This window comes from Triticum aestivum, chromosome 4B (assembly GCF_018294505.1).
Source record: "Triticum aestivum cultivar Chinese Spring chromosome 4B, IWGSC CS RefSeq v2.1, whole genome shotgun sequence".
NCBI lineage: Eukaryota > Viridiplantae > Streptophyta > Magnoliopsida > Poales > Poaceae > Triticum > Triticum aestivum.
Window position 1 is genome coordinate 122,276,365 of NC_057804.1, and position 72,089 is coordinate 122,348,453.

At 46.9% G+C, this 72,089-nt stretch overlaps 1 protein-coding gene across 1 annotated transcript; it reads left to right on the forward strand.

Moving 5' to 3' along the window:
* Positions 1–35,255: 35,255 nt before the first annotated feature.
* LOC123090017 (calmodulin-interacting protein 111) lies at positions 35,256–52,008 on the forward strand. The gene is made up of 14 exons (XM_044511511.1): positions 35,256–35,586; positions 35,991–36,152; positions 36,245–37,080; positions 37,155–37,344; positions 38,137–38,344; positions 38,798–39,255; positions 39,705–40,131; positions 46,063–46,143; positions 46,261–46,451; positions 46,544–46,713; positions 49,005–49,081; positions 50,462–50,963; positions 51,077–51,158; positions 51,610–52,008. The coding sequence occupies exons 1-14, from the start codon at positions 35,308–35,310 to the stop codon at positions 51,667–51,669; spliced, it is 3,723 nt and encodes a 1,240-aa protein (XP_044367446.1). The 5' UTR covers positions 35,256–35,307; the 3' UTR covers positions 51,670–52,008.
* Positions 52,009–72,089: the final 20,081 nt, after the last annotated feature.

Here is a 72,089-nt window from a genome sequence, read left to right on the forward strand (position 1 = left end):
TTTGCTTGAAACTGCACCAGCTTACTGCCCCACCATTCAAAATATATATGTATCCGGTTTGTGACTTGGAGTCATCCAGATCTGTGTCGAAGCTAGCATCGACGTAACCCTTTACGACAAGCTCTTCGTCACCTCCATAAACGAGAAACATATCCTTAGTCCTTTTCAGGTACTTCAGGATATTCTTGACCGTTGTGCAGTGTTCCATGCCAGGATTACTTCGGTACCTCCCTACCAAACTTACGGCAAGGTTTACAACAGGTCTGGTACACAGCATGGCATACATAATAGACCCTATGGCTGAGGCATAGGGGATGACACTCATCTTTTCTCTATCTTCTGCCGTGGTCGGGCTTTGAGCCGAGCTCAATTTCACACCTTACAATACAGGCAAGAACCCCTTCTTGGACTGATCCATATTAAACTTCTTTAATATCTTATCAAGATATGTGCTTTGCGAAAGACCTATGAGGCGTCTCGATCTATCTCTATAGATCTTGATGCCTAATATGTAAGCAGCTTCTCCAAGGTCCTTCATTGAAAAACACATATTAAAGTAGACCTTTATGCTTTCCAAAAGTTCTATATCATTTCCCATCAATAGTATGTCATCCACATATAATATGAGAAATGCTACAGAGCTCCCACTCACTTTCTTGTAAGCGCGGGCTTCTCCATAAGTCTGCATAAACCCAAACGCTTTGATCATTTCATCAAAGCGAATGCTCCAACTCTGAGATGCTTGCACCAGCCCATAGATGGAGCGCTGGAGCTTGCATACCTTGTTAGCATTCTTAGGATCGACAAAACCTTCCGGCTACATCATATACAATTCTTCCTTAAGAAAGCTGAGGGAGTCCTGGATTAGGGGGTGTCCGGATAGCCGAACTATCACCTTTGGCCGGACTCCTGGACTATGAAGATACAAGATTGAAGACTTCGTCCCGTGTCCGGATGGGACTTTCCTTGGCCTGGAAGGCAAGCTTGGCAATATGGATATGTAGATCTCCTACCATTGTAACCGACTCTGTGTAACCCTAACCCTCTTCGGTGCCTATATAAACCGGAGGGTTTTAGTCCGTAGGACGAACAACAATCATACCATAGGCTAGCTTCTAGGGTTTAGCCTCTCTGATCTCGTGGTAGATCTACTCTTGTACTACCCATATCATCAATATTAATCAAGCAGGAGTAGGGTTTTACCTCCATCGAGAGGGCCCGAACCTGGGTAAAAACATCGTGTCCCTTGTCTCCTGTTACCATCCGCCTAGACGCACAGTTCGGGACCCCCTACCCGAGATCCGCCGGTTTTGACACCGACATTGGTGCTTTCATTGAGAGTTCCTCTGTGTCGTCATCTTTAGGCCCGATGGCTCCTCCGATCATCAACAACGATGCGGTCCAGGGTGAGACTTTTCTCCCCGGACAGATCTTCGTATTCGGCGGCTTTGCACTGCGGGCCAATTCGCTTGGCCATCTGGAGCAGATTGAAAGCTACGCCCCTGGCCATCAGGTCAGATTTGGAAGTTTGAACTATACGGCTGACGTCCGCGGAGACTTGATCTTCGACGGGTTCGAGCCACAGCCAAGCGCGCCGCACTGTCACGATGGGCACGATCTAGCTCTGCCGCCGGACAGTGCCCTGGAGGCCGCACAAGTGTCCGCTCCGACCCTTAGCTCGGAGCCGACTGCGCCGACCGAGGACGGGTGGCTGGACACCGCCTCGGGGGCTGCTATCTCTACGGCGATGGAGCCGAATACTATCCCTGTCCTTTGCAAGGCTCGTAACTCCAAGGTACCGGACTCCTCTCCGGACTCCGGACCTTCCGCGCCCCTGCCAATCGAACCCGATTGGGCGCCGGTCATGGAGTTCACCGCCGCGGACATCTTTCAGCACTCGCCCTTTGGTGACATCCTGAATTCACTAAAGTCTCTCTCTTTATCAGGAGAGCCCTGGCCGGACCACGGTCAGGAAGGCTGGGATGCGGACGACGAAGAAATTCAAACCCACCCACCACCCACTTCGTAGCCACTGTTGATGATTTAACCGACATGCTCGACTTCGACTCCGAAGACATCGACGGTATGGACGACGATGCAGGAGACGACCAAGAACCAGTACCTACAGGGCACTGGAAGGCCACCTCGTCCTACGACATTTACATGGTGGACATCCCAAAAGACGGGAACGGCGATGGAACAACAGAGGATGACCCCTCCAAGAAATAGCCTAAGCGTCGGCATCAGCGGCGCCGCTCTAAATCCCGCCATAGCAAAAATGGTGATTCCGGCACGGGAGACAATAACACCCCGGAAAGTGCCGAAGACAACCCCCTCCAGCAGGATTCAGCACAGGAGGATGGAGAAGCCAGCCCTCATGAGAGAGCGGCAGACAGAGAGGTAGAGGACGATAATTACATGCCTCCCTCCGAAGACGAGGCAAGCCTCGACGACGACGAATTTGTCGTGCCTGAGGATCCCGTCGAACAGGAGCGTTTCAAACGCAGGCTTATGGCCACGGCAAGCAGCCTCAAGAAAAAGCAGCAGCAGCTTAGAGCTGATCAAGATTTGCTAGCTGACAGATGGACTGAAGTCCTTGCGGCCGAAGAGTACGAACTCGAACGCCCCTCCAAGAGCTACCCAAAACGCAGGCTGCTACCCCGATTAGAGGAGGAAGCACTCAAACCTACATCACCAGCGCAGGATGCGGCCGACCGGCCACCTCGTGGCCGCGACAGAGAGGCCTCCCGGCCCTCCACTCAAGCCGCACCCCGGCGCCGCTCAAAAAATACCAAGGCACGGGGAAGTGCGCCAGACCTGCGAGATATATTGGAGGACAAGGCAAGGCAGACAAGATCGATCTACGGATCGCATGGGCGCCTCACTACACGTGACGACAACCGTCACGCCGGATACAGCAAATCCGGCCGGGCCGAACACAGCAGACAAAACCCATTTGAGCTACGTCGTGATATAGCCCAATACAGAGGCGCCGCACACCCACTATGCTTCACAGACGAAGTGATGGATCATCAGATCCCCGAGGGTTTCAAACCCATGAACATTGAATCATACGATGGCACAACAGATCCTGTGGTCTGGATCAAGGACTATCTCCTTCATATCCACATGGCCCGCGGTGATGATCTACACGCCATCAAATACCTCCCACTCAAGCTTAAAGGACCCGCTCGGCATTGGCTTAACAGCTTGCCAGCGGAGTCAAATGGTTGTTGGGAAGACCTGGAAGCCGCATTCCTCGACAATTTCTAGGGCACCTATGTGCGACCACCAGACGCCGATGACCTAAGCAACATAATTCAGCAGCCAGAGGAATCGGCCAGACAATTTTGGACACGGTTCCTAACCAAGAAAAATCAAATCATCGACTGTCCAGATGCAGAGGCCCTTGCAGCCTTCAAACATAACATCCGCGATGAGTGGCTCGCCGGGCACCTAGGACAGGAAAAGCCGAAATCCATGGCAGCCCTCACAACACTCATGACCCGCTTTTGCGAGGGAGAAGACAGCTGGCTAGCTCTTAGTAACAACATGACCAAGAGCCCTGATAATTCGGATACCAAGGACAGCAATGGCAGGTCGCATCGCAACAAGCACAAGCGCCGCATTAACGGCGATAATGCTGAAGATACGGCAGTCAATGCCGGATTCAGAGGCTCTAAACCCGGTCAGCGGAAAAAGCCATTCAAAAGAAATACTCCGGGCCCGTCCAATTTGGACCGAATACTCGATCGCTCGTGCCAGATACACGGCACCCCCGAAAAACCAGCCAACCACACCAACAGGGTTTGTTGGGTGTTCAAGCAGGCAGGCAAGTTACATGCCGAAAACAATGACAAGGGGTTGCATAGTGACGATGAGGAGGAACCCCGGCCGCCGAACAATAGAGGACAGAAGGGCTTCCCCCTACAAGTGCGGACGGTGAACATGATATACGCAACCCACATACCCAAAAGGGAGCGGAAGCGTGCACTAAGGGACGTATATGCGATGGAGCCAGTCGCCCCAAAGTTCAACCCGTGGTCCTCTTGCCCGATCACTTTTGATCGAAGGGACCACCCCACTAGCATCCGTCACGGCGGATTCGCCGCATTGGTTCTAGACCCAATCGTTGACGGATTTCACCTCACTAGAGTCCTGATGGACGGCGGCAGCAGCCTGAACCTGTTTTATCAGGATACAGTGCGCAAAATGGGCATAGACCCCTCAAGGATTAAACCCACAAAGACGACCTTTAAAGGCGTCATACCAGGTGTAGAGGCCAACTGTACATGCTCAGTTACACTTGAAGTGGTCTTCGGATCTCCGGATAACTTCCGAAGCGAGGAGTTAATCTTCGACATAGTCTCGTTTCGCAGCGGCTATCATGGACTGCTCGGACGAACCGCATTTGCAAAGTTCAATGCGGTGCCGCACTACGCATATCTCAAGCTCAAGATGCCAGGCCCTCGAGGAGTCATTACGGTCAACGGAAACACCGAACGCTCTCTCTGAACGGAGGAGCATACGGCGGCTCTCGCGGCGGAAATACAAAGCAGCCTCTCAAGACAATTCTCGAGTCCGGCTATTAAACGTCTGGACACCGTCAAGCGCGCCCGGAGTAACCTACAACAAGACCGCCCAGCACGTCCGGAGCACGCGTAGCAATGCGGCCCCAACCCCAGCCCTCGTGAAATTGCGAAACCAGTACTATGCGTACATAATTACACTCTGGAAATACCGTGGGCATAGGGGGAGGGGCACGGCCACGGCAGGCCCAGAATGCGGCTCAACCGCACCAGGGGCTCCCGATTGTGTAATTCTTTTTTCTTACTTTCAGGACTCCTTTATCAAGAAGCCCTGTCTGGCAGTAGAATCGCCGAACACACGATGCAACACCCGGGGAAACAGAAAGCTACGTCGAGTGTCCAGGTGGTCTCTATAACGAGCAGTATACCTGTTTTACATATCATGCCGCAGCTTGCTTCTGGAGGAGGACATGTCAAATAGTCCCGTCCCTTGCTTATCGCGCTATTTGTATCGTTCTACTTTTACCGCAGCCCTTTTTAAAAAAAACAATGCATAGCTTTTGTCTATTATTGCATTTCTTTTTTTAACCTATATATGTGTTCACTTATGACATGTTGCATCCGTATGCTTTGGTACGGCCAAATACACCAGGGGCTTAAGTACCCCAAAATATGGTGTGATGAGTCCGAACACTTTCACAAGTGCGGCACCCCGAACTTATAGCATTATATGCATCAGCTCCGAATCATGTCTTGGGTCAATAGTTGGGTTTGCCCGGCTCCCATGTTTTGGTACCTTACGTTCCGTTATATCAGCTAAGGTAACACTGGGAGAACCACTGCGATTGTGCCCCGGTTGAGCTGGGTTGAGCACCTTAGTGGAGAAAGCTAAACTGACCGTCATGATAGGGCGAGAGCCGGTCGCTGTTCGAGAGGTTTTCGAGTCCCTAAAGACTTATGCCGCTTAGAGCGAGGAGCCGGCTTTGTCCGGCCCAGGCGTGGATAGCGCCCTGAATTCGGTCTTCCGAATACTAGGGGCTTCGCCGAAATTTAAAATTATAGAATTCTATGGCTAAGTGAGAGTGTTCAAGCATTATAGTCCGGTTGCCTTGTTCTTTGCGTTGAGCGCCTCCCACGAAGGACCCAAGAATGGGAAAAAGAGCGCTCAAGTTTATCCCGAACACCCCAGCACTCGCGGCACGGGGGCAGAAGCCGACGACTCGCCATCTCTCAAAATTAATAAACGGCCGCACAGAAGGTAATATTTTAAATTCACAAGCGTTGCTTAGCGCATATGAACTAGTTTTCAAGCGTACAGGATAACAAATGCGAGTTTACTCAAAAATTACATCTTTGGAGCATTCACCCGCTATAAGGAGGGCACCCTTCAGGACGCCCGCATAATACATCTCGGGCGTGCGATACTCCTTGCCCGGCGGTGGAGCGTCCGTCACAAGCTTCTCAGCATCCATCTTGCCCCAGTGCACTTTAGCACGGGCAAGGGCCCTACGGGCACCTTCGATACAGACGGAGCGCTTGACGACTTCAATCCATGGACAGGCATCCACCAGCCGCCTCACCAGCCCGAAGTAGCTCCCAGGAATGGCTTCCTTAGGCCACAGCCGAACTATGAGGCCCTTCATGGCCTGTTCGGCCACCTTATGGAGCTCGACCAGCTGCTTCAGCTGGTCGCTCAAGGGCACCGGGTGTCCGGCCTCAGCATACTGAGACCAGAACACCTTCTCCGTCGAGCTCCCCTCCTCGGCCCGGTAGAATGCGGCAGCGTCGGACACACTGCAGGGCAGATCTGCGAATGCTCCTGGAGAGCTCCGGATTCGGGTAAGTAACAAGTAATTCACTTTCACGTGTTTGCCTTGCATGAAGAATGCCTTACCCGCCGCTATCTTCTTCATCGCCTCAATTTCCTGGAGGGCTTTTTGGGCTTCGGCCTTAGCGGCTTTGGCGCTCTCAAGAGCCGAGGCGAGCTCGGACTCTTGAGTCTTTGAGTCACGCTCCAAACTCTCGTGTTTTTCCACGAGAGCCTGGAGCTCTTGCCGCACCTCCGCCACCCGCGCCTCCTGCTTCTCTCGCTCGGTGCACTCCGCGGCCGCATTGCCTTCGGCCTTGGACACCGCTTCCTTCAGGGTCGCCACCTCGTTCGTGGCCCCTGCAATTCTCACGTTATTCCTGCTATTTTTTGCAACCACATCTTTTATATACTTCCATAAGGTACAACTTACCTTCCTTGTCCTCGAGCCGCTTTTTGGCAAGGCCGAGTTCGTTCTCGGACCGCTCGAGGCTCTGCTTCAATGCATCGACCTCCGCAGTCAGTGCGGCAGAGGTCAGCAGCACAGCCTGCATTCCCCATATTGACATACCTATGTTAGACTCCTGCGTACATCTTTTTAGATCCTCAGTTCGGCTTTTCTTTCCGAACACCAAACTAAGCATCAAGGGCTACTGTCTATGCGGTAATATTTTTACATATCTTAAATACATACCTCAAAGCCTGTTAGAAGGCTGGCACAGGCTTCGGTCAGCCCGCTCTTGGCGGACTGAAATTTCTGGATCACCACACTCATAACAGTGCGGTGCCCCTCGTCGATGGAGGCGCCGTTAAGCGCCTCCAGCAAATTATCCGATGCCTCCGATTGGACGGAGGTCACCGGTGTCACAGTCTTACCCTTCTTACGAGGGGCCGCCTACCGGACTCCGGAACCACTAAAGGTTCTGGTGTGGAGTCCGGCCCCGGGCCCGACTTAGAGCCCTTTGGGGTTTGATCCCCCTTATGCCCAGAGTCCTGGAGGTTGCCTTGCGGCGCCTCCGGGACCTCCTCCTCCTGGCTAGGCCCCTTTTGGGACCCCACCTCGGTGTCGTCCGCAGCGCAAGGAGAGGAGGCGGTCGGAAGTGAAGTACTATTCACGTCCGACGGAGCCAGGGAGCCACTCGTTGAAGTGTCGAGCCCGTCCTTGGGCGGGCTGCAGGGTTGTATTCGGCGTTAGGAGACCCTATATGACAAACGAAACACCATGAGTTATACTGGTATCCGGACACTTACGATGTCGCCGGGGGCTTATCCCTCGGTGGCCACTCCTCTTCGCCGTCATTGGCGTTGGTGGAAAAGTCCGAAGGAAGGGTCCTTCCCTTCTTGGACCCTCCGGCCTCCCCACTTGGGGCGGCCTTCCTTTTCTTCTCTCCCCCCGCTGGGGGAGAGGCCTCTTTTTCCTCCTCCTCGTCTTCAGGGAGGAGCCCGCCTCAGAGTCATCGGACGATGAGTCCGATAACACCTGGCGTCGGGAACTCTTTCGAGTTCCCGTGGTCTTCTTCTTGGCCTTGTTCTCCGGCACCACGTGAGGTGCCAGAACCAGCAGCCCCGTCAATCGGGCGTCTGCTGGGTCTTCTGGCAAAGGAGCCGGACAGACAATCTGTCTGGACTTATTCTGCCAGTCCTGTCAAAGGAACGGGAGCTTAGATCCCGCATAGAGTCAAACTATGAAAAACAAATATCCTGTGATGGGAAGAATGAACTTACCGCGCTGGCTTGGCGCTTCGCACAGAATCCGCGATCCTCGGTAGTGGGAGGGTGAACCTCAGAGCCCTTGAATAGCACCTTCCAGGCGTCTTCGTGCGTTGTGTCGAAAAGCCTGGACAAAGTTTGGTGTTGGGCCGGGTCGAATTCCCACAGGTTAAAGGCCCGTCGTTGACACGAGAGGATGCGGCGGAAGAGCATGACCTGGACTACGATGACGAGTTTAACCTTCTTGTCCATCAGGTTTTGGACACAATTTTGGAGTCCGGTCACCTCTTCTGAATTACCCCACAACAGGCCCGTCTCTTTCCAAGAGGTGAGCCGTGTGGGGATGCCAGACCGGAATTCAGGGGCCGCTGCCCATTCAGGGTCGCGCGGCTCGGTGATGTAGAACCACCCCGATTGCCACCCCTTGATGGTTTCCACAAAGGAGCCCTCGAGCCATGTGACATTGGGCATTTTTTCCACCATGGCGCCTCCGCACTCCGCTTGGCGGCCGCCCACTACCTTCGGCTTGACATTGAAGGTCTTCAGCCATAAGCCGAAGTGGGGCTGGATGCAGAGGAAGGCCTCGCACACGACGATGAACGCCGAGATGTTGAGGATGAAATTCGGGGCCAGATCATGGAAATCCAGGCCGTAGTAGAACATGAGCCCCCGGACAAATGGGTGAAGTGGAAAACCTAGTCTGCGGAGGAAGTGGGTGAGGAACACCACCCTCTCATGGAGCCTGGGGTGGGGATGAGCTTCCCCTCATCTGGGAGCCGGTGCGCGATGTCGCTGGACAAGTATCCGACCTTCCTCAACTTTTTGATGTGCCCCTCTGTGACGGAGGAGGCCATCCACCTGCCTCCCGCTCCGGACATGACTGGAGAAGGTTGAGGTGGGAAGTGCGGGCTTGGGCGTTGGAGCTCGAGTGCGCGGAGATGGATAAGCAAAGGAGGAAGAAGGCGTAAATGGAAAGAGTGGATCCTTATCCCCTTATATGGGCGGACGAAGCTATGCGTCCCCACCAGCCTGGTAAAACTCGCTTATCTCCCAAGCACCGTAATCAATGGCGTGGTTGGGTTACCCATGCTCGTATTAATGAGAATCCCGGAATAAGGGGACACGATCTCTGCTTTGACAAGACGTGCCAAGGAAACCGCCTCGCTAAACGCACTGAGGTGGGACAACAAAATGATTCGAATAAAGGCTTGGCCACGGTGTGATGTCGCGCCATGAAATACGTCAGCAGATTGAATTTGTGTGAATATTATTCTCTCTACGGTGGTATGTGGAACTTATTTTGCAGAGCCGGACACTATCCTTGTGTTCAAAATCTTCTATGAAGTATTCGGAGGAGGAACCCGCCTTGCAATGCCGAAGACAATATGCGCGCCGGACTCGTCGTCATTGAAGCCTGGTTCAGGGGCTACTGAGGGAGTCCTGGATTAGGGGGTGTCCGGATAGCCGAACTATCACCTTTGGCCGGACTCCTGGACTATGAAGATACAAGATTGAAGACTTCGTCCCGTGTCCGGATGGGACTTTCCTTGGCGTGGAAGGCAAGCTTGGCGATACGGATATGTAGATCTCCTACCATTGTAACCGACTCTGTGTAACCCTAACCCTCTTCGGTGCCTATATAAACCGGAGGGTTTTAGTCCGTAGGACGAACAACAATCATACCATAGGCTAGCTTCTAGGGTTTAGCCTCTCTGATCTCGTGGTAGATCTACTCTTGTACTACCCATATCATCAATATTAATCAAGCAGGAGGTAGGGTTTTACCTCCATCGAGAGGGCCGAACCTGGGTAAAAACATCGTGTCCCTTGTCTCCTTTACCATCCGCCTAGACGCACAGTTCGGGACCCCTACCCGAGATCCGCGGTTTGACACCGACAAAAGCCGTTAAGGAATTGCTTTGCGTCCAAATTCATATCGTAGAATGCAATTGCAATTGTCGGACGACTTTAGCTTCGCTACGGTCCTCATCGAGTCAACCCTTAACTTGTGATCCGAAAGTCGAGCTTTATAGATGGTAACATACATCCGCGCAGTCTTCTTCTTAAAGATTCTTTTCTATCGCTTCGCCGATCATCGAGCAAGTCTGCAAAGTCCATATTGATCCATGATCCTTCAGATTGCATGGTTCATTTGTTGAATCTACACCATCGCTTCTTCACAGTTCGAAGGTTCACCATTGTCTAACAGCATGATTTCCAGGACAGGGTTGCCATACCATTCTGGTGTGGAACGTGTCCTCGTGGACCTACGAAGTTCAGTAGCAACTTGATCCGAAGTACCTTGATCATCATCATTAACCTCCTCTCTAGCCGGTGCAGGCACCACAGAAACATCTTCCTGAGTTGCGCTACTTTCCGCTTCAAGAGGCAGTACTTCATCAAGCTCTACTTTCCTCCCACTTACTTCTTTCGAGAGAAACTCTTTCTCCAGAAAGGACCCATTCTTGGCAACAAAGATCTTGCCTTCGGATCTGAGGTAGAAGGTATACCCAGTGGTTTCCTTCGGGTATCCTATGAAGACGCATTTTTCTGACTTGGGTTCAAGATTTTCAGGTTGAAGTTTCTTGACATAAGCATCACATCCCCAAACTTTTAGAAACGACAGCTTAGGTTTCTTCCCAAACCATAATTCATATGGTGTCGTCTCAACGGATTTCGATGGAGCCCTATTTAAAATGAATGCGTGATACGTCCATTTTGCATCATGCTTTTATATCAATATTTATTGCATTATGTTTGTTATTTCACGTTATGTCACAATACTTATGGCTATTCTCTCTTATTTTACAAGGTTTACATGAAGAGGGAGAATGCCGGCAGCTGGAATTCTGGGCTGGAAAAGGAGCAAATATTGGAGACCTATTCTGCGCAATTCCAAAAGTCCTGAAACTCCACGGAATATCTTAAAATAAATAAAGAAAAATCGTCACCAAAGATGAAGGCCAGGGGGCCCACACCCTGCTCATGAGGGTGGGGGCGCCCCCCCCTAGGGCGCGCCCCCTACCTCGTGGGCCCCCTAGTGGCTCTCCGACGCCCATCTTCTCTTATACGAAGTATTTCGATGAGAAAAAAATAGAAGGAAACCTTTCGGGACGAGACTCCGCCGCCATGAGGCGGAACCTTGGCGGAACCAATCTAGGGCTCCGGCAGAGCTGTTCTGCCGGGGACACTTCCCTTCGGGAGGGGGAAATCATCACCATCGTCATCACCAACGCTCCTCTCATCGGGAGAGGGCAATCTCCATCAACATCTTCACCAGCACCATCATCTCCAAACCCTAGTTCATCTCTTATATCCAATTCTTGTCTCCAAGTCCGGGATTGGTGCTAGTAGGTTGCTAGTAGTGTTGATTACTCCTTGTAGTTGATGCTAGTTGGTTTATTTGGTGGAAGATAATATGTTCAGATCCTTTATGCATATTATTACCCCTCTAATTATGAACATGAATATGCTTTGTGAGTAGTTACGTTTGTTCCTGAGGACAAGGGAGAAGTCTTGCTATTAGTAGTCATGTGAATTTGGTATTGGTTCGATATTTTGATAAGATGTATGTTGTCTAGCCTCTAGTGGTGTTATGTGAACGTCGACTACATAACACTTCACCATTATTTGGGCCTAGAGGAAGGCATTGGGAAGTAATAAGTAGATGATGGGTTGCTAGAGTGACAGAAGCTTAAACCCTAGTTTATGCGTTGCTTCGTAAGGGGCTGATTTGGATCCATATGTTTCATGCTATGGTTAGGTTTACCTTAATACTTTTGTTGTAGTTGCGGATGCTTGCAATAGAGGTTAATCATAAGTGGGGTGCTTGTTCAAGTAAGAACAACACCCAAGCACCGGTCCACCCACATATCAAATTATCAAAGTACCGAACGCGAACCATATGAGCGTGATGAAAACTAGCTTGACGATATTCCCATGTGTCCTCGGGAGCGCTTTTCCTAATATAAGAGTTTGTCCAGGCTTGTCCTTTGCTACAAAAAGGATTGGGACATCTTGCTGCACTTTATTTACTTTTGTTACTTGTTGCTCGTTACAATTTATCTTATCACAAAACTATCTGTTACCATTTATTTCAGTACTTGCAGAGAATACCTTGCTAAAAACCGATTATCATTTCCTTCTGCTCCTTGTTGGGTTCGACACTCTTACTTATTGAAAGGACTACGATAGATCCCCTATACTTGTGGGTCATCAAGAATCTTTTCTGGCACCGTTGCTGGGGAGTGTAGCGCCTTTGGTAGGTGGAATTTGGTAAGGAAAAAATTATATAGTGTGCTGAAATTTTCTGTCACTTGTTACTATGGAAAGTAATTCTCTGAGGGGCTTGTTCGGGGTATCTTCACCCCGTCCAGTAGAGCAAAGAGTTTCTCCTCAACCTACTGAACCTATTGAAAATGAAACTCCTTTTGAAATTCCTTCGGGTATGATGGAAAAACTGCTAGCTAACACTTTTATAGGAGATGGAACAAAGCATCCTGATGAACATCTACTCTATGTGGATGAAGTTTGTGGACTATTTAAGCTTGCAGGTATACCCGATGATGTTGTTAAGAAGGCCTTCCCTTTATCTTTTAAGGGAGACGCATTGACATGGTACAGGCTATGTGATGATATGAGATCATGGAACTATAAAAGATTGAAATTGGAATTTCATCAAAAGTATTACCCTATGCATCTTGTTCATCGTGATCGCAATTATATATATAGTTTTTGGCCTCGCGAAGGAGAAAGCATCGCTCAAGCTTGGGGGAGGCTTAAATCAATGTTATATTCATGCCCCAATCATGAGCTCCCAAGAGAAGTAATTATGCAAAGTTTTTATGCTCGGCTTTCTGATAACAATCGCACCATGCTCGATACTTCTTGTGCTGGCTCTTTTATGATGAAGACTATTGAATTTAAATGGAATTTATTGGATAGAATTAAACGCAACTCTGAAGATTGGGACCTCGATGAAGGTAAGGAGTCAGGTATGACACCTAAGTTTGATTGTGTTAAATCTTTTATGGATACCGATATTTTCCATAAGTTTAGCACTAAATATGGACTTGACTCTGAGATAGTAGCTTCTTTCTGTGAATCTTTTGCTACCTATGTTGATCTCCCCAAGGAGAAGTGGTTTAAATATCATCCTCCCATAGAAGTAAAAGTAGCTGCACCTATTAAAGTTGAAGAAGAGACTGTCACTTATAATGATCCTATTGTTCCCACTTCTTATGTTGAAAAACCACCTTTCCCTGTTAGAATGAAGGATCATGCTAAAGCTTCAACTGTTGTTCGTAAAAGCAATATTAGAACTTATACACCTCCTGAGCAAGTCAAAGTAGAACCCAATATTGCTATTGTTAAAGATCTCTTGTCTGATAATATTGATGGGCATGTTATTCAATTCCATGGTGAAACTGCTAGAATTGCTAAACCTTGTGCTAGAGATAAACATAGACCTGTGGTAGGCGTGCCTGTTATTTCTGTTAAAATAGGAGATCATTGTTATCATGGCTTATGTGATATGGGTGCTAGTGCTAGTGTTATACCCATTGACCTTATACAAGAAATTATGCATGATATTGCACCTGCTGAGTTAGAAGATATTGATGTTACAATTAAACTTGCCAATAGAGATACTATATCTGCAATGGGAATTGTTAGAGATGTTGAAGTCTTGTGTGGAAAAACCAAATATCCCGCTGATTTTCTTGTTCTTGGTTCTCCACAAGATAGCTTTTGTCCCATTATATTTGGTAGACCCTTCTTGAATACTGTTAATGCTAAGATAGACTGCGAAAAGAATGTTGTTACTATTGGCTTGGATGACATGGTTCATGAGTTTAATTTCTCTAAATTTAGTAAACAACATCATGAGGAAGAATTGCCTAGTAAAGATGAAATTATTGGTCTTGCTTCTATTGTCGTACCTCCTAGTGATCCTTTAGAACACTATTTGCTAGACCATGAAAATGATATGTTCATGAATGAAAGAAGGGAAATAGATGAAGTATTCTTTAAACAGGAACCTATTCTGCAACACAATTTGCCTGTTGAAATCCTAGGGGATCCTCCTCCACCCAAGGGTGATCCCGTGTTTGAGCTTAAACCGTTGCCTGATAATCTTAAATATGCTTATCTTGATGAAAAGCAAATATATCCTGTCATTATTAGTGCTAACCTTTCAGAGCATGAAGAAGAAAGATTATTGAAAACTCTGAATAAGCACCGTGCCGCTATTGGATACACTCTTGATGATCTTAAGGGCATCAGTCCCACTCTATGTCAACATAAAATAAATTTGGAAGCGGATGTCAAACCAGTTCGTGATCCTCAACGATGTTTGAATCCTAAAATGAAAGAAGTGGTAAGAAAAGAAATACTCAAGCTTCTGGAGGCAGGTATATTTATCCTGTTGCTGATAGTCAGTGGGTAAGTCCTGTCCATTGTGTCCCTGAGAAGGGAGGTATTACTATTGTCCCTAATGATAAAGATGAATTGATTCCGCAAAGAATTATCACCGATTATAGGATGGTAATTGATTTCTGCAAATTAAATAAGGCTACTAAGAAAGATCATTACCCCTTACCTTTTATTGATCAAATGCTAGAAAGATTATGCAAACATACACATTATTGCTTTCTAGATGGTTATTCTGGTTTCTCTCAAATACCTGTGTCGGCTAGAGATCAATCAAAGACTACTTTTACATGCCCTTTTGGTACTTTTGCTTATAGACGTATGCCTTTCGGTTTATGTAATGCACCTGCTACCTTTCAAAGATGCATGATGGCTATATTCTCTGATTTTTGTGAAAAAAATTGTGAGGTTTTCATGGACGATTTTTCTGTCTATGGTTCCTCTTTTGATGATTGCTTGAGCAATCTTGCTCGAGTTTTGCAGAGATGTGAAGAAACTAATCTTGTCTTGAATTGGGAAAAGTGCCACTTTATGATTAATGAAGGTATTGTCTTGGGGCACAAAGTTTCTGAAAGAGGTATTGAAGTTGATAAAGCCAAGGTTGATGCTATTGAAAAGATGCCATGTCCCAAGGACATCAAAGGTATAATAAGTTTCCTTGGTCACGCCGGATTTTATAGGAGGTTCATTAAGGACTTCTCAAAAATTTCTCGGCCTCTGACTAATTTATTACAAAAAGATGTACCATTTGTCTTTGATGATAATTGTGTAGAAGCATTTGAAATACTTAAGAAAGCATTAGTCTCTGCACCTGTTGTTCAGCCACCTGATTGGAATTTACCCTTTGAAATTATGTGTGATGCTAGTGATTATGTTGTAGGTGTTGTTCTAGGGCAAAGAGTTGATAAGAAATTAAATGTTATCCATTATGCTAGTAAGACTCTAGACAATGCTCAAAGAAATTATGCTACTACCGAAAAGGAACTTTTAGCAGTTGTATTTGCTTGTGATAAATTCAGACCCTATATTGTTGATTCTAAAGTAACTATTCACACTAATCATGCTGCTATTAAATATCTTATGGAAAAGAAAGATGCAAAACCTAGACTTATTAGATGGGTTCTCTTGCTGCAAGAATTTGATTTGCATATTGTTGATAGAAAAGGAGCTGAGAACCCCGTTGCAGACAACTTATCTAGGTTAGAGAATGTTCTTGATGACCCACTACCTATTGATGATAGCTTTCCTGATGAACAACTAAATGTCATAAGCACTTCTCGTAGCACTCCATGGTATGCTGATTATGCTAATTATATTGTTGCTAAATTTATACCACCTAGCTTCACATACTAACAAAAGAAAAAGTTTTTCTATGATTTGCGACATTACTTTTGGGATGACCCACATCTTTATAAAGAAGGAGTAGATGGTGTTATTAGACATTGTGTACCTGAGCATGAACAGGAACAGATCCTACGCAAGTGTCACTCGAAGCTTATGGAGGACACCACGCTGGAGATAGAACTGCACATAAGGTATTGCAATCCGGTTTTTATTGGCCTACTCTCTTCAAGGATGCCCGTAAGTTTGATTTGTCTTGTGATAAATGTCAAAGAATTGGTAATATTAGTAGACGTCAAGAAATTCCTATGAATTATTCACTTGTTATTGAACCATTTGATGTTTGGGGCTTTGATTATATGGGACCTTTTCCTGCCTCTAATGGATATACACATATTTTAGTTGCTGTTGATTACGTTACTAAGTGGGTAGAAGCTATTCCAACTAGTAGTGCTGATCATAACACTTCTATTAAAATGCTTAAGGAAGTTATTTTTCCAAGGTTTGGAGTCCCTAGATATTTAATGACTGATGGTGGTTCACACTTTATTCATGGTGCTTTTCATAAAATGCTTGCTAAATACGACGTTAATCATAGAATTGCATCTCCATATCACCCGCAGTCTAGTGGTCAAGTAGAATTGAGCAATAGAGAGCTTAAATTAATTTTGCAAAAGACTGTCAATAGATCTAGAAAAATTGGTCCAAGAAACTGGATGACGCATTATGGGCCTATAGAACTGCATATAAGAATCCTATGGGTATGTCTCCATATAAAATGGTTTATGGAAAAGCATGTCACTTACCTCTCGAACTAGAACATAAGGCATATTGGGCTATTAAAGAGCTCAACTAGGATTTCAAACTTGCCAGTGAGAAGAGGTTATTTGATATTAGCTCACTTGATGAATGGAGAACCCAAGCTTATGAAAATGCCAAGTTGTTTAAAGAAAAAGTTAAAAGATGGCATGACAAAAGGATACAAAAGCGTGAGTTTAATGTAGGTGATTATGTATTGCTATACAACTCTCGTTTAAGATTTTTTGCAGGAAAACTTCTCTCTAAATGGGAAGGTCCCTACGTTATCGAGGAGGTCTATTGTTCTGGTGCCATAAAAATCAACAACTTCGAAGGCACAAATCCGAAGGTGGTAAACGGTCAAAGGATCAAACACTATATCTTAGGTAATCCTATAAATGTTGAAACCAATATTATTGAAACCGTAACCCCGGAGGAATACATAAGGGACACCTTCCGGACCGTTCCAGACTCCGAAAAGGAATAGGTATGTGGTACGGTAAGTAAACCAATTCCAAAACAATTTTTATGGCAATATTTCTCTGTTTTGGAATATTTAGAAAAATAGAAAAATAAGTGGCAGTCCGGGAAGGACACGAGGCCTTCACGAGGGTGGAGGGCGCCCCCTACCTCGTGAGCACCTCATGTTCCCTCCGGACTCCGTTTTCTTGCACGATACGTATTTTGGTCGGTAAAAATTCATTATATATTATCACCGAAGGTTTTGACTCTCGTATCACGCAAATCTCCCCTGTTCTTGTTTCGAGCTGTTTTCTGATAGGTCTAGATCATCATGATGACCCCAAGTGCTTCCAAGGACAAGTTCTTCGAGAAGGTGATCAACCCTTACCTCGCGGAGGTGCTGCGACACCCTCAAACCATTGAGATGTGTGATGGGTTGCTGCACATCCGCGATGTTGAGGGACCAAAGGGAACCAGAAGCGTGGAGTCAAGGCTCGAAGCAATGGAGCAAAAAGTTTTCAAGTGCCAGGGGATGGTGGAGCGTGGAATCAACGCTAGCCACAAGATGCTCGCGGAGTTCACCAACAACTACGAGCCGGATGCCAAGAACACCGAGGAGGCCATCTTCAAGCTACATGAGAAGATCGAGCACCTCCAAGCCCAAATCTATGATCTGCAAAATCAAAACTGCGAGTATAAATATAGATTCAAAAGGATGAGTTTGGCTGCAGATTTGAGGATTCCGGAGACTTGATCACCCTTCTATGATGGTGGGCCTATGCCATCGAAGGTGGACGACAAGCCTGCATCATCAACAACACCTCCACCATCAACAACAAAGAAGGAGACATGATCACATGGGTATGGGCACTCCCCTTGGCAACTGCCAAGCTTGGGGGAGGTGCCCTGGTATCGTATCACCATCACAACTCCTATCTTTAACGTTTTTCTTAGTTCGATCCTATTAGTAGTATCTTGATTTAGTAGAATAAAGTCATGGCATGATCTAGTTTTGAGTTTTGCTTTATGATCCTTCTTTGTAATCGAGTCCGTGAGCTATATAATAAAGATTAGTGTTGACTCAAGGGCTTGATTATTTTGCCATGATCTTGGGTGGATAGAAGAAAAAGAATAAAAAGAATCAAAGAGTTCATATTGATCTTATTGAAAGTAATGACTTCACATAGAAAGAGTATGATGATTAAAAGTTGTTGGGAGTTGGCAAATATAGTTTTGGTCATTGTTGCAATTAATAGGAAGTAATAAGGAAAGAGAGGTTTCACATATAGATATATTATCATTGACATCTTTTATGATTGGGAGCACTCACTAAAATACGACATGCTAAAGAGTTGATGTTGGACAAGGAAGACAACATAATAAGTTATGTTTTCTTATATCTGAGATAAAGTATGTTGTCATGGATCCTCTAACGTGTTGAGCTTGCCTTTCCCCCTCATGCTAGCCAAATTCTCAGCACCAAGTAGAAATACTACTTGTGCTTCCAAATACCCTTAAACCAGTTCAGCCATGAGAGTCCACCATATCTACCTATGGATTGAGTAAGATCCTTCAAGTAAGTTGTCATCGGTGCAAGCAATAAAATTCCAGTATGCATGACTTATTAGTGCAGAGAAAATAAGCTTTGTACGAACTTGTTGTGGAAGTAATAAAAGCGACGGACTGCATAATAAAGGTCCACATACAAGGGGCAATATAAAGTGACGTTCTTTTGCATTAAGATTTTGTGCATCAACCCTAAATGCGCATGACAACCTCTACTTCCCTCTGTGAAGGGCCTATCTTTTATTATTATCCTCTACCTTATGCAAGAGTCACGGTGATCTTCACCTTTCCTTTTTCATTTTATCCTTTGGCAAGCTCAACATGTTGGGAAAAACATGATATATATATATATCTAATTGGATGTAGGGGAGCATGAATTATTATTGTTGACATTACCCTTGAGCTAAAAGGTTGTGGGGCAAAACTATAAGCCCCTATCTTTCTCTGTGTCCGATTAAAACTCCGTAACCACAAGTATTGCGTGAGTGTTAGCAATTATGAAGGACTAAGTGATAGTTGAGTATGTGGACTTGCTTTTAAGCTCTGGCATAGACTCTTTCCGATGTTATGATAAATTGCAATTGCTTCAATGACTGAGGTTATAATTTGTTGGTGCTCAATAAGGTTTCTGATTCATACTTTTTCTTTGTGAAAAGATCATCACTTGAACATAAGTAATCATATGACAATATATATATGTTACTGTTATGGAAATAATCATGATGCCTTCATGCCCGTATTTTATTTTTATCGACGCCTCTACCTCTAAACATGAGGACATATTTATTGTTATCGGCTTTTCGCTTGAGGACAAGCTAGGTCTAAGCTTGGGGGAGTTGATACGTCCATTTTGCATCATGCTTTTATATCAATATTTATTGCATTATGGGCTGTTATTTCACATTATGTCACAATACTTATGGCTATTCTCTCTTATTTTACAAGGTTTACATGAAGAGGGAGAATGCCGCAGCTGGAATTTTGGGCTGGAAAAGGAGCAAATATTGGAGACCTATTCTGCGCAATTCCAAAAGTCCTGAAACTCCATGGAATATCTTAAAATAAATAGAGAAAAATCGTCGCCAAAGATGAAGGCCAGGGGGCCCACACCCTGCTCACGAGGGTGGGGGGCGCGCCCCCTACCTCGTGGGCCCCCTGGTGGCTCTCCGACGCCCATCTTCTCCTATATGAAGTCTTTCGATGAGAAAAAAATAGAAGGCGACCTTTCGGGACGAGACTCCGCCTCCACGAGGCGGAACCTTGGCGGAACCAATCTAGGGCTCCGGCAGAGCTGTTCTGCCGGGGACACTTCCCTTCGGGAGGGGGAAATCATCACCATCGTCATCACCAACGCTCCTCTCATCGGGAGAGGACAATCTCCATCAACATCTTCACCAGCACCATCTCATCTCCAAACCCTAATTCATCTCTTGTATCCAATTCTTGTCTCCAAGTCCGGGATTGGTGCTAGTAGGTTGCTAGTAGTGTTGACTACTCATTGTAGTTGATGCTAGTTGGTTTATTTGGTGGAAGATCATATGTTCATATCCTTTATGCATATTATTACCCCTCTGATTATGAACATGAATATGCATTGTGAGTAGTTACGTTTGTTCCTGAGGACAAGGGAGAAGTCTTGCTATTAGTAGTCATGTGAATTTGGTATTCGTTCGATATTTTGATAAGATGTATGTTGTCTAGCCTCTAGTGGTGTTATGTGAACGCCGACTACATAACACTTCACCATTATTTGGGCCTAGAGGAATGCATTGGGAAGTAATAAGTAGATGATGGGTTGCTAGAGTGACAGAAGCTTAAACCCTAGTTTATGTGTTGCTTCGTAAGGGGCTGATTTGGATCCATATGTTTCATGCTATGGTTAGGTTTACCTTAATACTTTTGTTGTAGTTGCAGATTCTTGCAATAGAGGTTAATCGTAAGTGGGATGCTTGTTCAAGTAAGAACAGCACCCAAGCACCGGTCCACCCACATATCAAATTATCAAGGTACCGAACGCGAATCATATGAGCGTGATGAAAACTAGCTTGACGATATTCACATGTGTCCTCGGGAACGCTTTTCCTATTATAAGAGTTTGTCCAGGCTTGTCCTTTGCTACAAAAAGGATTGGGCCATCTTGCTGCACTTTATTTACTTTTGTTACTTGTTGTTCGTTACAATTTATCTTATCACAAAAACTATCTGTTACCATTTATTTCAGTACTTGCAGAGAATACCTTGCTGAAAACCGCTTATCATTTCCTTCTGCTCCTCGTTGGGTTCGACACTCTTACTTATCGAAAGGACTACGATAGATCCCCTATACTTGTGGGTCATCAATGCGGCAGTCTCTAAAGCATAACCCCAAAATGAGAGTGGTAGATCAGTAAGAGACATCATAGATCGCACCATATCCAATAGAGTGCGATTACGACGTTCGGACACACCATTACGCTGAGGTGTTCCAGGCGGCGTGAGTTGTGAAATGATTCCACATTTCCTTAAGTGTGTGCCAAGTTCATGACTCAAATATTCCCCTCCACTATCTGATCGTAAGAACTTTATTTTCCTGTCACGTTGATTTTCAACCTCACTCTGAAATTCCTTGAACTTTTCAAAGGTATCAGACTTGTGTTTCATTAAGTAGACATACCCATATCTACTTAAGTCATCAGTGAGGGTGAGAACATAACGATAGCCAGCGCGAGCCTCAACGCTCATTGGACCGCACACATCAGTATGTATGATTTCCTATAAGTTGGTTGCTTGCTCCATTGTTCCAGAGAACGGAGTCTTGGTCATTTTGCCCATGAGGCATGGTTCACACGTGTCATATGATTCATAATCAAGAGACTCCAAAAGTCCATCTGCATGGAGTTTCTTCATGCGTTTGACACCAATGTGACCAAGGCAGCAGTGCCGCAAGTATGTGGGACTATCATTATCAACCTTACATCTTTTGGTATTCACACTATGAATATGTGTAACATCATGTTCGAGATTCATTAAGAATAAACCATTGACCAGCGGGGCATGACCATAAAACATATCTCTCATATAAATGGAACAACCATTATTCTCGGATTTTAATGAGTAGCCATCTCGTATTAAACGAGATCCAGATACAATGTTCATGCTCAAAGCTGGCACTAAATAACAATTATTGAGGTTTAAAACAAATCCCGTAGGTAAATGTAGAGGTAGCGTGCCGACGGTGATCACATCGACCTTGGGACCATTCCCGACGCGCATTGTCACCTCGTCCTTCACCAGTCTCCGCTTATTCCGCAACTCCTGTTTTGAGTTACAAATATGAGCAACCGCACCGGTATCAAATACCCAAGAGCTACTACGAGTACTGGTAAGGTAAACATCAATAACATGTATATAACATATACCTTTGGTGTTGCCGTCCTTCTTGTCCGCTAAGTACTTGGGGCAGTTCCGCTTCCAGTGACCATTTCCCTTGCAATAAAAACACTCAGTCTGAGGCTTGGGTCCATTCTTTGGCTTCTTCCCGGCAGCTTGCTTACCGGGTGCGGCAACTCCCTTGCCGTCTTTCTTGAATCCCTTTTTACCCTTGCCTTTCTTGAACTTAGTGGTTTTATTCACCATCAACACTTGATGTTCCTTTTTGATTTCCACCTCCGCTGATTTCAGCATCGAATATACCTCAGGAATGGTTTTCTCCATCCCCTGCATATTGAAGTTCATCACAAAGCTCTTGTAGCTCGGTGGAAGCGACTGAAGGATTCTGTCAACGACCGCGTCATCCGGGAGATTAACTCCCAGCTGAGACAAGCGGTTGTGTAACCCAGACATTTTGAGTATCTGCTCGCTGACGGAACTATTCTCCTCCATCTTACAACTGTAGAACTTGTCGGAGACTTCATATCTCTCGGCCCAGGCATGAGCTTGGAAAACCATTTTCAGCTCTTGGAACATCTCATATGCTCCGTTCTGCTCGAAACGCTTTTGGAGCCCCGGTTCCAAGCTGTAAAGCATGTCGCACTGAACCAGGGAGTAATCATCAACACGCGACTGCCAGGCGTTCATAACGTCTTGGTTCGCTGGGACAGGTGCTTCACCTAGTGGTGCTTCAAGGACATATGCTTTCTTGGCAGCTATGAGGATGATCCTCAAGTTCCAGACCCAGTCCGTATAGTTGCTACCATCGTCTTTCAGCTTGGTTTTCTCTAGGAACGCGTTGAAGTTTAGGACAACATTAGCGCGGGCCATTTGATCTACAAGACATATTGTAAAGATTTTTAGACTAAGTTCATGATAATTAAGTTCATCTAATCAAATTATTCAATGAACTCACACTGATATAGACATCCCTCTAGTCATCTAAGTGATACTTGATCTGAGTCAACTAGGCCATGTCCGATCATCACGTGAGACGGACTAGTCATCATCGGTGGACATCTTCATGTTGATCGTATCTTCTATACAACTCATGTTCGACCTTTCAGTCTCTTGTATTCCGAGGCCATGTCTGTACATGCTAGGCTCGTCAAGTCAACCTAAGTGTTTTGCATGTGTAAATCTGGCTTACACCCGTTGAATTCGAACGCTAGAATCTATCACACCCGATCATCACGTGGTGCTTCAAAACAACGAACCTTCGCAACAGTGCACAGTTAGGGGGAACACTTTCTTGAAATTTTTATGAGGGATCATCTTATTTATGCTACCGTCGTTCTAAGCAAATAAGATGTAAAACATAATAAACATCACATGCAATCAAATAGTGACATGATATGGCCAATATCATTTTTTTCCTTTTGATCTCCATCTTCGAGGCGCCATGATCATCATCATCACCGGCATGACACCATGATCTCCATCATCATGATCTCCATCATCGTGTCTTCATGAAGTTGTCTCGCCAACTATTACTTCTACTACTATGGCTAACGGTTTAGAAATAAAGTAAAGTAATTACATGGCGTTATTCATTGACACGCATGTCATACAATAAATTAAGACAACTCCTGTGGCTCCTGCCGGTTGTCATACTCATCGACATGCAAGTCGTGATTCCTATTACAAGAACATGATCAATCCCATACATCACATATATATCATTCATCACATCCTTTTGGCCATATCACATCACACGGCATATGCTACAAAAACAACTTAGACGTCCTCTAATTGTTGTTGCAAGTTTTTACGTGGCTGCTATAGGTTTCTAGCAAGAACATTTCTTACCTACGCCAAAACCACAATGTCATATGCCAATTGCTATTTACCCTTCATAAGGACCCTTTTCATCAAATCAGATCTGACTAAAGTGGGAGAGACAGACACCCGCTAGCCACCTTATGCAACTAGTGCATGTCAGTCGGTGGAACCTGTCTCACGTAAGCGTACGTGTAAGCTTGGTCCGGGCCGCTTCATCCCACGATGCCGCCGAAACAAGATAAGACTAGTAGTGGCAAGTAAATTGACAAAATTGATGCCCACAACAAACTTGTGTTCTACTCGTGCATAGAAACTACTCATAGACCTAGCTCATGATGCCACTGTTGGGGATCATTGCAGAAATTAAAAAAATTCTACGCATCACCAAGATCAATCTATGGAGTAACTAACAACGAGAGAGAGGGGATGCATCTTCATACCCTTGAAGATTGCGAGTCGGAAGCGTTGCAAGAACGCGGTTGGAGGAGTCGTACACGTAGCGATTCAGATCGTGGCCGAATCCGATCTAAGCACCGAACAACGGTGCCTCCGCGTTCAACACACGTGCAGCCCGGTGATGTCTCCCACGCCTTGATCCAGCAAGGAGGAGGGAGAGGTTGAGGAAGAAGGCTCCAACAGCAGCACGACGGCGTGGTGGTGATGGAGTGGCAGTTCTCCGGCAGGGCTTCGCCAAGCTCACGCGGAGGAGGAGAGGTGTTGGGGAGGGGAGGGGCTGCACCTTGGATGTGGTGCTGCACCCCTCCCTCCACCCCTCTATTTATAGGGATAAGGGGGAAGGGGGCCGACCCCTCTAGATGGGATCTAGAGGGGGGGGGGGCGGCCAAGGGGGGAGGGGGCTTGCCCCCCAAGCCAAGGGGGGCGCCCCCTTTAGGGTCCCCCCCAACCCTAGGCGCATGGGCCCTAGGGGGGGTGCCCAACCCTCTTGGGGCTGCTTCCCTTCCACCTACAGCCCATAAGGCCCTCCGGGGCAGGTGGACCCACCCGGTGAACCCCCGGAACCCCTCCGGTGGTCCCGGTACAATACCGGTATACCCCCGAATATTTTCGATGACCGTATGACGACTTCCCATATATAAATCTTCACCTCCGGACCATTTCGGAACTCCTTGTGATGTCCGGGATCTCATCCGGGACTCCGAACAACATCCGGTAATCACATACAAATCTTCCTTATAACCCTAGCATCATCGAATCTTAAGTGTGTAGACCCTACGGGTTCGGGAATCATGTAGACATAACCGAGACAGCTCTCCGGCCAATAACCAACAGCAGGATCTGGATACCCATGTTGACTCCCACATGTTCCATGATTATCTCATTGGATGAACCATAATGTCGAGGATTCAAGCAACCCCGTATACAATTCCCTTTGTCAATCGGTACGTTACTTGCCTGAGATTCGATCGTCGGTATCCTAATACCTCATTCAATCTCATTACCGTCAAGTCACTTTACTCGTTCCGTAATGCATGATCCCGTGAACAACTACTTAGTCACATTGAGCTCATTATGATGATGCATTACCGAGTGGGCCCAGAGATACCTCTCCGTCATACAGAGTGACAAATCCTAGTCTCGATTCGTGCCAACCCAACATACACTTTCGGAGATACCTGTAGTGCACCTTTATAGCCACCCAGTTACGTTGTGATGTTTGGTACACCCAAAGCATTCCTACGGTATCCGGGAGTTGCACGATCTCATGGTCTAAGGAAATGATACTTGACGTTAGAAAAGCTCTAGCAAACGAACTACACGATCTTCTGTTATGCTTAGGATTGGGTCTTGTCCATCACATCATTCTCCTAATGATGCGATCCCGTTATCAATGACATCCAGTGTCCATAGTCAGGAAACCATGACCATCTGTTGATCAACGAGCTAGTCAACTAGAGGCTCACTAGGGACATGGTGTGTTCTACATATCCACACATGTATTATGGTTTCCGATCAATACAATTATAGCATGAAAAATAGAAAATTATCATGAACAAGGAAATATAATAATAACCATTTTATTATTGCCTCTAGGGCATATTTCCAACACATTTAACTTAGTAAGATGTGCCACAACAGTTTCAGATTTGTAGCCATAAAAAGGATTAGATTCAACCAAAGTAATTATCTCAGGGTTGACAGAGAAATCATAATCCTTATCAGTAACAAAGATAGGTGAAGTAGAAAAAGTAGGGTCATATTTCATTCTAGCATTTAGAGATTTTTGTTTCAGTTTAGCTAATAACTTCTTAAGATCAGATCTATCATTGCAAGCAAGAAAATCTCTAGCAGTTTCTTCATCCATAACATAACCCTCAGGAACAACAGGCAGTTCATATTTAGGGGGAGAACCTTCATCATCACTATCATCAATAGTATCAGTTTCAAGAATTTCATTCTCTCTAGCCCTGGCAAGTTGTTCAAAAACGATATTCACCTAATGGTACAGTAGTATCAAGCACAGAAGTAGTTTCATCATAAGTATCATGCATAGTAGAAGTGGCATCATCAATAACATGCGACATATCAGAATTAATGTCAGAAACAGGTTTACGTGTCGCAAGCTTACTCATAACAGAAGGAGAATCTAGTGCAGAGCTAGATGGCAGTTCCTTACCTCCCCTCGTAGTTGAGGGATAAATCTTGGTTCTGTCGTTGATAACCCACAAGTACAGGGGATAGCAACAGTTTTCGAGGGTAGAGTATTCAACCCAAATTTATTGATTCGACACAAGGGGAGCCAAAGAATATTCTCAAGTATTAGCAGTTGAGTTGTCAATTCAACCACACCTGGATAACTTAGTATCTTCAGCAGAGTATTTAGTAGCAAAGTAGTATGGAAGTAATGGTAACAGTAGCAAAAGTAACAGTAGCAGTTTTGTAGTAATTGTAACAACAACAACAGTGAAGTAAATAAGCAAAGAGCAATATGTGAAAAGCTCGTAGGCATTGGATCAGTGATGGATAATTATGTTGGATGCGATTCCTCATGTAATAGTTATAACATAGGGTGACACAGAACTAGCTCCAATTCATCAATGTAATATAGGCATGTATTCCGAATATAGTCATACGTGCTTATGAAAAAGAACTTGCATGCCATCTTTTGTCCTACCCTCCCATGGAAGCGTGGTCCTAATGGAAACTAAGGGATATTAAGGCCTCCTTTTAATAGAGTACCGGACCAAAGCATTAACACATAGTGAATACATGAACTCCTCAAACTACGATCATCGTCGAGAAGTATCCCGATTATTATCACTTCGGGGTTGTCGGATCATAACACATAATAGGTGACTATAGACTTGCAAGATAGGATCAAGAACTCACATATATTCATGAAAACATAATAGGTTCAGATCTGAAATCATGGCACTCGGGCCCTAGTGACAAGCATTAAGCATAGCAAAGTCATAGCAACATAAATCTCAGAACATAGTGGATACTAGGGATCAAACCCTAACAAAACTAACTTGATTACATGGTAAATCTCATCCAACCCATCACCGTCTAGCAAGCCTACGATGGAATTACTCACGCACGGCGGTGAGCATCATGAAATTGGTGATGGAGGATGGTTGATGATGACGACAACGACGAATCCCCCTCTCCGAAGCCCCGAACGGACTCCAGATCAGCCCTCCCGAGAGGGATTAGGGCTTGGCGGCGGCTCCATATCATAAAATGCGATGAATCTTTCTCTCTGATTTTTTTCTCCGCGAACATGAATATATGGAGTTGGAGTTGACGTCGGTGGAGATCCAGGAGGCCCATGAGGCAGGGGGCGTGCCCTAGGGGCGCGCGCCCCCCACCCTCATGGATTGGGTGTGGGCCCCCTGGTGCTGATTCTTTCGCTAGTATTTTTTATTAATTCTATAAAGTTGCTCCATGGATTTTCAGGTCATTCCGAGAACTTTTATTTCTGCACAAAAATAACACCATGGCAGTTCTGCTGAAAACAACGTTAGTCCGGGTTAGTTCCATTCAAATAATGCAAGTTAGAATCCAAAACAAGGGCAAAAGTGTTTGGAAAAGTAGATACGATAGAGACGTATCACTCCCCGATGCTGACCCAGAAGACAAGAAGACCAAGGACAAGGACGTGAAGTGCAAGGGGCCAGTAGTGCTCGCGGCCGAGCCGGAGACGAAGCGCGGCTCCGACCACCCTGAGTCATCCAAGAGCAACCGGTTGTTCTGCGTCTTCCACAATGTTCACAGCCACAACACCAACGGCTGCCAGGAGCTCAGGGCCCTCCATGATGGGCGCCTTGGTCGACGCCCTGAGCGCAACGATCGAGGCTATGGCCATGGGGGTGGCCGAGGTGGAGGACGCTGGGACGGACACGACCATCGCTAGGAGTGGCGCGACCATCATCGGGAGGACCACTGGCAGGGTCAACCTCGCGAGGACGCCTAGAGGGAGCAACCTCGTGAGGAGCGCCCTCAGGGCAATGCAAGTCTGCCTCCACTGCCTCCACTGCCTGGAAGGAACGAAGATCACCACCAAGGCGAGGGGGCTTGGGGCTTCCAGGAGCCTCGAGCCATTGCCTGCATCCTAGGCGGCTCACAGGCCCCAGCTTCCCATCGCATCTTCAAGCAGTTCACGCGCGAGGTGAATGTAGCACTCCCCAAGCCTGAAGCAACTCGCCCTCTCAGGCGGTCCAAGTGCGCCATCACCTTCAGCTCCTTAGACCAGCTCAAGTGTGCGGCAACCGCTGGTGCACTCCCCATTCTCTGCTCTCCCGTCATCAACAACGTGGTCGTCATCGAGACTCTCATTGATGGTGGAGCAGGGCTCAATGTCCTATCTGTCCAAACATTCGATAGGCTCCAAGTGTCGTACTACCAGCTTCAGCCAACCAAGCCATTTTCAGGAGTGACCGACGGTTCCACACATCCGATAGGGTAGGTCCGCCTTCCTATCACCTTTGGCGAACGCAACAACTACCACACTGAGCTCATCAATTTCGACGTCGCTGACATTCACCTGCCCTACAACGCCATCCTAGGGTACCCAGCACTGGCCAAGTTCATGGCAGCGACGCACCATGGCTACAACGTCCTCAAGATGCCAGGAAGTGGCGGCGTCATCACGGTCGCATATCAAGAGAAGGATGCAATGTGCTCCCTCGAGCGCGCCTTCCAGGCTGCAGCAGCCGAGAACCCTGAAGATGAGGGCGGTGCCATCCCTCATGAGGTCGCCCCCAAGATGAAGAAGCTGCAGCTGGGTCAGGGATGCCGTGAGGAAGCATCCTCCGAGGATGCCGCGCTGAGCCTCGCGTCCCAGGACGCGACGCCTTCACCCATCGCATAGGAAGGCGTGCCCGGTGCCCCCCTCAGGCTAGGCTCGGGGGCTCTCCTCGGGAGGGCCTCAGACCTAGCTAGAGTCACAAGGGAGGCGCTCTTCAGAGCATGCTTCCCAGGAGAAGGCGTCAGGTGGGAGGCGCCAGGCGTTCAGGAGTTCATCAGCAAGGCAATCGAGGAGATTCAAGAGGCGAGGGTTCTACAAGGCTATCATTGCCTACCGCGAGGCGTGGCTCACTGCCCTGGCGAGGGTAAGGAGTTTCGTGTCTGCATCGACATCCCAGGGCACAACAGGGCCGCGTCTCGGCAGCTTTTCTGACCGTCTCATGTCGGCCGATGCGAGGGTCCACCCCATAGCTATGCCCGCGTGCCTTTCGGCCTGCCTGGCGCCACTATGGTGTTCCAGCGCTGCGTGAGGGATGCCCTGGCGGCTCGCGAGGCCAGGCATCAGGCGATCTTGGTGGAGATGGAGAAGCACCTCTAGGAGCCTCACGGGCCCTTTGGGCCTCCCGAGGCTCGGCACCAGGGCTGCTCATGAGGAACGACTCCGGCAACGCGCGTCCTTCGCTACCCCAACACGTCTTCAGCAACGGTACCAGGTGACATCTCTCCAGTTCGTTCAGTTTGGGGGCGCCCCTCGGGCTGCATCATCCCCAGGCCGCGTGGGTCTATCCCCGCGGCGTGTATCGTTTTGCATTCTCCAGGATTGTCTAACTATCTTCTATGAGTTTACCTATGATTGCCATCCTCAGGCCTTGAGCCTTAACCGCCTCGCGGCCTCCCTGTGTTTGCTAGCTTGTCCCTGGCTCGCCCCTCTACATGGTTACTCACATTGGCATGACGCTTGTGCTCTGGTCCGTCCCTACAATGCTAACAAACCTGAGGATCAAGCTCTGGTTCGCGACCCGCCTCGCGCACACCACCTCACCAGGTCCTCGGTGCCTTCGTCTGGTTCCCGGGGCCCGAGGCTGACAGCCTGCTTCGCGAGGGTTCTCGGCCCCTTCTGTCATCTAACCTGCAGGTTCATCTGGCGGTGATTCATGGGTTGGCTTGGACGACCGCCATCTTGTCTGGTGAGTCGCTTGCACGTTAAAGGGGGAGGTCCTGAGCATCACGTCTCAGGATCTCCTACAGGCTCTCCAGCCCTCATCCCCTGGCCTTGACCACGGAACCGCGACCTGGTATACCAGCGACTGCTGAGCTTGCTCGAGGGCCGGGACCCGAGGACGTAGAGCACCTGGACGAGCGAGACAAGAGGAAGGTCATTACGGGTCGTGCCTAACGACACCACCACAGGCGCAAGGACAGGCACCGTCCTCCTGACGGACTAGGACACCAAAAGATAAGTCACGATTCGCTGTGGCACCGGCCTCGCTCCTCGCACGCCCTAGCCTTGCAGTCCCACTCCAACGATTTCGCTCCCCTTTTCGATTCTCTGGGCGGCTGCTTGTACGACAAGGGGGACCTCATGAGCATCGCGTCTCATGAGCTCTCACCGGACCTCGGGCCGCTCACCTCCTAGCCTTGACCACGACATCACGACTTGACCACGACATCACAATCCCTCCATTTTCTTTTCTCTAGACGGTGCGACGCTCTACACTGGGTCCCGTCGGTGTAGAGCGTCGCACCGTCTAGAGAAAAGAAAATGGAGGGATTGTGCCGAACTGGGATACGCGAATTCATCACATAGCCACAGGAAGCAACACTGACATTAAATACATTATGGTCCTTACAAACCCCGCGGGGGCTAATTTTCATCCCGCGCGGGGAAAACAAAAGAAGGAAGCAAGTTGCTAAGCTGTCGGGTGTCACCAATGATGCCGGACAGGCAGCCGCTACCGTGCTCCGACCGCGGCGGGAACTTGGCGGCACGTAGCTGTCATCGCTCGACTCCGGAGACTCGCTGGGCTCAAGGGAGTCACTGGATTCTCAGGAGTCGCCGCTGCTGCTGGAAGAGGCACCAAAGGGGATAGAAGCAGGCCTAGCGCCCGTTGTTGCACTCCGCAGGCTGCTTCCTCCGGGGCAGCACTCCAGCCGTTCGCCCTCCATGTTCAAGACCTTGAAGAACAAGGTGCCCGCGCCGTCATACTCGAAGTGAAATCGACAAGGCTCCCTCTATGCGGCAAGCCCGGGCAACCTCACCCCATCCGTGCGTCATGAAGACGTCTCCGGAGGGCACCACCTCGACTTCAGCTTCGGTGGCCAAGCTGCAGCACCCAGCGTGCTGCAGCTGCAACTCAAGCGCCCCCCTCGGAGGCAGCTCGCCGGCGAAGAACCTCGGGAGCCGGATCCAGGAGTCGGAAGGCAACGCCGCCCACACCACGAACTCACGCGAGCTACCCTCGGCGTGAGTCCGTGGCACAGACGGTAAGGCAATGGCATCCCGATCACCATCGTTGGGGACTGCTCAACGGCACACATCTTCATCCCGAGCGCGGGCGTACATGGGGTGGGGGAAGCCAGGCGGAGGCCTCGATTACCAAGGCCTGGCCACCTCTTGCCCCACACCGGCGTCATGAGGGAGGCGGAGTCGCTTCTTCGGCGGGAGAGGATCATGCCCCTCCCTAGGTGCCTTCCCCTTTTCGGCTGCTGAGAACCTCCTAATCGACGCCATGGAAGCAAGGAAGAGAAGAAGCAGGCGACAGGAAGACGAAGGAGAGATTAGCGGGGGGTTCTGCCACTCCCCCTCATTTATAGCCGAGGAAGGCCAACCGCCAGCCTCCACGACCTCGTGCCATGACGATCTTCCGCATGCCGCATCGTTCGGTCAATTCGAACAGTTGCCGAGGCAGTGTGGGGAAGTGGAGACGCCCACGTCCCATCAATCGCCACGCGTCATCAAGGCCGCAGGCGGTTAGGGCCCGCGGCGCTCCGCACTTGCCCTTTGGCTTCGCCTGGAAGTCAAGTCCGAGCGCGCCTTGGTCCCGGGGGCTACTATCGGCGTTTTGGATATGGGGGTATCAAGACTTGCCTGCCTGCGGCCCACCACGTGGCTCCATCGACGGCCTGGTACGGCCCAGCTTCAACATCAACAGCTCAAGACCCTCGCGAGGGGCCAAGCCTCGCGAGGCGGACGACACCAAGACCCCCAAGGGGATCAGCCTCCTCAGGCCGGCTCCCGAGGGGCGGAGAGTTCTATGCAAGGTGCACCTCACGAGGCTCAGCTGACGTGAGCCATGACGACCAAGGCCAGGCGGGCGCCAGGCGGGCACCAGCGGGCATAGAGTGCAGTTTCCTCTTTGGTGCAAGGGAGGCAAGCCACAGGCGTGGAGTCCCGAGGAATCAGCCAAAGGTTTCCATTTTGGTGCAACAAGACTAAGACCGCCAGGACGACAGGACGGAGGTCATCACCAAGCCCACCACAACGTTACGATCAGAGGCTTTTCGCAGGCGAAGACTACTTTTATCAGGATAAGTTGTACTGCTTGTCCCCTTTCGAATTTGGCCGTTGTGAGATCCCTTCCCGCCAACATTTGGGAAAAGGCCAAGGCCACTATAAATAGGACTTAGCCACCACCATAGAATGGGCATCTGATCTAGTTCACATCCCACCAGCTCTCTTGAGCTCAAGAACACCTCACCTCTTGAGGCTAGTTCATCCTTTGTACCAGCCCTTCGAGGCAATCCACCAAAACGCTGGAGTAGGATATTATACCGCAAGGTGGCCCAAATCAGGATAAAACTGTTGTGTCTCTTTGTCTCTTCGAGCTCGTCGCGCTAGGCTTAGGAGAATCGCGAGTAGGCAGGCTGGGTGGGTTGAGATTTTCGCACGCACCCCAGAGTTCGAACCTCTCAAGGGTTTGCGGAACGCATAGTCCGACAACGAGCAACTCATAAACAACTTCAGGATGATCTACTTGAGCATTTGTGAGCGCTTCGTGGTGAGAACTAAAAGAATGTGTGAATAAGTCGAGTTCAAATTTGGTGGAATATTTGCACAACATGATTATAAATGTAGGATGATATTTATCTTTGATTATTTTAAGTGCTCCAGAGATAGAAAAAAACAGGGGTGAACATTTGTGAATACCATGGACGTGTCCACTAATCGTTATGGGTGTTCGATTTAATGGAAGGAATTGGAGATGTCCGTCACATATGGAGGATCTTAGCTTGAACATTTCTTCACCAATTTTCACATAAATAAATATAAAGACAAAATAAGAAGAGAGAAGTCCATGTTACCCCCTTTAATTTCCTTAAGGTTTAACTTACAACCCTCAACTTTGATTAGGTTCAAGTTTCACCTTTTAACTTTAGAAACTGTACATAACACAAGGCTAAAATTACTGTTTTGATCTTTTAGAGAAGCTCCAACGCGCGACGACCCATTTCGTCCGCCGCTGTCTGTTTGGGTCACCGCGGACAAAAAATGATGGCCCAACGCGCCAGCTCATTTTCAAATCGCGTCCGGGCGGACCATTTTTAGCCTAAATTTGGCTGAAATGCGTCGGCGCGGACGCAAAATAGATGCGTCGCGCGTCCTCTTAGTGTCTGCCGCGTCCCCACCTGACGACCGACCAACTACCACCCGCGTCTTTATTAATGACGCGGGACGATCGTGGGCCCATGCGTAAGCGACGGCGGGGCATCCTTTGTTACTCCGAGCGTGCGGGGGCCGTCCTCATCCTCTCCTGCCCCGTCCCCATCTAGCCACCCTCTGCTCCCCTGTCGGCGACAACCCTAACCACCCATGGGGTTCTTCTCCGGCAAGAACAAGGGGAAGGCCCCCGCCGACCCTGCGCGCGCTCCCCTCGCTTCCACCGGCGTCTTCCTGCCGGCCACGGCAACGCATCAGCGTCCCAATGCATCAAGCGAAGTGGCACTGGGAGCACCCCGCCCCCCCGTACCCCGACGTCACGCTGCAGCAAGACTGGCACCTGGATCCCGAGAGGATCCCAGTGCCGGCAGGGCCGTAGTCGACGCGGCACACGCGGAGGAGGTGCGACGCTGGCGGCAACAGCTCACACCGGAGCAGCGCCTCAACCCGGTCTATGCATCAGACTCTCCCGAGGGGGTCTGGTTCGCGTTGGAGCACGAGGAGCAGTGCAGGCGTGGCGTCCACGACGTGGAGGCTGGTACCCGGCTGCCCCTCATCGTGCACGACGAGGACCAGGAGGCGGAGGCCGCCTAACAGGCGGGCACTGGTGTCTGTCCTCCATGAAAACGAGGAGGAGTGGCGCAAGAAGGAGGAGGAGGAGGCATACCAGGCGCGACTATCGAGTCCATGACGCTCTCCACTGCCCGGCGATCGTGTCATCCCGCCGCTGGCCCGACCGTCCCCCGAGCCGGCGCCGATCCTCGTCAAGCCCGAGCGCTACACATGGGACGGGTACGTGTGCGAGTGGGTCAGCTTGCCGCCCGTCTGGTTTGGGGTGACGCCGGCCCAGGAGGAGATTTACCTGGAGCAATGGCGGCAGCGCAGGCTCGCGGGGGAGCGCCGCGAGGGCGAGCGACGCTGAGGCAGAGGAGGAGGAGGAGGAGGAGTGCTGTGCCTGTAGTGGCGCAGCCCAGCTAACGGCGGTACAGCCACCGGCGGACGACGTCGCCGCAGCCTGGGAGATGGCATTCCCGTGGGCTGGCCCGGCGCTGACGCTCGTCGACCTCACTGGTTCCGACGAGGAGGAGGACGCCTAGGACAGCGCGCCTCCTAATTTTTAGTTTAATTAAATGTTTGTACTTAATGTAATGTGGACTCATGGATTCTCGCCAGCCTTTGTGGTCGGGATTAATGGTTTCTATTTTAAAAATATTTGTGTTATTTTTTTCGCGCCATCTCAGGAATGGATCAGGTCAGTGTTGGACGCAAGCGCCGATTCAAACATGAAAGCGGACGTGAGTGTCCGCCGTGCCGACACAAACGGACAGAATCGCCTTCCGTTCGGCTCGGCGCGTTGGAGTTGCTCTTAAGCAAAGTTTAGTTCAATTTAACTCCAATTTGAAAGTTTCTTATGATCAAAAATCCTATTTGGCGACGCTCCACAAATGGGAATTTTTTTTGCACTGTGGAAAAATGTTTTTTCATAAAGGAGCCGATGCACCCGTCCACCGTTAGGCATTTCCGCTCCTAATATGGACTTCTCTGGAAACATAATAAAATTCCCATTCTTATACCCTAGCTAACCCCAAAAGCTCGCCGGAACCGCCGCCATGTCTTCGAAGGGCAAGAAGAAGCAGAAGCCGTCGGTGTCCCCGCAGCCGTCACCTCGTACCCCCCTCTCTCGCGCCCGTGAAGGCACCGGCCCGTCCACCGCTGCAGCGGCAGCGGCTCGGTACCCGGCGCTCGTACCCCGTGGAGGCGCCGGTTGTTTCACCGGCACCGTCTTCGATGTGGTCTCCAGGGGCGGGATTCGTGGTGGTGAGGGGAGGCTCTGGCTCTCCGGGGACGCCATGGCCAGCTCCGGGCTGCGGCATGGGTGTCTCGTCTCTGTATGCTCCTCCTCAAAATTAGGATTTCTTTCTGCACCGAACTAGTTTACTAGACTTTACACTTCAATCCATGCTCCATGTAACATCAGGTCTTGCTATTGAAATTTCGATTCTGAGCCGACCTTTGACTGTGTAGATGTATCTCATAGTGGCCCCTTGATGTTCTATCTGGTCAATTGAATATGTGCTGATTGATCCACCCTGTTTTTCAATACTGCCACAAAGCATCATATTTACAGCCTGCTGCTGAAAATAAGATTGACACATACAGTGGATTATGATACCCTGGTTGTAGAACTGACATTCGAGCTTCCCATGGGTTGCAATAAAGATAAAACTTCAGCTTACCAGTGTCTATGTGTTGTTTTGTTCAAGTCAGCTGAGCTCTGTCTCCTTGTTCTTAGGTGTCACTCATTTCTTCAAGTAGTAACAGTTTAGATGAATTCCCACTTGATAGCTTATTTGAGGAGTGCACCAGATTCTTTGATCTTGATGTGGACAATGATCTCATCTCTAATGAAGCTGGGGTGAACTTTGTGACTGCCAAAGTTTTCCCTTCATGTGAGGTACGTGCCTTTGTTATCTTTCTCCCCTTCGTGTATAAATGTCGCGAATACGAAACTATAAAAGTTTTTGATTGGATGGTTACTCTTATCAGGTTCAAAAGAATGGCATCAAGCTCTCTTGGGACCTTGCCTGCACGCTGGGATACCCTGTAGTAGGACGTCCTTTGTTAATTAGCCCCCTATATACATCTCAAGCCCCAAAACAAACTGATGGTGGTGAGTTTTTGAGGGTGATAAAATGCAGCAATCTCTACCTTAGTCTAGTTCCACCAAAAGTTGCACCATCCAACCATAATAAGTCAGAGTCTGATTGCCATCCTGTAAGAAATGTGATGGTTACGGAGTCACCTAAAAGGATTCCTTCAACTTCTCCATGCAGAAATGAATCCCATGACGGTGCATCTTACAGTGGTTCTTCATTGTGCTTGGATCAAGCCACTGCAAAATCAGTATTGGCAGATGATAAAATAAATGACTTGCTGCAGACTTCTGCATCACGGTGGCTCGGTGGTAGGCACTTACTGAAAGGAAACTACGTTCCTCTCCCAATGTGCGGGAAACTATCTATGTTCATAGTTTTGTGTGCAGAAACAGATGGTTCTGCCCTGGATGTAGTGCATGAGAAAAGCAATTCAATGTCTAATGCAGAGGTCTCTGGTAAATTGGTTGGAATCCCTGCTTTGTTCCTTGTTGACAGAACCACAAAAGTGCACCTTTCTGATTTGTCATCTTCAAAGGAGTTTGGGTCAGATAAGCTAGGGTTCCCACCAGAATATTCCATGTGTGCTGATACAGGAAATGAAGATACCAATCATAACCAAAGGCTTGGTGGGTTATCTGAAGTGTCAGCAAAAGTAAAAGAAATGATTTCATTTTCGCTGGCAGATCAAATTAGTCTGCCGAGGAATGGTTTGCATGATTTACCAAGGTATAGCGTCAACTTGTCCCTGCTAAATTGCACACACATTTATTTGTTAGTTAAGAACTGTTGGTTCATTGTAGGTATAAAGGTATTCTTCTTTATGGTCCACCTGGAACAGGGAAAACCTCTCTTGCTTCTTCATGTGCCTATGATCTGGGCGCCAATCTTTTTACAATCAATGGACCAGAGATCATTAGTCAGTATCACGGTGAAAGTGAACAAGCATTGTATGATGCTTTCACTTCAGCTAAGCAAGCTGCACCTGCTGTGGTTAGATTTTCTTCTAATGGCCAACCACTTCCTTTTATTGTCATGTCAACTGCACTTGAAACTTACTTCTAATATACTACTACCTCAGCCCGGAATTAGATGACGCTCGAACAGATGTATCTAGACGTATTTCAGTGCTAGATACATCCAGACGGAGCAATTCCGGATGGAGGAAGTACCTTTTTAGGAGGCTAATGTCATGATTTCTTAACATTATCTCCCTCACCTGTATCATATGGGATAGAAAAATGAGCAATCTTTTGTTCATGACTTCTGGAATCTGAATTAAAATGATTCCCATTCTCAGATGTCTATCCCGTAGTGTTCGAAATGAAAATAAAGGTTTGATAGAAATATTCAACATGCCTATATATATGTTACTGGTCATCCATCTTTAGAGGAACCTCATCCTTTACAATTTTTGTTTTACATTTTAAGTCAAGTTACCATTTTAAAATCGATTTAACACTGTTATTTTAATTGAAGAGATAAAAAACGAAAATCTCTTATGAAGTAAATTTTGGGTAATAGCTGTCATTACTGATCAAAATTAGTAATAGCTGCTGATTATCAACGTTTATGGATTGAACGAAGTATGTAATTACAAATGGTTTCTTTATACTACAATGAGGACTTATGAATGATCTAATTAATAATAGCTGCTGATTATTTATGCCTATGGACTGAGTTACTTAATTACCAATGGTTTCTCTATATTACAATGAGGAAGTATGTTATCTCTTAATTCTAACAATATTGAGGATTGCTAATATGTACCTTCATTGATATTAGATATTTATTGATGAATTGGACGCGATTGCTCCAGCCAGGAAGGATGGAGTCGAGGAGTTATCTCTTAGAATGGTTGCCACTCTGTTAAAACTGATGGATGAGATTGGCCGTAATGATCGTGTTATCCTGATTGCTGCTACAAATCGGCCTGAAAGTATTGATCGTGCATTACTGCGCCCAGGAAGATTCGATCAAGAAATTGAAATAGGTAGAAATCTCTGATGTTTTTCATGTACCGCAGTTCTATATCTATTCTAGGTCATTGTTCTCTTTTAAGGTATTGTGTACAACTAAAACCAGTACCAGTATATGTGCCGAATACATGTAGGATTCTTTTTGGTGGTAACATGATCTGTTTGGGGTGGTATCAACAAATAATTCTAGGTATCAATAAATGACAATTAATTATCTTGCATTTTAAGTACTTTGTGCTACTTAAGAGACATTATGCCCCGTATACTGTTATTTGTGTCACTTCAGTAGCTGTTTTCATAACTTAGGGTAAAATGAGGTTGGCCATGCGCTTATAGATGGCATCAAATGCAAGCTGACTATCATCAATGACAAGCCTAATGTTGAAATAACATGGTTGTCCAGTTGATAAATTGTTGATCAAGTCATAGTTGATTAATTTGTTGTCTGTAAAATGGCTCACTTGCAGGAGTACCATCTCCAGGACAGAGGCTGGACATACTTCACCTCCTTCTAAGTGGAGTTCACCACTCTCTCACTAGTGAGGAAGTTGAGTGCCTTGCTTTTGCCACTCATGGATTCGTGGGTGCTGATCTAGCTGCACTCTGCAACGAGGCTGCATTGAGTGCTCTTCGCCGTTATATCAGTGTAAAAGAAAGTTCAACGCAACCACTTGGTGATCGTGCCACACATGCAGAAAAGACTAATATTCAAGAAATTGATGGCATTTTGGGTTATGAAATAAGCTCATTATCATCATCTCTCTCAAAGTTAACCATGTCAACGGAGGATTATAGCTGGACCAATAGAGGTGATATCATAGAAAGTAGCGAGCTGGATGATAAGAAAGATGAGTTGCTATTGTTGGTGACTGAAGATGACTTTGAACAAGCTAAAATGAAAGTTAGACCAAGTGCAATGCGTGAGGTATCATTTTTACCCACCTTATATTATATGTTCATTTAGTGTTTCTTTTTTCAGATTTCTTCTCTTATTACTTGCTGTGGTTTCTTTCATAATACTCCCTCCGTCTCAGAATATAAGAGCGTTTTTTACACTAGTGTAGTGTTAAAAACTTTCTTATATCATGGGATGGAGGGACTAGTTCTTATCTTGTAAGAAACATTCTTCTCTCTTGTTTTTCCCTTTTTCTTTTCATATGTTTGTGTCAATATCTGCGTCATGAATTCCAACCGACGAGCAGTGAAAACTAGACTAAACCATGCACATTTCAGGACAATTGATATGAAGTTCTGGTATAACGATCCAGTTTCATGTTAGGTGCTCTTGATTTAGTTGGTTGAGATTCTCTGTGATGTGTTATTATCCTGTAGGACATAGCACAATGATAATACCTCTCATCATTTGCTGTGCAGGTAATGCTAGAGCTTCCGAAGGTACAATGGGAAGATGTTGGTGGTCAAGCCAGGATCAAGAAGCAGTTAATTGAAGCCATCCAGTTGCCACAGAAATGCCCGGACGCATTCGAACGCTTAGGGATCCGCCCTCCTAGAGGATTGTTAATGATTGGACCACCAGGTTGCAGTAAGACATTGATGGCTCGCGCCGTAGCTTCTGAAGCAAAGATGAATTTCCTTGCAGTTAAGGGTCCTGAGCTTTTCAGCAAATGGGTCGGTGACTCTGAGAAGGCAGTGAGATCATTATTTGCGAAGGCAAAGGATAATGCGCCTGCAATATTATTTTTTGATGAAATAGATGGGCTTGCAGTAACTCGTGGCCATGGAAGTAATGGCATATCTGTTGCTGATAGGGTACTCAGTCAGCTGCTACAGGAAATGGATGGTAAGCCTTAGTACTTCCTTAGGGACTGTTGGTTGATCTCCCTCCGTCCCAAAATAAGTGACATGGTTTTAGTTCAAATTTGAACTAAAACTAAAACTGTTAGATGTGTATAGTCTCTTTTCAGTATATCTCCATTGTATAAGGGGTTTCCTGCACTTTACCACACATGTATATGTATTGGCCTTTGGCCCTCAGTAAAGATTAGTCGCTCATTATCCAACATGGTATCAGATGCTAGGCTAGCTTCGCTCCCCCGCACGATGCAACTCCGTGCTCTCCCTTCCTAGCCTACCTCGTCTCCGGCCGCTGCGGTTCGATTCCGGCCGCCCCTGCCTGCCTCAGCCCGCCATCTGGTCGTTCTTGGCCGCTCTTTCCTCCGCCCCGACTGGATTCGCCAGTCTGCCTGGTTCCGCCCCCATCTCTGTTCAGGCCGCCTTCGCTCTGCTGGGTTGCTTGGTCGCCGTCGGCCGCCGCCGCCTGCTGCTGTCCCGTCCGGCCTAGTCGTCCCCGTCAGTCCGGTTCAGTCGCCCCCGGCTGTTTCCGTCCGGTCCCGCCGCTGGTTCTGGCTGCCGTTGTTGCCTGGCTTTGCCCCGGTTGGCTTTGGCTGCCTACTGCCCTTTGTCCAGCGCACAAGCTTCATCTTGCAAGGTGCGTACGCATCTCTGCCTGCGCTAGGCCGCGCCGCTCCTGGTTCAGCGAGCCCTTGTCGGCCTCGAGCGCACCTCTGCCCGATCCAGATCGGGTGTGTGTGTGTTCGTTGACTTCCAAAAGAGAGAGAGAGAGAGAGAGAGAGAGAGAGAGAGCAAGCACCAACATCAGAGAGACTTTCCTATGTCCTTTTCGGGCTATGTTGCCGTCCCTCGGTGCTCGGTGATCTTCGATGGCACCAACTATGCTGAGTTTGTGGGCTTCATGCGCATCCATATGCATGGACTCCTTTTGTGGGGTGTTCTCTCTGGCGAGGTCCCTTGTCCGCCATGTCCTGTTGCGCCAGTGGCCCCAATCCCACCAGTGCCGCCGGTTCTTGCTGCTGAGGCTTCTCAGGCTGACCGGGATGCCGCCAAGACTCTAGATGCTGCTGTAGTGGATGCTTATGATCAACAGGTATCCGCATATTCTGATGCTCTCTTTGTCTACCAGGATGATCTGTCTGCTTACACTCAGTGGTGCAATGATGATGCTCGAGCTGCTGCTGTTCTCACTGCCAGTGTCCTTCCTCAGTTTGCTTCGGAGTTCATGGGTCTCGGCACTGTTGCAGCGATGTGGTCCTATCTTTGCCAGCGCTATCAACCCTCTGGTGATGCTCTATACCTTTCTGTAGTGCGCCAGGAGCATGCTCTACAGCAGGGTGACTCGTCTGTTGATGAGTTCTATTCACAGTGCTCTGCTATCTGGCGTCAGCTTGACTCACTGCGGACAGTTGTTTGTGGCACTTGCCGTTGCTGTCAGAGACACGGTCTGATTTGGAGTTTCAGAGGGTTCATGAGTTCTTATCTCGTCTCCGATCTGAGTTTGAGCCGCGCCGTGCTCACCTGCTTGCTCGTGGTCGTGTTCCTATCTCGGAGGTGCTTGCCGAGCTTCGTGCTGAGGAGACCCGCCTTCGCTCTGCTGGGTTGCTTGCTGTTCCGTCAGTGTTGGTTGCTTGAGCTCCTGTGACGTCTGCTCGTCCTACCACTTCGCCGCTCCTGCCTACTCCTTCAGGGGGGTGGGTCGTCCTCCGTATGCAGAGAAGGGCATGTCGCGTCGTGACACTTTCTGTGGATACTGCTCCAGGTCAGGTCACCCAGAATCTGACTGTCGCCAGAAGAAGCGTGACCAGAGGCGCTCCTCTTCCAGTGGGACTCCTGCGTCTTCCTCGACTCCGTCACTCACTGACCAGGACATTGTACGGCTCAAGCGTCTACTTGCTTCCTCTGGTTCTTCATCGACGGGTTCTGCGGCTGCTCTGACTGCTTCCACCACACCGCCAGCATCTACTCCGTCAGGTACATCTTCGTGGGTTTTGGACTCTGGGGCTTCTTTTCATATGTCCTCTGATTCTTCAGCATTGTCTTCTCTCCGACCACTTGATTCGCCTGTTAATGTTCTCACTGTCGATGGCACATCTCTTCCTGTTGCTAGTCGTGGTATTCTTTCCACTCCGTCCTTTTCTGTCCCGAGTGTTTCACATGTTCCTCGTCTTACCATGAATCTTTTTTCCGCTGCCCAACTTACTGATTCTGGTTGTCGTGTCATTCTTGGTACCGACTCTTGCTCCATTCAGGATCGTCGCACCAAGGCTTTGGTTGGTGCTGGCCCCCGGCGCCTTGAGTCAGAGGGCCTTTGGGAGGTTGACTGGCTTTGTGTTCCTTCCGCTGCCACCACTTCTGCCAGCTCTCATGCTCTTGCTGCCTCTTCGTCTGCGTCCTTCCAGCAGTGGCATCATCGCCTTGGTCACATCTGTGGCTCTCGCTTGTCTTCTTTAGTTTGTCAAGGCCTCTTGGGGTCTGTATCTGGAGATGTCTCCTTGCATTGTAATGGTTGCAGACTTGGCAAACAGACTCAGTTACCTTATCCTACTAGTGAGTCTGTATCTCAGCGTCTTTTTGACTTAGTTCATTCTGATGTTTGGGGTCCTGCTCCCTTTGATTCGAAAGGTGGTCATCGCTACTATGTTTTGTTTATTGATGATTTCTCTCGCTACACTTGGCTCTACTTCATGAAATTTCGTAGCGAGGTTCTCCCTATATACAAACGTTTTGCTGCCATGGTTCACACCCAGTTTTCCACGCCCATTCGTACTTTTCGTGCTGACTCTGCTGGAGAGTATATCTCTCAGCTGTTGCGTGGTTTTCTCGCGGAACAGGGTACTCTTGCCCAGTTCTCATGTCCTGGTGCTCATGCTCAGAATGGTGTTGCCGAACGTAAGCATCGTCATTTACTTGAGACGGCTCGTGCAATGATGATTGCTGCTTCCCTTCCACCCCATTTTTGGGCTGAGGCTGTTTCTGCCTCCACCTATCTCATCAACATTCAGCCATCGACTGCCTTGCAAGGTGGTATTCCTCTGGAGTGTCTCACTGGTCGCTCTCCTGACTACTCCGCTCTCCGTATGTTTGGCTGTGTGTGCTATGTTCTTCTTGCCCTTCGAGAACGCACCAAACTGACTGCTCAGTTGGTTGAGTGTGTTTTCCTTGGTTACAGTGATGAGCACAAGGGCTATCGATGTTGGGATCCTGTGGGTCGTCGCTTGCGCATCTCGTGTGATGCGACTTTTGACGAGTCTCGTTCCTACTACCCACGTCCTTCTTCCTCGAGTTTCTCTGTGGACGATTTCTCTTTCCTTCTCCTTCCCGATACACCCTGCTATGTGCCTCCTGTGTCATCTCTTCCTCCGGCATCTCTCATTCCTTCTCCTTCACTACCGACACCATCTTCTCCATCCTCCTCCTCCAACTCTCCACCATCGTCTCCAATCCGTCGCCCTCTCTCACCGTTTCCTCTCCACTATACTCGTCGCCCTCGTCCTGAGGATGTCTCCTCTGACGCGCCTTCCACCTCTGGTGCACCTCTCCTCACGCCTCCCCTGGTTCACAACCTCCGGGCTCGGCCTCGCCCCCCGCCTGATCGCTACTCTCCTGCTCGGTATGGTCTCTCTGTCATCACTGAGCCCACTTCCTATCGTACTGCCATGACTCAACCTGAATGGCAGCTTGCGATGGCTGAAGAACTTGCTGCCCTTGAGCGCTCTGGCACATGGGAGCTGGTTTCCCTCCCTTCCAGTGTTCGTCCCATCACCTGCAAGTGGGTCTACAAGATTAAGACCCGCTCCGATGGTTCTCTTGAGCGCTACAAAGCTCGCCTTGTGGCCCGTGGTTTTCAGCAGGAGCAGGGACGTGACTATGACGAGACATTCGCTCCTGTTGCTCACATGACCACTGTCCGCACTCTCCTTGCCGTGGCTTCTGTTCGTCAGTGGTCTATCTCTCAACTTGATGTCCAAAACGCTTTTCTCAATGGCGAGCTGCGTGAGGAGGTTTACATGCAGCCACCACCGGGGTACTATGCTCCTGACGGTACGGTCTGTCGACTTCGCCGCTCCCTCTATGGTCTAAAACAAGCCCCTCACGCTTGGTTTGAGCGCTTTGCCTCTGTGGTGACTGCAGTTGGTTTCTTGCCCAGTGATCATGATCCCGCGTTGTTTGTTCACACGTCTCCTCGTGGTCGGACTCTTCTCCTTCTTTATGTTGATGACATGATCATCACTGGTGACGACTCTGACTACATTGCCTTTGTTAAGGCCCGCCTTCACGACCAGTTCCTCATGACTGATCTTGGTCCTCTTCGCTATTTTCTTGGGATTGAGATCTCCTCAACCTCTGATGGCTTCTACATCTCTCAAGAGAAATACATTCAGGATCTTCTTGCTCGAGCTGCTCTCAGTGATGACTGCACTGTTGTGACTCTTATGGAGCTCAACGTTCAGCTTCGTGCCTTTGATGGTGACCCTCTTCCTAATCCCACTCGCTATCGTCACCTCGTTGGTAGCCTTGTCTATCTTGCTGTTACGCGTCCTGACATCTCCTATCCCGTTCACATCCTGAGTCAGTTTGTTTCAGCCCCCACCTCTGTCCACTATAGTCACCTCCTCCGTGTTCTACGATATCTTCGTGGCACGATTTCTCAGCGCCTTTTCTTTCCTCGCTCCAGTTCTCTTGAGCTCCAGGCTTACTCTGATGCTACCTGGGCTAGTGATCCCTCTGATAGACGCTCGCTGTCTGCTTACTGTGTCTTTCTTGGTGGCTCTCTTATTGCCTGGAAGACAAAGAAACAGACTGCAGTTTCTCGCTCGAGTACAGAGGCTGAGTTGCGAGCCATGGCTATGTTGACGGCTGAGGTGATCTGGTTGCGATGGTTACTTGAGGATTTTGGTGTGTCTGCTACTACCTCGACTCCCTTACTGTCAGACAGTACTGGTGCTATCAGTATTGCGCGTGACCCGGTGAAGCATGAGCTCACCAAGCACATCGGTGTGGATGCCCACTTTGTGCGTGCTGCTGTGCAGGACCAGATTCTCGCTCTTCACTATGTGCCCTCAGAGTTACAGTTGGCTGACTTCTTCACGAAGGCACAGACTCGAGCGCAACATGCCTTTTTCCTCTCCAAACTCAATGTTGTTGATCCACCATGAGTTTGAGGGGGGGTGTTAGATGTGTATAGTCTCTTTTCAGTATATCTCCATTGTATAAGGGGTTTCCTGCACTTTACCACACATGTATATGTATTGGCCTTTGGCCATCAGTAAAGATCAGTTGCTCATTATCCAACAAAAACCATGTCACTTATTTTGGGACAGAGGGAGTATAGGTTACTCTTGTGATTATAGGCTGTCGTTACAGAAACCAAGCAATCAAGCATGCAAATTACTCCCTCTGTTCCAAAATATAAGTCTTTTTAGATATTTGAATAGGACGACATATGGATGAATATAGACGTATTCTAGTGTGTAGATTCACTCATTTTGCTCCGTATGTAGTCCATATTAGAATCTCTAAAAAGACTTATATTTAGGAACGGAGGGAGTAGATTAGATCTGACGTTTTTACGATTTCTGTAGGTTCTACTGGTTGATTCCACGCATGTGGTTCATTCTTGATGCAAGTAACAGAATAATCTTATATAAGAAGCCTAGGTTACATACATTAAAATGGATGTTGTTGCTGCATCCAAGGTGTTCACATAACTGAGCACCTAACATTAATGGGCTAACGATAGTTACTAGTCGAAATTGAGGCCCTGGTATCTTACTATGTTATTAGTTACTGGGTTCTGTGCTATTTGCTTGTCTTTAAATTCTTAGTTGGAAATGCTGATAACCTACGATCTGGACTCATGTTAAATATCTTTGCCGGTTAGGTTTTTAGCTTTTTATAATTACTCTGATTGCAACAGGTTTGGACCAAAAGATTGGTGTCACTGTTATTGCAGCTACGAATCGTCCTGACAAAATCGACATTGCACTTCTGAGACCAGGTCAACCATCTTAACTACACGGACTATGCACATGTATTTTATGGCCTTTGTTCCTTGCTTGGGTTACACATGCAATGTATTATGTTGGTTTAACTTCATGAATGATGTATGCACTAGGTCGTTTCGATAGACTGCTTGATGTTCAGCCACCAGATGAAGCTGACCGTGAAGATATTTTCCGGATTCATACACGCAGCATTCCCTGCAGTCACGATGTTAATCTAAACGAACTCGCTAGACTCACAGAAGGCTACACCGGTGCCGACATAAAGCTCGTCTGCAGGGAAGCCGCTGTAGCTGCTCTTGATGTATGCTACCTGCTCTTTGCCCATTCTGGTACATGATGAGTAGATGTATTTTCACTAGAAGCTTGCTGATAAACTATTTGCATGTCCACCAGGAGAACTTTGACATCCCAGAAGTAGCAATTACACACTTCAAGTCGGCAATCGACCGAGTAAGTCCATCAGATATGAAGTTTTACCAAGAACTCGCGGCACGATTCCGCCGACTCGTTGATGACACAGATAAAGCAACTTTGCCCGGAACACATATCGAACCTGCCATTTAGTGGCCCATAAGATTCTTCTGTCATAGAAGAGAGCAGTTCACTGTAAGCCATCCCTCATCTTCACCATACAACCTCAAGTCATTGAATTTTATCGTGTTGTTTTTGTACTTTATCCGGTTCCGCTAATACCAGAAGCTGTCAGCATAAAACTGCAATCCTCATTTATGACAGTGCCAGCTATGAAATGGGGCCGGCAAGGGTGCAGAAATGGGCGTTATTAATTGGTCTGCAGTCGTTTTCTCTATCAGCCTGATGTTCACAATGATTTTCTACTGATCTGCTCAGAAGAATCCATGTTGACCTTGCCAAACAAAAGGAAAAAGGAATCCATGCTGACAGTTGTACTATGATCTTCTCCAGCATTTCATGCAGCTGATTTTTATTTTTATTTTTTTGGGTTCTGATGAAAGCTAGTAGTGCATGTCATGAGTTTCATCCTTTTCCTGGATGTCCACCTGATCTACTAGTACTAATTTTGTAGTGGTAGCTCTTGAAATAGGGGATACTGATTACTAAACAATTGCCTGTGCAATTTTGCTAGTCGAGTACCCGTGGAGTGTATAGAATCTTTTGCTGTAGAGATTGCTAGATGCTGGTCGTGTCACCTATTCAAATTTGTGCACATTTAGACCTGTTCCAAATGAAACTTTTTTTCTAGGGAAATGTTCCAAATGAAACTGACCCCGCCAGTAATGGCATCGAGGGGTCTTGCACACGTGAAGTTTTGGCAGGGGGGAGTTTGGAATCCCTGCTCGAATCCTCTGCATTTTGGTTCAAACAAATGGAACAGAAGGAAGGACGAAGGAAGTTTCCTTTGATCTCTATTTTATAAAGGAAAAAACATAGGAATTTTACAATTCACTCGGACCTCCTTTTCAAATTACAGTGCATGAAGAGTTATTGATTTATGCATCACGCATGAACTGATATTTATGGGGCTGGAAACTTTGCTAAAGCATGCACATAAATAGATGAATGAGACTCGGGAATTCATTGACAGTGACTTTTGAACTTCAGGGAATGTTTGGGGTTTGACTTTGATTTGGCCATCTTTATTGGAATTCCTATGTTTTTTTTTCCTATTCCTTTGAACCAGTCCAGGGCCTTTGGTTCAAAGAAAATCCATCGAACTAAACAGTCAGCAAAGTCTCTTGAGCAAAGATGTGTCGGTCTCAATGATGATTCTCCTCATGCCATCCTTGGAAGCAAATCCAGTACCTTTCATGGAGGCAACGGTTTCAGCATATAAAACATCAACAACCCTGAATAGCGAGAACGGTATTTTGGAGCTCGGTCTCCATAGAGGCTGATTTTTTTGAAAATTTCAAAATCTATACTTTTGGGTTTCAATTTTTTTTAAAAAAATTGTACAACTATATAAGGATGTGATGTGTATGCATGTAGAATTTCAGAATGGAATACCTTGATATGCGTTCTGTACGAAAAGAACAAATTGATGGACTTTTGGGATGAATAGTATCATGTGTTGAAGAACCACATATTTGTCTTTTTTCCCAACCCTCATTTCAACGTATGTCGTCCTGAAAATTACACACATGCCTCCATGTAGGTCTATATTTTTTTTTCAGATTTTTTTGAAATGTAAAAATATGATATTTTTTTTAAACCGGCCTCCATGAAGGCCAAGCTCCAAAAGCCCTTTTAAATCACGGATGCAAAAGCTCTATCTCAAGAAATTATGAGCCGATGTGAAATCTTAGGGTTCCTTTGATTCAAAGGAATTTTATATAGGATTTCTGGATGATTGAAATGCTTAGATTTTTTTCCTATGTTAGTCCTTTGATTTATAGGATTGGATCCCATAGGAATTTCTTTTATGGAATCTTTTGTAATTTGTACTATATCTCATAAAAAGCCTGACATCCACTCAAACCTCTTTTCACAATTCATTTGTTTTTCTTGTGGCATCAAACACTCATTACTAATCCTATAAAATTTAAATCGACATGCCACTTCAACCATATATTTTTTTATCCCTACGTTTTGAAAATCCTACAAATCAAAGAGGCCCTTAGGGATGTGGAACTTGATGCAAGCGCCATTGGCCATTGCAAGGCGACACGTGTCATGTTAATTCTGTTGGTTTTTGTCCTGGTCACCAGGAGAGGATTAAACTACTCTGGTCACACTGGGCCCGTAAACAGGTCTTTTTTAACACGTTACCCGGCCCAGCCAAACGAGGCACAGGGCCCCAGGGCCACGCCACCCCACGTCCATCCGCATATAAGCCCTCCCCTTCAAGGCTCCAACCCTACTGATCCGGTGTTTCCTCTCGCCGCCGCCGTCGCCGTCGCCTCCTCCTCTTCCTCCTCCGTCGCCTCGCCACTGTCTTCGCCATGGGGAGACGTAAGATCGCTCGATCCGTCCCATCTCCGTTCCCTACCTCCCTTTTCATGCAATAATCTCGCTACGTTTCGATCCGTGTGATGTGTGGATGCGGCTGTGCGGTAGGGTTTTGTCTCCGTACCTAGTTCTTGCCTGATCTAGCGGTCTAGCCCTGTGTGCGATGTTGACGCGAGTTCCGATGAGCTGGGACCAGTTTAGGGTTATGTGTCTCTGCCCACCGCTGTCGAGTTTCCGGTGTTTGGCATCTCTGCGCCTATGTGTTTAGGGTAAAATTGGATGGATGCTGTGATTATTCCCTTTAGACTTGTCAAATGCTGGTTCTGCTTGCAATAGGCACATTTTAGGTGAGTCGCCACTATGGTCCAAGAGGTTTTCCCCGTGTTGTATAAAGTCGATTGTGTGGTTTTGATCGTCTGTTGTCTATACAAATCTCTTTGTGATATCCATCATCTTTTTCTCAATATCATGTTAATGTTGAGCTCAACCTCTTTGGAACTATTGGCTGGTGTTCGGTTGTCATGGTTTATAGGGAATTTTACTCTCCTAATCATTTCTGTTTCATGTGTATATTGTGATTGCCAATTTGTAACCATGTTGCCTTTTTTACAATTCCTCTGATTTATTTTGATGCATGGGTCTTGTTGTATTATGTTATGTGTTTAGGTTTCAGATGTGGTGTATGCTGTAGTTATTAGAGTATGTAAAGTGGTCAAAATGTTAGTTGTACACTGTGTCTGTTTGTTACCCATCATTTCCTGTGGACTTTGTTAAAACCAGAAACTGTTATGATGGTGTTTATCTATGTCACCCCATTCCATTATTATTATTGCTTTACTTGTGTTAATGTTGGTATTAACTACTCCCTCTGATCCTTAAAAGTGTTGCAGTTTTGAACTAACCCTTGTTCAAAACTTCGACACTTCTTTTGGATCAGAGGGAGTATTACTTATTGTATACATTTCATTCATTAAGCCCTTAGGTTCACTGTAATTCATAGATATGATGTAAATTTGGCTACACAGCCACAACTTTCCCTTCAGGTTATGTAAGAAGTTAATTTCTATTTGTGCTGCTTTCATGCTATGCCTTGACGACAATATTTTCTTTTTCTGTTGCCAGCTTCCATATACAGTTCTCTGTTGAATTATAAACTGTGTACTGCTTTTCTGAGAAGTTTTGATTAGAGAAAGCATTTCAGTCTGAGGTGTCATTCAAGTTGACTTGTTCCTCTCCAATTGCACTTAATGTATTTTGTTGGTTGATATGAGCTTTACTTCTTCTATTATACAAAATATTGTTTCCTGACTTAATGCCGATAATTGAGACACCTGCATATGTATTTGGTTTCTTATAATTTCGGTGCTTTGTTCCTCTGATCAGGACCTGCTAGGTGCTACCGCCAGATAAAAAACAAGCCATACCCCAAGTCAAGGTACTGCCGTGGTGTACCTGACCCGAAGATCAGGATCTATGATGTTGGGATGAAGAAGAAGGGAGTGGATGAGTTCCCCTCCTGCGTCCACCTGGTCAGCTGGGAAAAGGAGAATGTCTCCAGCGAGGCTCTTGAGGCTGCCCGTATTGCTTGCAACAAGTACATGACCAAGAATGCTGGAAAGGATGCGTTTCACCTGAGGGTCAGGGTCCATCCATACCATGTCCTTCGTATCAACAAGATGCTTTCATGTGCTGGGGCTGATAGGCTCCAGACTGGAATGAGGGGTGCTTTTGGGAAGCCTCTGGGTACCTGTGCTCGTGTGGACATTGGCCAAGTGCTCCTATCTGTGCGCTGCAAGGAGAGCAATGCTGTTCATGCTGATGAAGCCCTCCGCCGTGCTAAGTTCAAGTTCCCTGGCCGTCAAAAGATCATTCGCAGCAGGAAGTGGTATGTCACCTGTCTTTTCAATTTATACTGGTTGTTTCATTGTGTTATGGAAAGTCGGAAATTCTATGAGATGACTAGTTTGAAGCATTGCTAATTTCCACTTGATTTTTCAGGGGCTTTACCAAGTTCAACAAGGCCGATTACATCAAGTACAAGAGTGAGGGAAGAATCGTGCCTGATGGTGTCAATGCTAAGGTGATACATTTTTTCCCACTGAAACATCTTCATGTTTGCTTTAGTTCTGTTCTACTAGACTATACAATTCCCAAAACTTAAAATGTAATGTTGGTTGCTGAATTCCATTCCACATTTTTACTGCTTGTTACATTCAGGTCTGTGCTTCAGTTTATTGTTGTGTGTAACATAAATATTCTGATTCCTAATAATCTATCAATGGAACACTGAGTTGGTCAAATTTGTTCCATGCTAACATGATGTTTACTTCAGTGCTAATATCAAGTTAAACCTGAATGTTCATATGTTTTCTGTAATAATAACTATCTTATATTCCTACTGCTTGTTATAGTTCTGCCGCATCAAATATTCTTTACTTGCATATTGAATTGTTTGTCTATTGTTGGCTCTTATATACTTGTAATAATAATCTTACAGTCTCATACTGTTTCTTCTTCCAACTCTTGTGCAGCTGCTTGGTGTCCATGGCCCCATTGCTAAACGCGCACCTGGGCAGGCGATCCTGGCTTGAGGCAGTTGAAGCATGCACAGACCATTTCCTTCGCTAGATGGAACTCATGAGTTTTTATCCGCTTTAGCTAGTATATTCCCCATGCTTGAACCAGTGTTAAGTAAAGCTGGCTGCTGGCTGCAGTATAATCTACTTCTGTGGTTCTTTACTGTTGGCCGTGTCCTGGTGGAGTTTTACATATCTGCAGTTGTACTGTTTTAGCGCTTTCTGGAGATTGTTATCTACAAGTGCTACAGATTTTCTGGATCATCTAGGAATTATGTATAACGTTTGCGTTTGCTCAATCTATGTGACCTTCTCATTGATTTTGTGGCTAATTATGTTTGTTCTGTTCTTGTACTTGAGGCATTCAAAGTAGGTATTGGTAATGCTGCCCAAATTGCACCTAATCTGCTTTGAAAAGTACATTGATTGAACAGTTTAGTATTCAAGGGAATGCTGCTACTGCGTTCATTTACATTTAGCTTAGTTTGATTGTATTTCCACAATGGTCTACGTTGTGAAATTTACTAATGGGCCACAGCATCCTATTTTCTCTGGCCATGAGGGTCAAGCCGTGGCCATGTACGGTGAAAAATACACATTACCCTTGACGTTTTTGTTTGGTTTCCTTACCCCCTAAACAATCCCATATCAGACAAAATTCCCTTAGTTTGCTCAGACCGGATGATGACGTGAACATGGTCAAAGGTGGTGTTGTCTCGCTCGTCAGTTTTTTTATCTAAGAAATAGAAAAAAATTACTTTTCTGGGCCCCCAACCCAGCGAGGGGGAGGGTTGTCTTCAACCCCTCTCCTTGAGGACGCTACGTGGTGAGCGTTTGTGCGTCAATGGCCACCTCCTTTGCGCTGTCCCCTCCTCTAGCTCTCTTTCCCAAGCGTCTCCAAGAGAAAACGTCGTCGCCGCCCTCTGTCCTCGTGGCCACCGGCCACCTCTTGCCACGTCAACATGTCCACCGCATCGCACGCCGTTGTCAATTCGGGCACTTCGAAGCTCTGTTTTTGAGTCGCTCGACTAGTCGCGACTAGTCGTCGACTAGTCTATGAGTCGCACTGGCAGGGTCGACTCAGCCTGGCGACTCGACTCATGGGATGAGTCGAGCGACTCGAGCGACTAGTCACGACTAGTCGTGTTTTCTGGATCGAACGACTCAATTTTTTTGGGCCCGCCTGTCATTTTTTTTACTGTATCGAACCATCCCCGTGGAAACCTAGATCGAACCTGTTCCCCTCCCCCAACCCAACCCTCTCCTTGGCAGCCACCGCCGCCCCTAGTTGCTGGCTTGCTGCTCCTCCCCTGGTTGCTGCTGCTGGTCTGCTCCTCCCCTGGTTGCTGTTGTTGCTGGTCTGCTCCTCCCCTCCTCCCCTGGTTGCTGCTGCTGGTCTGCTCCTCCCCTCATCCCCTGGTTGTTGCTGCTGAAGGTCTGCTCCTCTCTTCCCCTGGTTGTTGTTGGTGGTGGTGGTGCTGGTCTGCTCCTCCCTGGTTGTGCATGAACAAGGGTGGTTGTGCATGATGAAGAGTTGAGGGCTGAATTGGAACCACTCAAGAACAAGGCCGGTTTTATTGTACCTACTTTCTACTGCTTAACTCACGTCGACTCATCGACCATGAGTCTAGACTAGTCACGACTAGTCTAGAGTCGCTCCCCCCCGAGCGACTCGTCGACTCATCGACTCGAAAACCTTGCTTCGAAGCCCCCCGAGCTAGAAAAGATGCCCTATGAGTTCACTGTGAGCTCCTACGCATTTACCCTCTTTCCCCTCTATCGATTTCATCCTCCAACTAAGGTAGCCGCCATGACTGAAGCTGCCGTCCGCCATTGTTGATGAGCTCGTCGCCGCCAAGCTCTCCCAGTCGCCCCGTGCTACTTGTGAGCTGCGTTGGGATTTCCTGGAAAAGAAGAGGATGATGCAACACAGTAGAGATAAGTATTTCCCTCAGTTATGAAACCAAGGATATTAATCCAGTCGGAGAACCAAGCAATACTATGTAAACAACACTTACACACAAACAACAAATACTTGTAACCCAACGCGTAGAGGGGTTCTCAATCCCTCAACGGTTACGAGCAAGATCAAATTGTATAGGTTTTGATAGATAGATCTGATAAAAATAAAAAATAAAAATAAAAAATTGCGGCAAGGTATTTTTAGTTTTAATATAAGATAAAAGATAGACCCGGGGGCCATAGTTTTCACTAGAGACTTCTCTCGAGAAAATAGCATACGGTGGATAGACAAATTACTGTTGGGCAATTGATAGAAAAGTAAATAATCATGATGATATCCAAGGCAATGATCACACATAGACATCATGTCCGTGATAGTAGACCAAAACAATTTTGCATCTACTATTATTACTCCACACATCGACCACCATCCAGCATGCATCTAGTGTATTAAGTTCATGGAAAAACAGAGTAATGTTTTAAGCAACATGACATGATGTAGACAAGATAAACGCACGTATGAATAAACCCTAGCTTTTTAACCTTAATAGCAATGATGCATATGTGTCATGTCCCTTTTTGTTACTGGGATTGAGCACCGCAAGATCGAACCCATTACAAAGCGCATCTTTCCATGGCAAGATAAATCAATCTAGTTGGATAAACTAAACCAATAAATCGGAGAAGAAATGTGAAGCTATATTAATCATGCATAAAAGAGTTCAGAGAAAACCAAATAATATTCATGGATAGATTTGATCATAAACTCACAATTCATCGAATCCCAACAAACACACAACATTTTTTTTTACATCGGATAGAACTCTAAGAACATCAAGGAGAACATTGTATTGAAGAATATCGAGAGAGAAGAAGCCAACTAGCTACTAACTATGGACCCGTAGGTCTGCGATAAACTATTCACGCATCATCGGAGGGGCGACAAGGATGATGAAGAACCCCTTTGTGATCGTTTCCCCCTCCGGCAGAGTGCCAGAAAGGGTCCCCAGATGGGATCTCTCGAGCGGCAGAAAAAGTATTTCGTGGACTCCCTGGTAGGTTTTCTGATATTTGGGAATTTACAGAAGCGGAGTTAGGTCAAACGGAGGCTTGTAGGTCCCACTAGATACCAGGGCGTACCCCAGGCCCCTGGCGCGCCTTGGTGCCTTGTGGACCACTCCTTCTTCTTCTCGTTCCTTCCCAAATCTTCCAGGGTCTCTTATTGCCAGAAAAAAATCCTCAAAAAGTTTTGTGGTATTTGGACTTTGTTTGGTACTGATATTTTGCAAAGTCAAAAACAAGCAAAAAACAACAGCTGACATTGAGCACTAAGTTAGTAGGTTAGTCCCAAGAAATGATATATAAAGTTGCCTGTAAATGTGTATAAAGCATCCAAGATTGATACTATAATGTCATGGAAGAATAAAAAATTATAGATATGTTGGAGACGTATCACCCCGTTGTGACGTCCGGATAATCAAGCTACAGTAACCTCTGCTAATGACGCTGCACCACCTCCACTACTGTTGCTAATCTCGCGTTAGTTGAGAACCGATCCAAATTCAAATTTGAAGTAAAGGCAAACATCTAAAGTTTTTCAAACATTAAAATTAAAATGATTGAGAGGTGACATATAATGCATAGGTAATTATGGTGATGAAGCCACATTTGTATAAAATATGTAAATGCTCCAGAATAACTAGAACATTGGCTATAGCAATTAAATTAGTGCCTTTTGTAAATATTAAATTGTTAAACTATTTTATTTGGGGCCCCAACCTTTTTGTGGCACATGGCTAGACCATGACACTAATTTAGGAGTTAAATACCGTATTTTATAAGACTATACTAAATAAAAAAACTAAGGTAAAACAGAAAAGGAAAATAAGTAACAAAAGGAAAGAAAAAAAAGAAACACAAGTAAACAAAAACCCAAAAGACATAAAAAGAAACCCCCTGTTGGGCTGTAGCCCAGCTCCCCACCAGGCCAACAACCGGCCAGCCCAGCCACCCCCGCTCTAACCCTAGCCCTCACCTCTCGCTCCCTTCATTCCCTCCCATGCGCCGCCACACACACGCGCGCGCGACGCACAAAACACCGCTGCCTGATCCCCACTCCCTCCTCGCTCCTCTCACCTCCCTCGACTGGGTCGAGGCTGCGCCCCGCTGCCCTCCTCGTCGGAGGCCTCCCTATCTCCGCCACCACGCTGGCACCCATCGCCGAGGCCACCTTGTCGCTGGTCCGTGCTGGCAGGGTCCCGCCGGCGCCCCATCGAACCCGGCCGCGGCCGCTCCCGGCGAGCCGCCCTGCTCCACCGCTGCCAACGCCCCCTGGGTTGGCCTGCGACTTCGCCACCGGCCACTGTCTTCCTCGCGCCATACCCCTACCTCGACTTGGACGACCTCGACCCCTGCCGCCCGGAGCGACCGTGCTCGCCGCCACCCGAGGACCTCGCCGGACTTCCCAACCGGATTGCCTCCTCCTCCCCGTCGGCCTACTTCCCCTCTGCCGCGACGTCCTCGACCTCCTCCCCAAGCCCCGCTGCCTATTCCCTACGAATCGTGGTGAGGCCCCGGCCTCTCTTTCTCTTCCCCTGTCCCCATGCACGCCGACCATGCTCACCACGACCTCGCCGCACCCACGGCCGCGCCTTCGCGCGCGCGCCCGCACGCCGGAGCTCACGCTCTGGGCAGCACGCGCTTCCCCCACGCCTGGTCCCGCTTCCGTGCGCCCACAGCCGCGACCGCGTCGCCCGCTTCGGCCTGCCGCCCCCGTGCCTTACCCGGCTGGCCGCGCCCGGGGCCAGCGTCGGGCTCGCCCCGTCAGCCACCCGCCTACGCCCCCACGGGCCAGCGCTCGACGCCCATAATCGCTAGCGCCAACGCCCGCTAAGACCCCCCCTGACAATGATAGATGGGGCCCACGCCCTTAGAACGTTTAAAAAAGAGAGAATAAAAACAATAATTAAGAAAATAATAAATTAATTACTTAATTAATTAACTTAATTAATCCTGATTAGATTAACCTAATCACTTAGGTTAGTTAATTAATCTGTTAGGTTAATTAACGGTCAATGACAGCTGGGACCCGCACGTCAGATTGACTAGTCAACGCCCTGTTGACTGCTGACGTCATGATGACGTCAGCAGGCACTATTCTGGATAATGTTGATTTAAATTAATTAAATAAATCCTAAAAATGATTTAAATCTTTTAAAATTAATAATAAATAAAACGTAGCTCGGATGAAAAAACTTTGTACATGAAAGTTACTCAGAACGACGAGACGAATCCAGATACGCAGCCCGTTCGTCCGCCACACGTCCCTAGCATAGTGAACCTGCAACATTTCACCTCCGGTTCATCTATTCGAAAACGCGAAACACCAGGGATACTTTTCCGGATGTTTTTCCCATTCACCGGTATCACCTACTACCGCGCTAGGGCACAACGAACACCGCGTATTGCCTTGTTACGCTTTCTGATGCTTTGATTGCTCTGTTATTTATTGTCTTCCCTTTCCGTTACTTCTTTCCGGTAGACCCCGAGACTGCCGGCGACCCCCAGTTCGACTACGGTGTTGATGACTCGTCCTTCTTGCCAGAGCAACCAGGCAAGCCCCCAGATATCGCCTATTCTCCTCTATACTGCTTGCATTAGAGTAGTGTAGCATGTTACTGTTTCGATTGATCCTATTCTGTTGCATAGCCTGTCATTGTTGCTACAGTTGTTGATACCTTACCCGCAATCCTAAATGCTTAGTATAGGATGCTAGTTTATCATCATTGGCCCTACATTCTTGTCAGTCTGCCTTGCTATACTATTGGGCCGTGATCACTCGGGAGGTGATCACGGGTATGTACAATACATACCTACATACTATACAGATGGTGACTAAAGTCGGGTTGGCTCGTTGAGTACCCACAAGTGATTCAGATATGGGGGCTGAAAGGACAGGTGGCTCCATCCCGGTAGAGGTGGGCCTGGGTTCCCAATGGCCCCTGACTGTTACTTTGTGGCAAAGCGACATGGCAGGTTGAGGCCACCTAGGAGAGAGGTGGGCCTGGCCCTAGTCGACGTTTGCAGGTTGCCTCATAATAACACGCTTAACGAGATCTTGGTATTTGATCTGAGTTTGGCCATTGGCCTATACGCACTAACCAACTACGTGGGAAAGATATGGGCACTCGACGTCGTGGTATCAGCCGAAGCCTTCATGACGTCAGCGACTGAGCGGCGTGCGCCGGATTGGAACGTAAGCCTGTTCTTGTATTAAGGGGGCTAGTTCTGCTTCCGGCCGCCCTCGCAACATGCAGGTGTGCAATGGGTGATGGGCCCAGACCCATGCGCCATAGGATTTAGACCGGCATGCTGACCTCTCTGTTGTGCCTAGGTAGGGCTGCGACGTGTTGATCTTTCGAGGCCGGGCATGACCCAGGAAAGTGTGTCCGGCCAAATGGGATCGAGCGTGTTAGGTTATGTGGTGCACCCCTGCAGGGAAGTTAATCTATTCGAATAGTCGTGATCTTCGGTAACAGGACGACTTGGAGTTGTACCTTGACCTTATGACAACTAGAACCGGATACTTAATAAAATACACCCAGACAAGTTCCAGAGACAACCCAGTGATCGCTTTTCCACAGGGCGACGAGGGGAGGATCGCCGGGTAGGATTATGCTATGCGATGCTACTTGGAGGACTTCAATCTACTCTCTTCTACATGCTGCAAGATGGAGGCTGCCAGAAGCGTAATCTTCGATAGGACTAGTTATCCCCCTCTTATTCTGGCATTTTGCAGTTCAGTCCACTGATATGGCCTCCTTACACATATACCCATGCATATGTAGTGTAGCTCCTTGCTTGCGAGTACTTTGGATGAGTACTCATGGTTGCTTTGCTCCCTCTTTTCCCTGTTTTCCTCTTCTTCTTGGATGCTGCAACCAGACGTTGGAGCCCAGGAGCCAGATGCCACCGTCGACGACGACTGCTACACTTGAGGAGCCTACTACTACGTGCAGGCCGCTGACGATGACCAGGAGTAGTTAGGAGGATCCCAGGCAGGAGGCCTGCGCCTCTTTTGATCTGTATCCCAGTTTGTGCTAGCCCTCTTAAGGTAGACTTGTTTAACTTATGACTGTACTCAGATTTTGTTGCCTCCGCTGACTCGTCTATGATCGAGCACTTGTATTCGAGCCCTCGAGGCCCCTGGCTTGTATTATGATGCTTGTATGACTTATTTTACTTTTAGAGTTGTGTTGTGATATCTTCTCTTGAGTCCCTGATCTTGATCGTACACGTTTGCGTGCATGATTAGTGTACGATTGAATCAGGGGCGTCACAAGTTGGTATCAGAGCCGACTGCCTGTAGGAATCCCCCTTCCACACTCCTTTGTCGAAGTCGAGTCTAGACATTGCAAAGCTTTTTACTAACTTGGCTTTGCGGCTTACGAGCCCACGTCGCCATTGGGTGGTATTATGATCTTTTAATCCTCGACCTTTTACTCTGGGACTCTGATCTCTCTTCTATTCGGATAAATTGATTTTACTAAATCTAACTCTAGGTTCTCGTAACTATTTCCTCCCGGAGAGCCACTTGATACAGGTGATCGCCTGATGCAATAGAAGATTCTGAAGTTACTCTCCGATGTTCCCTCAATACTTTGTGCCATCGCTTTTGCAATTCCATTCCATCGATAAACCCCAATGGAAGTACACTTGCCATTCATACAATCATTCCCCGTTGATCTTGTTATTATAAGATACCATGAAATTCTCTCTAATGTTCTGGGAATACTTGGTGCCTACTGCCTTGCAGTTCTTTGCCACAAGAATACCCCTACGGATAATTTCTCGCACTTACCGAGTATCCACTCACCCCCAGTTGTTTAGGTGTTTCACATAATCATCGAAATACCATTTGATCTTCCTAAAATCCTGAGCAACCTACTGCTCTTGAAATTCTTGCTTGCTTGCATTATGATTAACCCCATGAGTCTCGTAATCTTATAGGCATCCCTTGTCAATATCATTTTGAGTCCGTTGATCCAATATGTTGCGAATGCCTGCAATCATCAGGTGATCCTTATGAATTATTTTTCCGGCCCAACCGTCATTTTTAACTTGAGCTGGTTCTCGGCCAATCAAATTGCCGACGGTTGTACCCCTAAGTCTATTCTACTTGTTCATTCTTAATCAGAGCGTTTGCTTCTGACCCATTGATTTGGAAATCATAATTCCTTTGCATTTGTAATTGGAATTAGTCAGTTGTTTCTATAATCCGATGCCTTTGCATTGATTCCTCCTTTGATTGAGTACCGATACTCACATCAGCTCCGTTGCAGACCACAAGACCCCTTGTTGGATAATTATCCGACAGTGTCTTTCACATTCAAAATTCTTGTGGGCCTTTCCTCGGATACATAATGCCTTTGCTAAATCGCATCCTCTACTTTCTCAACCATGCTTTGTTGTCGAGCTGGTATAAATTACTCCCGAAGTCTGTGTTATATGTTCCTAAGATGCCCTGATAGGTTGGACCTATGCCTTCCCTAATATGTATAAGCTCGTAAGTTACGCGAGTTATACTCTACCGGCTTTTCGTCAGATAAAATTTCAACACTACAACTTCCTCAAAAGCGAGAAGTGAATGAAAAGTTGTGCATTGAAGAAGTGGGAGTCGACCTTGAACTTTGTGTTCATGCCCATGAAAATGATGTAGACCGTCTCGGAAGCTTTCTTGCAAAATGATTATCTAGCTATATGATTCTTTCGCTATTCTTGAAAGTGATTCCTTACAGTAATGTTTCCAACCATGTTGTCCTGATCTGATATATCTGATGGGAATTCATTCGAGTGCCTCGTCTATTTTTGGCAAGGTTGAAGTATCTGCTGTCATAGGTCAATGACCCTGTTCTACTTCTATCATGTTCTACCTTCGAGTATTACCCCCTGGTATCTCGAAGATGTCTTGCCACTTGTCACGCCCAATATGCGATACTATCCTAAAGAGACTCGAAGGTCCCACCAAGGATAGAACCGCATATTGAAACGCTTTTGCAAGGTGGATATCATTACATCAACATTACATAATAGATGGGGATACATACATGAGGCATACAATGCCACACGAATACAACATCACAATACATAATAGCATCATCCGACTACGGATGAAACACAAACAAAAACTCAACGACATCCACCCTGCTAGCCCAGGCTGCCGACCTGGAACCTATCCCCTGATCGAAGAAGGAGCAGAAGAAGAACTCCAAAACAAGCAAACATCGCTCTCACGTCATGATCATCGCATAACCTGTACCTGCAACTGTGGTTGTAGTAATCTGTGAGCCACGAGGACTCAGCCCATTACCAAGGGTATCAAGACTAGCAAAGCTTAAAGGGTAAGGAAGGGGTAAAGTGGTGAGGTTGCAGCAGCGGCTAGGCAAGTATGGTGGCTAACATACGCAAATAAGAGCGAGAAGAGAAGCAAAGGAACGGTCGTGAAACTAGCAATGATCAAGAGGTGATCCTGAACTCCTACTTACGTCAAACATAACCCAAAAACCGTGTTCACTTCCCGGACTCCACCGAGAAGAGACCATCACGGCTACACACACGGTTGATGCGTTTTAATTCAGATCTGGTGTCAAGTTATCTACAACCGGACATTAACAAATTCCCATCTGCCACATAACCGCGGGCACGGCTTTCGAAAGTTTAAACCCTGCAGGGGTGTCCCAACTTAGCCCATGATAAGCTCTCGCGATCAACGAAGGATATACCTTCTCCCAGGAAGACCCGATCAGTCTCGGAATCCCGGTTTACAAGACATTTCGACAATGGTAAAACAAGACCAGCAAAGCCGCCCGATGCGCCGACAATCCCGATAGGAGCTGCACATATCTCGTTCTCAAGGCAACACCGGATGAGCAATCCGTACAACTAAAACCAGACCTCAAATTTCCCTGAGCGGCCGCTGCAAAGGGCTCTGGTTCGGACCAACACTTAGACAAGCACTGGCCCGGGGGGGGGCTAAAATAAAGATGACCCTCGGGCTCCGGAAACCCAAGGGAAAAAGGGCTAGGTGAGGCAAATGGTAAAACCAAGGTTGGGCCTTGCTGGAGGAGTTTTATTCAAAGCGAACTGTCAAGGGGGTCCCATAAATCACCCAACCGCATAAGGAACGCAAAATCCGGGAACATAACACCGGTATGACGGAAACTAGGGCGGCAAGAGTGGAACAAAACACCAGGCATAAGGCCGAGTCTTCCACCCTTTACCAAGTATATAGATGCATTAATTAAATAAGAGATATTGTGATATCCCAACATAATCCTGTCCATCATGGAGCAATCTTCAACTTCACCTGCAACTAACAACGCTATAAGAGGGGCTGAGTAAAGCGGTAACATAGCCAAGCAACGGTTTGCTAGGAAGGGTGAAAAGGTTAGAGGCTGACATGGCAATTTGGGAGGCTTGAAGAGCAAATGATAGGTAGCACAGCAAAGCGATATAACGAAGCAACTAGCATAGCAATGATAGTAGTGAGATCCAGGGTAGCGGTCATCTTGCCTGAAATCCCGCAAGGAAGAAGAACGAGTCCATGAAGAAGATGAACGGGTGTAGTCGAACAAATCCTCACAATCGCAACGTTACCGGAACTAAGAAGCAATACCGGAAAGAAACAAACAACATGGTAAATGCACAAGCATAAACATGGCATGATGCACAAACAAATATGATGCATGACCGGTTTAATGAGGCATGTCATGGCAAAGTGCACAAACAATCCTACAAATTAAGTGGAGCTCAAAAGGCAAAGCACCACATCAATTATTTAGTTCACTCCCGGTTAGGCTACTCATCAATATTAAATGTTGGTTAACATGGCAAGAGGTGAAGCATAACAAAACTATACCATCTAAACAATTTAAATGGGGCCGGATATAACAAACAACAAATCCGGAAAATCCCCATGTCCATATTTCGAATTTGGTACTGTTCTTCCCTAAACCTTATTTTAATGTTGTTAAACAGTAAAACAAAGTGCACCATGTTAATCTATGCATCTTTCTAGAAAAGTTACATATAAAGAACATTTAAAACCGAGCTACGGTTATTTAGTTATGAAATAAACCATTTTATCATGTCATTTGAGCAAATTTAATAAAACATCAAGTTTAAACATTTTAAACATGGATAAAAGCTGGATATAGTGAAACTACATGAAAAACTGAGCAAGATGCATATATGACATGTTTCATTTGGATGCATGGATTTTTAGTTATTAACAAACCAAAATAATGGCATTACTGTGAATATGCAAGAGAAAATTAAACGACAGGGAACACGAGCGGGGCCAACCACTATCAATGACGAGGGGGCCCATGGTGCTGAGGTGGCAGGAGTGTGGGTGTGGAGAGGGTATGTGTGCAGAGAGGGTGACAAATGGGGTCCACTGTCATAGAAGCAACAGAGGCAAAAAAATGGTGTTCTAAATATGTTCCCAGGGGGATTCGAACCGGGGTCTCCACGGTAGAACTCCATTGACTGATCCACTGCGCTGCTGCTACTATTGTTGCAGGGATTGGGCACGACATTTATTGACTAGCCCCACGACGGATGGGGTTTCTTCTCCTCTGCAGCAGAGAAGACACCGACCTGCACCGGTGGGCAACGGTGAAACGGCGGGGTCCAGGAGGCCACTGCGGGTGTGTGGGATAGGCTGCTGCGAGGCTCAGCCACGAGGAGGGGTGCAGAGGTGCTCGAGCTCGAGCGTTGCTCGGCTTGGGGCCATGGCATGGCGCAGCAAGGCAGGGAAGAAACCACACGCAAGGCGAGGCAAGGCAGGAAGCGCGGGCGAGGACCTAGGGTGTGCGCGTGAGTGATGTGTGCAAGAAACAGGGAGACGCGGGCGTCGCGTTGGTGTCTTGCGGGAGGCAGCGTGCATGTGTGGAGGCGCTGAGTGTAGGTTCTCGCGTGCCCAAAAATTCAGAGATCAAGGCCATGGCGGCGAAGCACGAACGACGAGGCAAGCTGCGGGGCCCTGCCTCTGTGCAAGGGCGAAGAGGAGCATAGTGTGCGTGCAAGGACAAGAGCGATGTGCAGCGGGGCGCACGAGCACAAGCTTGAACTCGAGCCCATCCGTGGCGGACCGACTCGAGATCGCGCAGATTAGAGACTACGATGATGGAAACGACAGCGGAAAGAGGTGAGGGGGTGCGGCTGCTCATAGAGGGGGGCTGCTGGAGTCGATCGAGCTCGGGGACGAGGGGTCGCAACGAAGTTGATCAGCGACGAGCACCTGCCGTAGATGAAGAAGATGAAGACGATGAGCAGGAATTCAGCGTTCCTCTGAATCCTGAAGAAGATGAAGCAGAGGAAGAGGACGTCCAGGGGTGTCTCTGGCGTTGGATCCTTCCGGCTCCTGGCCTTGATGAAGACGAAGAATATGACATATTCGAGTCGACCCGGAGCGAAGAAGACGATGGAGGATGGCTATGGCCGCAGCGAAGCCATGGGAGTGCGCCGGGAGCTCTCTGGTTTCTGCCTCTTGAAGAAGAAGGAGAAGCAGGAGAAGGAAAAGGGTGGCGGCAGCGAGAGGGAAACCCTAGGGGGGCGCGGGATGCTGGCTTTATAGGAGGGGCGCGACGTGAGCTCGGCCATGGTGGCCATGTGCGGGCGCCCCTGGAGGTTTTACTGTGAGAGAAAAAGAGATCGGGAGGAGGAAGAAAAACAGGGAAAGGAGAGGCTGCAGGTGGGGCCTGGACGGGTGTCCAGCGTGGATTCACCACGGGAGAGTGGAAGGAGGCTGCGGGAGGCGCTGGAGCTGGGCCGGGCTGCTGCTGCGCTGGGCTCTTTTCCTTTAAGCAATTTCTGCAAACAGAAATGCGAGAAAAGGCCAAGGAGTTTGGCAAGGAATTAGGATGAGATAAAAACATATCTGGGATTATGGATTTATGTAGAATTTGAATAAATTGCTTTGGGCATTTTTAGAGGTAGAAAAATAAAACAAGTTTGAATTAAATTCAAACTTGAGCCATTTTTGAACCCAACCAAATCAAGTCCAATTGAGATCAAACTTGTCAGAGAGGTATAAGGCATTGAGTAAGATCACCAGGAAATAAATTAACATTAATGGAGGAGGGAATAATGTCACTTGCAAAAGCATGAAGGAAGAAGGAAGGGAGAGATGATGATACATGAGTATATGGCTTGAGAAAGATAGCAAGGGCTGATGCACAGACAACATGAAGAATGAAACCCACATGATGAGCATGATGAAATGCAAAATGACAAGGGTACAATGCAACATAACAGGTGCGATGAGCATGGTGCAAGAAGCAAATATATGACAAGGCACTCAACATAATCATGGCATAACATATATGAATGAAATATGCAAAACAATTATGATAATGCAACAAACATAAAGAACACACGTCAACAACTAAAATAAATGGAAGGACAACTGAAGCGTCGGTCTCGGGGCGTTACAACACTCCACCACTACGAGAGGATCTCGTCCCGAGATCTAGGATGGCACCGGAGGGAAAAGGAAGAGGAAGATAAGAGGTAAACTAAATTGCTTCTTCGACAGGCGAGTGAAACCATGAACCTTGAGAGGTTGAGCAAAATGAAAGAAAGAAAACCACGAAGATTAATAAAGTTGAAAACACTCTATTAGAAAAGAGGCACAAGGGATACGATGAGAACGAAGAGGTTTAGTGATAAGATAGATATTGAAACCACTCTGGTTAAAACTAGATAGAGAAGGAATAAGATTGATATAATTTGGGCAGCACTCCGACTGATAGAAGAAGGAGAACTTGATAGGATGAAAAGAACTTGAAGAGATGACACAACACTCTGGTTAAATGTATAAGCACGAAAAGAACACGATCCACACAATTCGAGATGATGAATGAAAAGAGCAACATCACAATGCCTCCGAAAGAAAGAATAGAAAAATAGATCATTGGAATAACAGAATGGAGAAGAAAATGCCAACTTCTGCCACAAATGAGCTTGGGAAGCATCCTTGCAAAGAAGAATTGAACGGAGTTGTTGCAAAACCAACAATGAAACGAATAAGCTTGTAGTGGGCTTATGGAAAACTTCTCAAAATTATGAGGTGACAACCGGTCACTAATGGAAACCATTGATTTGATTGAGAGCACCAAAAAGATGAAAAACTTCTTCACCGAGAGGATAAAGAGCAAGCTTGGGTCATGCATAATCACCACAAATAGCAACAACCCTTAAGGAAAAGCTTTAGGTGAAATCTGACACAAGATAACTCCAACGAAGAAGTTGATTGGTCGAAAAGATCTCTTGAACGAAGAGAAAATGATGGATTTAAAATACCTGATTCTTGACAACATATGAATCAAGAAACATGAAGGAAATTGTTAAGAGTGACATAACACCACCTCAAAAGATAAGGTAGAAAGAATTGCACTTTGGAATGCAAGAAGAAGAATACTTGAACGCCTCAAAACAAAACATGTGTTGAGCACCATGTTTATTTTAGAGTATAGCTTGATGGGTCACAACTTCAAGAGAAATCTTGAAGAACAATTGAAGAATGAAAAGAATCCTTGATGAACCACCATGTAGAGCCTCCATGAAGAACTCCGGTAATAAAAATATGATAAAAAGAAAGAGAAGTTGAAAACATAGGGTGAAGCCTTGCAATGATTTAGATGGAGCTTCGCTACGAGATAATGCGGAAAACTTGAAACTCCGGAAAAGAAAAGATGAAGCATCTCGAACCGAGAAATGTGACATGATGAACAACTCTGGAAAGAAGAACTAGATCACTTGGATGAAACAATAATAAGAATTATGTTATGCGTATCCTTCACCAATTTAAATTGATGACAAGCAACGGATTTGGCATACTACTTATTCTCGTAGAAAGGATTAAGAGGGATATAGCGTAAACTTGAGAAGGTATTGATGGAACCACCGGTGGGATTTGGAAACAACGAATATTTGATATGATAACGAAGGAAGTGAAATCTTGAACGAACCACCATAAGAATTGAAAATGAAAGTAGCAAAGGCACAATTCACCGGGAAGAATTGGAAAACGAATGAAGATACTTGAGGGGATTTAGATAGATGAGAATGAAGAGATCATGAACTGATTAGAGGATATTTAAACGATTCACCGGTAAGATTTGGAGAACGATAGCTACATGCTGAGAATGAAGAATTGTGACATGATGGCCTTCGGAGGAAAGAAATGGAAACAACTCATGAAATGCTCCGGATGGTGAAAAGAATTCTTACAATCAAAAACAATTATGAGAGGATGGCATCAAGCTTGAACTACGTATCTTGAAAGGAATGGAGAAGGGTTTAAGAGAAATCCTTCTTCGGTCTTCAAATGTTGAGAATGAAGATGAGAACCACCATGAATTGTAGAGATACTCCGGGAGAATTAAAAGAGGAAAGGTTGAGCCAAAGATGAAAAGAATTTGAAAGAGATCTTGGAGATGGCATCTGACTGATGAAATTCATTCTTACGTCAAACTCGAAAAGAATTAGGAATGGCTCCGGAATAATTAGAAGAGTCGGGTAAGATCCTGGGATAAGACCTGTGGGTTAGGGACCACTCAAAAGAGAACACCGTTGAAAATGATTTTAAAGAGAGATTGCACCGGTTGAATTAAATGGCTTGAATGAGACTTGAACGGATTAAGAATGGAAACACAAATCTTCTGAGATATCTTCAACACTCTGGAAAAAATGAATAGCAAGAGGTGAGTGATTGAGAGGTGCACCGACATGAGAAAGCATTTGACACGAGGAAAGGAATATGATCAACACTGAAAGCTTGAATTGGATCCACCGGAGAAGAAAAAAAGAACGAAGGATGATGAACTTCAAGCTCGTGAGCATCTTCACGAGGGATCACCGGATCAGAACATTGATTGAAAAGAGTGAAGTGACTTCACATGAATAAATGGATACTTGATTAAAATAAATTAGTCCTTGAAGAAAAGGGTGGGAGGGTGGGGAAAAACAAAGACAACTTGGGATGAACGAAACAAACACCATTGAGAAAACTTAGAATTGATCTTGCGGATGTTGAAAATGATCGAATCCACATGAAGAGAAGCACACCGGTTGGAAAAGAGTTGACATGACAATCTCAATGATCAAGAAGGATTAGTACTCCCATAGAAATATGAGAACACCATTTAGAAAAGGTATGGAATCAATACTTGACATTGAAGCAACTCAAATACCACAACTCAAAACAAAACAAAGGATTGGCTTGCAGAATAAGCCGGAACAAATACATATGATAGAGATTTACCCAATCCCATATCATGCATATGTGGGAAAGATATTCTAGGAGCTACTTGAATTCCCACCTATAAACTCCCGAAACTTTCTGGTTATGCAATCTGGTGTTGGGGATAAAGGGGAAGCAATATATCTCACCCAAACTAACAATCCCTACATCCAGCTGTATCCATCCGTCAACACATAACCAAGAAAACTCCGGAAATCGTGTACCTCAACCTTCGAAAAGCATCCGTTATATGAGCTATGGCAATACTCCCGAACTCCCCAGTACTAGGTGACGTCGAGGTTATCTCACCAACAACTGCATAAAAGAGATTTTCGATGTCGACAAAACTCAGGTATTCCAGAACTGCAACGATAAAATTATGACGACAACACCTCGGAGCTCAACTCCCCGGGACACTGCCACAACCCCTAAATGTCAGGAGGCACCAAGAACAATGTTCTCGTCATAAGAATATCGGAACGATCCCAAGATACCCGCGTGATCCTAAATTTTTTTTAGTGAAATTTGAGGAGAGGAAAGACAAAACATCTACGTCAGGAGTCCTCACCAGAGCGACGAAGGGGGCTGAGAAGTAAAAAGAATCCTACTCTCTGATATATATAAAATCCTAAGACTCAAAATAGTTTTCTTCTAGACTCAACAACGGCCAACAATCAAGGGGGCTCCTATGGTCGGTCGAGGCTCTGATTACCAACTTGTCACGCCCAATATGCGATACTATCCTAAAGAGACTCGAAGGTCCCACCAAGGATAGAACCGCATATTGAAACGCTTTTGCAAGGTGGATATCATTACATCAACATTACATAATAGATGGGGATACATACAAAGAGCATACAATGCCACACGAATACAACATCATCATACATAAGAGCATCATCCGACTACGGATGAAACACAAACAAAAACTCAACGACATCCACCCTGCTAGCCCAGGCTGCCGACCTGGAACCTATCCCCTGATCGAAGAAGGAGCAGAAGAAGAACTCCAAAACAAGCAAACATCGCTCTCGCGTCATGATCATCGCATAACCTGTACCTGCAACTGTGGTTGTAGTAATCTGTGAGCCACGAGGACTCAGCCCATTACCAAGGGTATCAAGACTAGCAAAGCTTAAAGGGTAAGGAAGGGGTAAAGTGGTGAGGTTGCAGCAGCGGCTAAGCAAGTATGGTGGCTAACATACGCAAATAAGAGCGAGAAGAGAAGAAAAGGAACGGTCGTGAAACTAGCAATGATCAAGAGGTGATCCTGAACTCCTACTTACGTCAAACATAACCCAGAAACCGTGTTCACTTGCCGGACTCCGCCGAGAAGAGACCATCACGGCTACACACACGGTTGATGTGTTTTAATTCGGATCTAGTGTCAAGTTATCTACAACCGGACATTAACAAATTCCCATCTGCCACATAACCGCGAGCACGGCTTTCGAAAGTTTAAACCCTGCAGGGGTGTCCCAACTTAGCCCATGATAAGCTCTCGTGATCAACGAAGGATATACCTTCTCCCAGGAAGACCCGATCAGTCTCGGAATCCTGGTTTACAAGACATTTTGACAATGGTAAAACAAGACCAGCAAAGCCGCCCGATGCATCGACAATCCCGATAGGAGCTGCACATATCTTGTTCTCAGGGCAACACCAGATGAGCAATCCGTACAACTAAAACCAGACCTCAAGTTTCCCTGAGGGGGCACTGCAAAGGGCTCTGGTTCGGACCAACACTTAGACAAGCACTGGCCCGGGGGGGCTAAAATAAAGATGACCCTCGGGCTCTGGAAACCCAAGGGAAAAAGGGCTAGGTGAGGCAAATGGTAAAACCAAGGTTGGGCCTTGCTGGAGGAGTTTTATTCAAAGCGAACTGTCAAGGGGGTCCCATAAATCACCCAACCGCGTAAGGAACGCAAAATCCGGGAACATAACACTGGTATGACGGAAACTAGGGCGGCAAGAGTGGAACAAAACACCAGGCATAAGGCCGAGTCTTCCACCCTTTACCAAGTATATAGATGCATTAATTAAATAAGAGATATTGTGATATCCCAACATAATCATGTCCATCATGGAGCAATCTTCAACTTCACCTGCAACTAACAATGCTATAAGAGGGGCCGAGCAAAGCGGTAACATAGCCAAGCAACGGTTTGCTAGGAAGGCTGAAAAGGTTAGAGGCTGACATGGCAATTTGGGAGGCTTGAAGAGCAAATGATAGGTAGCGCAGCAAAGCGATAGAACGAAGCAACTAGCAAGCAATGATAGTAGTGAGATCCAGGGTAGCGGTCATCTTGCCTGAAATCCCGCAAGGAAGAAGAACGAGTCCATGAAGAAGATGAACGGGCGTAGTCGAACAAATCCTCACAATCGCAACGTTATCGGAACTAAGAAGCAATACCGGAAAGAAACAAACAACATGGTAAATGCATAAGCATAAACATGGCATGATGTACAAACAAATATGATGCATGACGGGTTTAATGAGGCATGGCATGGCAAAGTGCACAAACAATCCTACAAATTAAGTGGAGCTCAAAAGGCAAAACACCACATCAATTATTTAGTTCACTCCCGGTTAGGCTACTCATCAATATTAAATGTTGGTTAACATGGCAAGAGGTGAAGCATAACAAAACTATACCATCTAAACAATTTAAATGGGGCCGGATATAACAAACAACAAATCCGGAAAATCCCCATGTCCATATTTCGAATTTGGTACTGTTCTGCCTTAAACCATATTTTAATGTTGTTAAACAGTAAAACAAAGTGCACCATGTTAATCTATGCATCTTTCTAGAAAAGTTACATATAAAGAACATTTAAAACCGAGCTATGCTTATTTAGTTATGAAATAAACCATTTTATCATGTCATTTGAGCAAATTTAATCAAACATCAAGTTTAAACATTTTAAACATGGATAAAAGCTGGATATAGTGAAACTACATGAAAACTGAGCAAGATGCATATATGACATGTTTCATTCGGATGCATGGATTTTTAGTTATTAACAAACCAAAATAATGGCATTACTGTGAATATGCAAGAGAAAATTAAACGACAGGGAACACGAGCTGGGCTAGCCACTATCAGTGACGAGGGGACTCGTGGTGCTGAGGTGGCAGGAGTGTGGGTGTGGAGAGGGTATGTGTGCAGAGAGGGTGACAAATGGGGTCCACTGTCATAGAAGCAACAGAGGCAAAAAATAGTGTTCTAAATATGTTCCCAGGGGATTCGAACCGGGGTCTCCATGGTAGAACTCCATTGACTGATCCACTACGCTGCTGCTACTATTGTTGCAGGGATTGGGCACGGCATTTTTTGAACTAGCCCCACGACGGATGGGGTTTCTTCTCCTCTGCAGCAGAGAAGACACCGACCTGCACCGGCGGGCAACGGTGAAACGGCGGGGTCCAGGAGGCCACTGCGGGTGTGTGGGATAGGCTGCTGCGAGGCTCAACCACGAGGAGGGGTGCAGAGGCGCTCGAGCTTGAGCGTTGCTCGGCTTGGGGCCATGGCATGGCGCGACAAGGCAGGGAAGAAACCACACGCAAGGCGAGGCAAGGCAGGAAGCGCGGGCGAGGACCTGGGGTGTGCGCGTGAGTGATGTGTGCAAGAAACAGGGAGACGCGGGCGTCGCGTTGGTGTCTCGCGGGAGGCAGCGTGCATGTGTGGAGGCGCTGAGTGTAGGTTCTCGCGTGCGCAAAAATTCAGAGATCAAGGCCATGGCGGCGAAGCACGGATGGCGAGGCAAGCTACGGGGTCCTGCCTCTGTGCAAGGGCGAAGAGGAGCATAGTGTGCGTGCAAGGACAAGAGCGGTGTGCAGCGGGGCGCACGAGCACAAGCTTGAACTCGAGCCCATCCGTGGCGGACCGACTCGAGATCACGCAGATCAGAGACTACGATGATGGAAACGACGGTGGAAAGAGGTGAGGGGGTGCGGCTGCTCACAGAGGGGGGCTGCTGGAGTCGATCGAGCTCGGAGACGAGGGGTCGCGACGAAGTTGATCGGCGACGAGCACCTGCCGTAGATGAAGAAGATGAAGACGACGAGCAGGAATTCGGCGTTCCTCTGAATCCTGAAGAAGATGAAGCAGAGGAAGAGGACGTCCAGGGGTGTCTCTGGCCTTGGATCCTTCCGGCTCCT

Excerpts from the sequence above, each read along its gene's own strand:
- LOC123090017 (XM_044511511.1), top strand. The coding sequence starts at position 35,308 with ATGTCTTCGAAGGGCAAGAAGAAGCAGAAGCCGTCGGTGTCCCCGCAG. Across the intron at positions 38,345-38,797 it reads CGATCAAGAAATTGAAATAG|GAGTACCATCTCCAGGACAG; the intron begins GTAGAAATCTCT and ends GCTCACTTGCAG. Across the intron at positions 50,964-51,076 it reads ATCATTCGCAGCAGGAAGTG|GGGCTTTACCAAGTTCAACA; the intron begins GTATGTCACCTG and ends TTGATTTTTCAG.